General features: G+C 41.4%; 1 protein-coding gene and 1 pseudogene across 1 annotated transcript; one reads left to right on the top strand and one right to left on the bottom strand.

The window, feature by feature from the left end:
• Positions 1-4,454: 4,454 nt before the first annotated feature.
• On the top strand, positions 4,455-12,605 carry LOC124269801 (KICSTOR complex protein SZT2-like). Its single transcript, XM_046704837.1, has 4 exons — positions 4,455-4,579; positions 11,487-11,612; positions 11,728-11,904; positions 12,495-12,605. The coding sequence occupies exons 1-4, from the start codon at positions 4,547-4,549 to the stop codon at positions 12,603-12,605; spliced, it is 447 nt and encodes a 148-aa protein (XP_046560793.1). The 5' UTR covers positions 4,455-4,546.
• A 32,667-nt stretch (positions 12,606-45,272) lies between these two features.
• LOC124269798 lies at positions 45,273-72,079 on the bottom strand (annotated as a pseudogene).
• Between the last annotated feature and the right edge of the window lie 10 nt (positions 72,080-72,089).

Here is a 72,089-nt window from a genome sequence, read left to right as displayed (position 1 = left end):
CTGTCGTTCGAAAAAAAACAACCATGGAGCTCTCAAGGAGAGAGCAGTCGACCACAACCACACAGGAGAAATACCAGCGCACCACAAACATCATCAGACCAGGGACCTGGCGGGTCTCTGGTCAAAACACAAATTTCTCCCTCCGTAAGTTGTGGCCACAGAGGGCTTTTGCTATGTTTTTATTTGAAGAGGCACATCGGAGGATGTCTCTCGCTATTATTTTAATTCCCACAAATAAGCCTCTAAGCCGCATTTGCGGCAGTACCCCCACTGTACTACTACTTCTTGCCATAATACCATTTCAGGAAGACAGATTATCAGACTTGAGATATCGTCAAATTAATGAGCATTGGTTAGTTAGTTTGGAACTGGGAGCTGAGCACTAAGCTCCTAGTTAAACATAGCTCACAATAAAACGTTGTGGACCCGCAGACGGACTTGTGTTGTCACTTTGAGGTATATCCGCCAACACACAACAACCAACACCTACTACAACATAGTAGTAGACAACCTGAAACGTCTACGGACTAGTGTTGCTACGGCAGATATATGACTAAAAGTTGATTCTTCTCAATGTCCAGGCGTTTATAGTGTAACCTAGCAAACGCCTTTCCAGGTTCCGAGGCCACCAACTTGCCAATTAGTGATGCTAGCTGACAAATGGTCACAGTTTTCTTTGTGAGCATTTCTCTACATAGTGTCCTGATTTTACACGTCTTCTCCTCCGTGAGACTGACAGTCATGGACCTAGAATCCAGAACATATCCCAAATATGTAATCACTTGTTTTGGGACTAATTGTGATTTCTCTGGGTGGATGGTAAAGCCAAGGGAATCAAGCAGTTTTGTGGTAGCTTTGACATTAGCTTGACACTGTGATTTCAAGTCTCCTTTGAGTATACTGTCATCTAAACATCCTGATATTGTGGGCCCTTCTTTATGAAGTTCTGACAAGACCACTTTAACTATCTTCGTGAATATATGAGGAGCAGAACTAAGTCCATTTGGCAGGCACGTGAACTGATAAAGGACACCATCCCAAAAGAATTTCACGAATTTCCTGGAACTTTCATGCAACGGTATGGTGAAATAATATAATAACATGGGGCGCGGTGGGCGAGCTGGCTAAGGCGTCAGGCTAGTGATCCAGCGAGGTTGAGATGTCGGGATCGAGCCCACCTGTGACCGGGTGTAGAAACCTTGGAGTCAACTTTGTGTGCAGACTCTTTCAGTGTTGTCACAACCCCTAGTGTACAGTACACAACCCTGTGCACTTAAAAGAACCCACGAATCTGTTGGTATATGACCAGATGGTGGCCACATGAATATGTGCAAACACCTAGTTGCGGGTACAGCAACGTGCAGTAAACTTGGACAAAGTACTGTGACTGTGTCCCAGTCCACCCAGCTGTGAATGGGTACCTCGTTAGGATGAGAAAGCCACAATAACTCAGTGCACCTAGTGGCTGCAAGAGTTGTATACTTCCCAGGGAGTTGAGATTGATAACACGTTGTGCCGTTGAGATTGACATCCAATGATCGAGGGGAAAAGTACCAGCGCCTTGAGCAAGCACTAGTTGCCGGGATATGTGTGCTATAGAAATATTGTATATTATATATTAAATAAGCTTCCTTTGAATCGACACTAGCGAAAAAACATTTGGTTTCATAAAGTTAATGGCTGACTTAATAGTATCCATTTTAAATTTGATCTTGTCCACATGTTTGTTCAGCACAGTGAGATCTAATATAATCCGGATACTGCCATGTCTTTTGTCCCTACAAAAAAAGTTTGACACAAACTGATCAACACAGGACTCAATCGTTTCGATGATACCTCTTCTGAGCATGTCAGTGATTTTATTACTGATATCCAATTGTTCACTTTTGCTACAATTAAGCCCTTTCGGTGGTTGGGATTGGCATGGTTTGTGTTCAAATTCAAGTTTATAACCTTCACTGACAGTGTATAATATGTACTGGTCAGAAGTAATTGCTTTCCATTTGGTTAAACTCAAGCTTGTGCCACCCACCATGCACTTATCAACAGTGTGAATAAAATTGAAATTGTCGTTTCTCAATTCGTCATCCTTGTCCTCAGAGCAGTCTAAAACTTGCTCTGATGATGTTGATAACCTCTCTTTTTCTTGAATGGAGGTCGCTCGCTTTGGGGTAAAAAACGATCCAGTTCAACGTATCGCTGGTGTTACCGTTCCTTGTAGTGAGGTTGTATCCCACTCCGTTGTGGTTTCCATGACGACGAACTTCTTACTCTGCCAGATCCTTGTAGTGAGGTTGTTTCCCACCCCGTTGTGGTTTCCATGACGACGAACTTCGTACTCTGCCAGAGTCTGTGAGTTTCCCAGCTAGTGTTTTTGCTTCCGACAGTTCTTTTATCTGTTTTCCCAGGTCCTCCCCAAACAACAGATCTGTGACTGGGTTTGCGTGGTCACACAAATGTTTGTAAGTCACACTTAAGTCCTGGCAGAATTTGTCCTTTCTATGGTTTGTCAGCCGTACAAAGGCACCAGTCATAAGCTTTAATGAATCTGATGCCTTTTTGTCCAAACTTTTCAGACTGACATTGTTGGTCTTGTCTTTCGAAGCTGCCATAACTTCATTTGTCAGTTCTAACAACGGACAAATTGCCTTTGACAGAAGCCCTTGAAGTTTTTGTAGTTTGACGTCATTGGACCGTGTTTATGGTTTGACTTCACGCCACATTGGCGTATTCACTTTGGGAACTGTCAGACTAGGGCAGTTTTCGGGTTTCCGATACTTGTCTCCCGTGGCTTTCAGGGAGTCTTGATTTTGTTCCGCTCTAAGCCCTTCATTAACTGCTGTAGCCAGGACCCCATTCACTTTGGGTCCCAACTTGTCATCTGATTTGAAAATATCACCCAGTTCTGCAATAACATTTGCAACGGCACCATCACTCTCTTCGTCCTCGTCACTTGTGCCAATTTCCCCCATTATGTCGAGGTAAGGATCTCGATCCGCACAGTCATCTGGCTTGCTGTCTGATTTTACCCTGTTTTCCTCTCGACTCCGCCGTTTACCAAAATCACTGATATCGCTAGCTTTCCGCTTGAGTGAGCTGCTCCTCTGCGGGTCACGACAGGATCCTGCCTCCTGCTCGTCTCGCACTACTTGGCTTGGAGTATAGGCACTTCGGCCCCTGTTCTCTCCATTTTGGTAAGTTTTTCTGCCAAGGATGTAAGTGTTTGTGCCTGTTGCTGCTGCACAGCTAGGACTTTGGCAAGAATGGTATTAGCGTCAGGAGCGGCACTTGTGCCCTGAATCTCCTCGCCTACCTCATGTTCCACAGTGTCCCCTTCTGACGCCATCTTGGCCTGTGGCGCTCGGAGACAGTTCGGTCGAGTGAGACTTCTGATAAAAACAATGGCTATTCGTGGCAGGATCATGAAAAGGAATGGTTAATCCAAACTTGGAATCTTGAAGTAAAACACACTATTACTCCCTCATCCAAGCACTTCCGTATGAAGAATCCAAAGCAAGTAAGAATCACGAGAAAATGAAAAAAACGTCAAGACATAACTAAGAACATATTCGCTACTGACTAGTATGCATGCGCGCCTCTCACGTAACCCCTAAGTCAGGAAGATGGTTCATGGAATTACTATCAAACTTCACCTTACAGGTAAGTCTCGTTTAATTGTGTGATTATAAATCCTACACTGACGTCCTAGTGAACTTTAAGCTCTTCTGAGGAAGTTCTCAAAGATTATCCTTTGCAGTACAAGTGCACATATTAACCCTGTACAAATAAAAGAATGAGGTAGCACAAAGACCATGGAGCCCCCATCATTACTCACAACTATTTTAGATGTTATATCACAAGGGTATGTATATCTTCCAGTAATTACATCTTACAACAAATATGAAACAATGGTGCATGCTTCATCAGAAGTGGTAAGATTTATAGATCATTTAAAAATGCCATACTTTTGAAAAGTATGCTATGTTAGATGTCACAAACACTTCTGAAAGAACTTTAAGGCCTATATATAACCCTACATTAGAAACAAATGAATTTGTACACTGTATGTACATGCAATCTAAACTATTTTTTGTTATCCAAAATTGATTGTTATGTGTTATTTCTAAAGTAAAGACAAAACTTTAATTTACAAAGTGAAAGTGATACATGTATAATCATGTTCCTTGCTCAAACAACTATATATATGTTTGAAAGATTCCGTTTTCTTAATCATTCTTGTTTGATATAATTCCAGTAACCTGTCGCATGTGATACAATGTAAGGATAAACAAAAAAAACCCCAAATATATCATATCGACGTGCATTTGGCCAAAATACAAAATAACGTCTTACCTGTCATTGGAGAGACTGGGAAACTACAGATGGGGAATTCCCCTATCAGGAATACACGAGACGCTGCGTGATCTCAACGAAGGGCAAGGCCGTAGGTGAAATGTATATACGGTGATGTTTGACCTAACAGTAACACTACATCTTCCATTGTTTTGCTGGTTAATCATAATGACATTTTGGTGATACATATATAATGGACCATCAAAGTGAAGGAGATGGAAATACTGTAAGAAAGTTTTCATTTAGTACGTCTGTCTGTCAAGTCTTATTTCTAGAGAGAGTTGTCCAGTATTCGATCACATTGTTTTGTTAACCGTTCCGATTTGTTGTCGCAAATGTGGTTTGATAGAACTGTTTTAAGTGCATGTCATTTACTGTTCAGTAATGTTTTTGTACTCGTGACTGTATATTGCAGTTCATTTCACTGACGTGATATAATATCGATGAACAGTCAGTAGCTACTCAGCCTACTGAAAGTATGTTCAGTACTTTTGTCTCTTGCAAGGTCTAGAGTTCATAATGTGAAAACAATCCAGTAAGATTTCCGCCAGTATCCCCCTTATATTTCATTCTGGTCAAATCATATCACCTGAAATAAATATTCCTCATCTGATAAAAACGGTAAGGTGAAAATAAAAACGTAACCAGTAGAGGAAGTAACGTGTATGCGAGACGGTCCCCCGTTACGCGTACAAGGGACTACCTGAGAGGGGGGTCACTCATTCGCGTGACTGCCTGATCACAGACAGGGAACTTCTGCATGTCACACAAAAACGCGTCTAAAGTGTTAATTATGAAGATAATGAAACAAAATTTGCTACAGACATTGATAGGTGTTAAAGTTATTGATTGACATGAATGAAAACGTAGAAAGAAAACATTAGATAGTCAAATTTTGACAAAAATTTAAGCAAAATTTGATGATATTAAACAGCGAATTTCACCAATGTGCATATTTTTCAGAAACTTACATTTAGTATTTTCTGAAAGCTCTTTCATCGCAGATTCAAAATATATATGCAGCTTTCGAGGCACACCAACGCACACCCGTTTGTTATTGTGTTGAAACATGTTTACTTTCTTAAAAACTGCGCAAACCGTCGCGCGTAGAAGTGACTGGGGAAGCGAGTCATTAAGGGGTAAGGGTAACAATTCAGACAGTAGAGAAAGACTACTGTCAGTATAACCCTTAAATCAAATCATATTACCTGAATACATATCTATACAAAGATATATAAGTAATGAAAAGTACCTTATAAAATAGGCAGGGGAGTACATGAGGAACTCTTTCCCTTCTTATCCCCCCGGCATGTAATGCGGAGGGATATAGTTGTCGCCTCGTCCGTCCGTAATCATTTTGTTTCCCGAGCATAACTCAAAGACCGTTCGATATTTTTCAACAAAAATGGGTAGATATATCAAACAGATGCTAAAGTTGTGCCTTTTGCTATTTGCAGATTTTTGGCATATTTATTTTTCCTGGATTCCATGGAAACGATTCGGATTTAGTCCCAAAAGTGAGGGGTGGGCTTCGTTTCCGGAACATAACTTATAAGAACCGTTCAAATTGCAACTGGTCTTTGTCACCAATGCCAACTGTCTAGATAAAATAAGACGAAACATATTGGGTGTGAAAACGAACGCTGTTCTCGAAAGACTACGCTGCTTCGAAATGTAAACAAAGGCAAAAACCTATTTTACACTATGTAGCATTTTCTGAAATTTTTCAACATTCATCCGTCTATTCATTGCTTGCAATGGCTCAATACCTTTGGAATGTGCATGGAAAGAGTATCGTAGCAAGAAATAGGAAATTATAAATAGATACAATGCAATGATTTGATAATTCATAAGAAATTGTCAAAGTTTCCGTGCAGCGTGATGCCATGACTGATGCAAAATCACGCAGAACGACAACTGTAAGCATCAGCATTTTTGGCTTCTTCTCTTACTTACATTAAAAACGATAAAAACATATAACAATACACAGATAGTCAGAATCATTCTGATTACTTACATCTCATATTTATGTACAAATGATCCCTGAATCAATGGAAGGGTCCTCGAAAAATCCTGTGTATCCTTGTCAGCAAAGCCGCCATTTTGTAAGAAATAGGTCATCGGTAGTGATGTCATACGTCAACATTGTTGTACATATTAGGCAATTTCTTTGAGGTGAAGGTCGGTTGAACAAGAGTTAACACAATCGCCCAATCCTTCCGATTACACTGTCAGTATTATGGTGTATATTTTGCAGATAGTTCAGACACTTTTTCATGAAACTGACTTCAGTATCTACATTTAGCCTTGTTCAATATCATATCATACGTGCATATAGGGTTTACGGTGTTTTATTCTTTGAAAGTTTTTGATTGTTTGAATAATATTTACATAAGAAATTGACACATGTAGTGCAGTACACCATATTCTAAACCTTTACACAAGTGTTAGAAGATCAAACGTAGCCATAACTGCAACTACTTTAGTTCCTATGATGAACAATATTCAATGCATTTGAACTAATATTGCAGTTTCACATGAACAGGTTAATGAACGGCGTTTTAATTCAACCTTATAAGTAAAACTGATAATATTTAATGAACATGATTTATATATGTTATGAAATGTATATGCACACACATTTAAAGGAATTGTCTTGTTCTTTGCACATTTTTGTGTCGTTTTATAGAGAAAACAATGGTGTAAATTTATTGGCCAGGTGCGCGTTTGTCAGAAACGTTTTATGATCCACTATCATTGTTTTCGATAATATAATCAATTCATATTCGATTTAAAAATATTGTGATGACAGGATATCAAACTCTAACTATATTTATACGAAAAAAAATTAAAAATATATAAACCATGTCATGTCTTAATTTGGACAAATCTTACATCCATATTCTAACATATAGTACGTACTTTCTTCGCTAACACTTTCCGAAAAGATGCCAAAATAAGAAAATAATAGCACAGTGCTTTTATTGGTGCGCGATAAAAAGCGGAGAAATTTACTGTTTTTTAACGGATAACAACAATTTGGACAACATTTAGCAAGGTCGAATTTCTCAAACCGCCGATGTAGTTGCACTTATAATTATACCAACGGATTGGAAATTTAATAATCTACATTTCTGTGTAATTTTATAGCCGTACGTAGATCCAGGACCTCGTGAGCGCAATTCTCGCTCAACGTTCACTTTCCAAAAAGTATGAAAATGTTCGCCTGAAAAAAACCTCGGCATTAAGGGGGTTAAGCCCGAGAGCCACCTCACTACTCAACACCTGGAACCCCTCGCTGATTGCCCACTCGCTGTGCCGAGACTAATTAGTGAAAATCACACCTGATTTCCATGGCAGGTTTCAGGGATGCCAGGAAACTGTCTAGTCGTACATAGAAGTCCTGATTGTTTAATTGTGTCGTAAAGATATATGTTGAAAGAGAGCAGGTGTGAATACACATCGTGTAATGCAAAGTTTTATGTAATTTGATTGCAAGTTTCTCTTATAGACCTTTGGCGGCTTGTACATTTATATTTTATCAACATACACATGTATTCTTTGTATGTAAGAGATGAGACACACATAAACAAATTCTCTCTCTCATATCATTGTGTAAGGTTTAATTTTACAAAACATCTATGACAATGACATATTGTAAAGAGGATTTACTTACATACTTTATAATCTTTGACGAAAATAGCGTTTTTGCTGAGTGCATACGAATTATTTTAATGAAAGTACTATTACGCTAGTCTGTGACTAACATAGAGCACATTCATAGCCTGGCACTTTGTTTCATCTAGATTTAATGCAGAAAACATAGGTGACCATACAAACATACATATAAAAGAATGTATAGTACATATTCCTTGCATAGACATAAAACAAAGAGTCACGTGATAGGGCGTCATCAAATTTCCCGAATAGAACGTTCGGTATCTCAACTGTTCAATATAGTGGCTGGTCATATGTTATCTGTGACCACTCGCATCATGAGATACCTGTCACAGAGGAAAAGACAGGTGATGGGGCGTGGGCGAAATTTCTGAAGAGCACGTTTGGTCACTCAACAGCTTGGATAGAGATTGATTATTGGCTATATCGCTGACCAGTCGATATGCTGGGTTTCGGCATTATCAACTCAAGCTATCATGTAACAGTTTGTGTATTGTTAACACACACACTGGTAACGATGTATGAAATATACACATAAGACAAATAGGAGTAGATAGTCACTTTGGCGAGTTTATTTGTCCTCATTTTAGTGTTTTTCTATAAGTAAAAAAAAGCGCGTGAAATCCAACCAGTGAGTAGAGATTGATTTATTTTCATATACACTTTACGCACACAACTAGTACATAAAACATAATGATTTGCTGTACATGTAAATATAATCTTCACCTTGATACGAATGTACAAACTAAAGTACATGTATTACAGAATTCACGAAATGACACTATACTGAATTATTATAGTGTATAAACTTGCAGTTGACAAATCCACCCCACCCCCAACCCCCAATATTTATGAAGGTGCCTATATTTATGCTGAATGCAAACGAGGTTCATAAGATTACAGATGTGCATGCATGCATAAACATTACAGAGAGGGGCGTGACTCCATAAAGCAAGTTGTCCAATGATATAACAGCGCATCTGTTTATTTTACGCTTGTCACGGGACAGACCTTTCAACAAGGATGTAACTATATATGCATTTTACCGGTAGCTGTTGTTTCAAGGCCGTAAGAGGTGTTCAATTATCTCATTACTGTAATCTGATTGAATGATTACACGCATGTGTATCAGTACTGTAACTGATATACTATCCAGCTTTTATTGACGATGGGTCAATAGAGACTGAGTTCATTGATACACGTGATAATTACACTGGATTTGATAATTACAGAGATCAAATACAAATGTTTTACACAATGCTCATGTAAATTGCATAGAAAACTGACAATTCAAATCAACATGAAACTTTCAACAGCTTGAACAAAAATGCTTGAAATACCTTTGTATTGTTTACATGTAATAACTTATAATATTACTTCTGCCCCCTGGTGAGAATGTTTTGAATTACCAACTTACTGTGTTTTATATCAAACGTAGTAAAAGATTTCATTGTAATAACATTGACATGTATATATATTCGATGCAAAGGCGCGACTTATCACTTTATATTCGATTAGGTAACATTGTCAACTTTAGATTATGGAAAATAACTAGTTACAATTCAGTAAGCTTTAAATTAGTAAGTTAAATTATGTCTACTCTATTCGAGCTTGGATGTATAATTATTTGTGTTTATACATTATGTTTCAGTATATGAAACATAACAACGTAATAATACCTAAAAAGTAAATTCAAACTATTCTATTGTGTTTGAATTCTTTGTATGTCCTTGAAATTTCGTATATTGTTTCCTATTACTAGGAAGTTAATATAATCTTCAGTGACCTCTAAACCATTACATCTAATTCAATTAATGTGCATACGGAGTATTTTAGTATCCATTCCCAATAAGGAGTACCAGACACTTAGCTTTATAAAAACATCATAATCCCCTTTCTCGCCGACATGTGTTCATTAGCCAAACGCTGTACAAGCTTATGATAAGGATTAGCAATTGCTATCAAAACAATTTAAATCCTTCTTCTGATTGACACTAAGGTAGCATCTCTCGTAAGAAAAGCTAATATTTGCGCAGTAGTACTAAATTGGTTGAAATAATAGGTACAGTGCGATTTTTAAAAGTACAACACACATGTGCATCTCTCGCTGAATAAGAGGTGCTTTCTGTTGACGTATATATGTGGCTCTCGCTGTGAGAAACTGCCAATTACCTGCCCCATAAACACGTCACTCGCTGTGAGGAGCTGATTAATTTGCCCCATATACGCGGCTCTCGGCCTTAATGAGTTAAAGTCGGGGTGGGCTTCGTTTTCGGAGCATAACTCAAAAACCGTTCAATATTTTTCAACAAAACTTGGTACATATATCAAACAGAACCTTAAGTGGTGCCTTTTGCTATTTGCAGATTTTTGGCATTTCTATTTTTCCCGATTTCCATGGAAACGATTCGGACTTAGTCCCAAAAGTGAGGGGTGGGCTTCGTTTCCGGAGCACAACTCGAAAACTTCTCAAAATCTTTCAGCAAAACTTGGCAGATATGTGAGGCAGATCCCAAAGTGGTGCCTTTTGCTATTTGCAGATTTTTGTGATTTACTATTTTCTTGGTTTCCATGGAAATGATTCAGACTTAGTCTCAAAAGGAAGGGGTGGGTTTTGTTTCCGGAGCACAACGCGAAAGCTGCTTAATATCTTTCAGCAAAACTTGGCAGATATGTGAGGCAGATCCCAAAGTGGTGCCTTTTGCTATTTGCAGATTTTTGTCATTTTTATTTTTCTCGGTTTCTATGGAAACGATTCAGACTTAGTCGCAAAAGGGCAGGGTAGGTTTCGTTACCGGAGCACAACTTTAAAACTTCTTAATATCTGTCAGTAAAATTTGGCAGATATGTGAGGCAGATCTTATTTTTTTCATCAATTCCATGGAAACGACTTTAAGTAACTGTCAGATGATTTGATCTTTCAAAGATGTGGGGGCCGGGGATATGTCATCTTCTGATGACTCTTGTTTCTCATCGTTAGAATTAAGGGGGAGGGGGGGGGGAGTCTTACAGTGCTGACCTGCCGCTAATATGTTGTAAAGTTGTTTTTGATAAATTCAAGTTTCAGTAACCTTACACTTTAGAAGATGCAATTATTTATATAGAATTATTGTTTTCTGTATTTGATTTTGAATACAACTGATACTTTATTGTTGCATTTGTGCCCAGACAAGGCATTTTAAACATTGAAAACAACATTTTATGCTGTGTGATAATAACCATAATATTCTGTTCTGAGCCAACTTTGCTATCAATATCAGACAGAAGTTGAACTTACATGAAAATGAGCTTAACAACTCAATAACTTTATGTCCAGTTTAATACCCATCAATTAAAAAAATGGCATTATCATATTGACAATGGGTTGAATATCAAACCTTCAATTTGCTGGAAGTTCATATTGATAATTACAGCATTTACATTCAAATCCATTGTCATCTTCTTATCAATTCCAGGTTTTGGATGCTCGTGATGTGTATGTGTTAATGAGGCGTGGATGCCGGATTTCCAGAAATATCCGAGCATCATGGTACTTTCAGCATCTCAACTCTGTCATCCCGTTCACACCCCAGGAACATGTGGTGAGTTTAGAATGTTCAAAATCTCAACTCTCTCCTCCTAGTAAGTCATAATTATGATCATTGAAAATATTTTTGTGATGAAAATTACATTAATTCCTTTATTTTGTTGATTCAGGGGGAGTCAGAAGAAGAGTTATCTATCTTGTCAGTGGTGCCACCAGATGGTCAGCCACCACTTCGGCCAGGCCAAACCTGCAGTGTGTGTATCACCCCACAGACCATTGTGACCTTCCTGGCCTCTCGATACCGCCTGGCCTTCACCCTTGACCTTAGCCCTTCAATCATGTCTGTGGTAAGCTGTTAATGTCTGATTCTAATTCTGTTCCTCTGTTTTGTTGTCCTAGTTGCATTTGTTATTATTTATTGAGTGAGTAAGGAAATGTTAAAAACATTTAATATCTACCAGTAATTTTTTTGTCAAAATAACTATATAGCACCCCTTGTTTGTTCTATCTCTGAACAAAGGTGAGTTTCTGTATCTGTGGTAGTCTGTTTTTCTATTGTAATTTAGTTCCTTCAGTTTTGTCCAGTTAGAGACCAACAGTTGGATAATCTGTTGAAGGCTTGTGATTTTTTAAAACAATATTTTATTCCATTAAATACTGAAAAAGTAAGTACACACAAACATATGTTAGCTGGAGATGACATGACAAATATGTGTTGTCAACAAATATGGTTGTTGGGTGCATCCTTTCATTGCGAGGAGATCTCTTGAATCAGTGGCCATAACAATTTTCTGCCTCCAACAACAACCTCAGCACCTACCTCAGAATATTGAATTTTGATAATAACCAACCACTGGGTGTCGGCACATATTGTGTCTCCTTGGATGCTGTTATGTACATCAAATGGAAGTTAATGTAAACTGTGTGTATTTTGTAGAATATCTGCGACGGCTTGGTTGTGAATGATGAGTTAATGCTAACCCTTAGCAATTGTCTACATGGCCTTGTCAAACCGGTAAGTGGTTACATGGAGAAGAAACTTGTATAAGGATATGTAGGAGTTAAATGGGTTTGTACACCACAACAGCGGGTTCTGTGTGTACAGGAGAGAAACTCTATGAATGAATTGTCATCATACCCAATATTGTGGGATGTTACTCACAGTATCAACCGCTGGTTTGTCTGTCTGTGGCTTTCTTACAGTCTGACAAGATATAAGCTGTGTTGAGTTGTATTATCACTCAGATGTATGGGATGTATTGTGAGTGTGTGTTAAATTGATCTCCAATGCACATTTCACAGTTGTGATATTTTGCAATTGAATATTGTATCTTGATATGTTATCAACGCTGTGTGAAGTTGTTGATGAATATCATATACCTGTATATTGATGTATATTATGTAAATGTTGTACCTCTATTGCCACCGCTAACGGCCTGAGTGTGTATAAAGTTTTGTTCAGTTCAGTTAGGGTTATGATGGGATATGCTCCACTATCTTTTACCCTTGTCGCATCCATGTAAAGATGTGTATAATGTATACAATTTTCTATGTCTTATTTGGATCTAAACAACTTGACTGGTGTACATTATGATTTTTACTGTTTTGAGCCCTAGGCATCAGTACGGTGTTAACCTCTAGGGCTTGCACAGTTTCAGATTCCAGGGAGCAGTATAGTGTTAACTACTGAGGTGTTCAGAATCTAGATGATCTTTAACTAACCTCTAGTGCTTGCACAGTTTCAGATTCCAGGGGGCAGTGTTGTGTTAACTACTGAGGTGTTCAGAATCTAGATGATCTTTAACTAACCTCTAGTGCTTGCACAGTTTCAGATTCCAGGGAGCAGTGTTGTGTTAACTACTGAGGTGTTCAGAATCTAGATGATCTTTAACTAACCTCTAGTGCTTGCACAGTTTCAGATTCCAGGGAGCAGTATTGTGTTAACTACTGAGGTGTTCAGAATCTAGATGATCTTTAACTAACCTCTAGTGCTTGCACAGTTTCAGATTCCAGGGAGCAGTATAGTGTTAACTACTGAGGTGTTCAGAATCTAGATGATCTTTAACTAACCTCTAGTGCTTGCACAGTTTCAGATTCCAGGGAGCAGTATTGTGTTAACTACTGAGGTGTTCAGAATCTAGATGATCTTTAACTAACCTCTAGTGCTTGCACAGTTTCAGATTCCAGGGAGCAGTGTTGTGTTAACTACTGAGGTGTTCAGAATCTAGATGATCTTTAACTAACCTCTAGTGCTTGCACAGTTTCAGATTCCAGGGAGCAGTAGGGTTAACTACTGAGGTGTTCAGAATCTAGATGATCTTTAACTAACCTCTAGTGCTTGCACAGTTTCAGATTCCAAGGAGCAGTATTGTGTTAACTACTGAGGTGTTCAGAATCTAGGTGATCTTTAACTAACCTCTAGTAATATCCACACACTGCCCCACCTACCACCCACCACAACTACTTGACTTTCCAACCACCATGACTACCTAGTACAACACCACCAATCCGTCTCCTATCCCTTCCCACACAAACCACAAAGCTCACCCATTAGGTAACATCCCCACACCACACCATCTACCACCCACCACAACAACTTGACTTTCCAACCACCATGACTACCTAGTACAACACCACCAAACCGTCTCCTATCCCATCCCACACAAACCACCAAGCTCACCCATTAGGTAACATCCACACACTGCACCACCTACCACCCACCACAACAACAACTTGACTTCCCAACCACCATGACTACCTAGTACAACACCACCAAACCGTCTCCTATCCCTTCCCACACAAACCACAAAGCTCACCCATTAGGTAACATCCACACACTGCACCACCTACCACCCACCACAACAACAACTTGACTTTCCAACCACCATGACTACCTAGTACAACACCACCAATCCGTCTCCTATCCCTTCCCACACAAACCACAAAGCTCACCCATTAGGTAACATCCCAACACCACACCAACTACCACCCACCACAACAACTTGACTTTCCAACCACAAAAACTATCTACCATAACACCACCAACACGTCTCCTATCCCTTCCCACACAAATCACCAAGCTCACCCATTAGGTAATATCCACACACCACACCACCTACCACCCACCACAACTTGACTTTCCAACCACCATGACTACCTAGTACAACACCACCAATCCGTCTCCTATCCCTTCCCACACAAACCACCAAGCTCACCCATTAGGTAACATCCCAACACCACACCAACTACCACCCACCACAACAACTTGACTTTCCAACCACCATAACTATCTACCATAACACCACCAACACGTTTCCTATCCCTTCCCACACAAACCACCAAGGTCACCCACCTAACATCCCCACACCACACCACCTACCACCCACCACAACAACTTTACTTTCCAACCACCATGACTACCTAGTACAACACCACCAACTATATATACTGGCATAACTATAAGTTACTAATTTTGGGATGTACATGAATGGAATGATTGGATGTTAGTTCTGATGTTAATCACCTTTTCTTCTTTAGGATTGTACTAGTACTAGTATGTATGCACACTGGATAACCTTTGCAACAAGATTTTCTTTTCAAACCTTCAGGTGGAAAAAGTAATTGAGGAAGATGTTCCCCGGTTGTACAATTATCCGACAGAAACAACATCAGAAGTACCGAATGAGTATGAGCGGCATCTGCTCTTCTTGAAGGAAAGAAACTTGAGAAGAGCAGAGCAATGTCCCACCTGAACACCGCTGTAAGTATTACTGTACTGTCACTTCATAACTGTTTGTCAGAAATGCCTATTTGCAGGGTATGAAACTCCCAAACATTACAGCCAGACCACAGGGCTGGTTAGATGTAAAACTTGCCAGCCCTGACCAAAACTTACCTGCCTGCAAATAATTTAGGTTTGACAAGCGACATGGTTTATCATCCAATTAAACCTTCATAATTTATTTTTACGAGTGAATTAAAACTGATATATGATGATTATCTTCATATACATGTCTAAATTTTAACCCGACCATCGGGCAGGTGAATTTGAGAATGTGTCAATCTGTGTTGAAAATAACCCGTCCCGGGCAGTAGGGCAGGCAAGTATTTCGGACGCTGCTATTTGTTGGGCATTGAGTCGAAATAAATGTATCAAACACAGTTGTTACATTGTATGTTTCTACATCTGTTCCAAAGTACAATTTGTCTAAGCTCAGCCCCTAACTAATGCCGATATGTTCATATCGTTCAATATTGCGTGCGTTAATTTGTAATGAGAGTATGTAACATGTGACAATGATAGAATGATTTTAATTTCAGGGGTATGCCATATTTGTGCAGGTGATGGAATCAAAATTACTGATCAGGACAAGAGGTCTAAGGTAATGATAGGATACAGTGAAATTAAGAAGAACCGTGTAGTTCATGATGATGGTTGGTGTCAGTAATTAGAAACAAAGTAATTAATAAGGAATGAGCGTTTTGTACATAATTACCAGGTAGAGTTACAGCATGCACTACCAATAAAATATATACTACTCATGTATAGTCATTCATTAATTTGCGTTTTCAGACTGTATGATATAGCAAAAAGAAATTTGGTACTTGCGAATGCTGTACTACAGAGTGGACGTACAAGGTATGTGAATGAAGGTTGTAAGGTACATGTATATAGTAGTTTATACGTGGCTTTAGCTCTCACAAAAGTGCTGTCATTTTATTCCTGTATGTTTCAGGAATGACTATTTTGTGAAGGTGGTGGAATACAATATTTTCTTTCATGTCAGGAAGCATTTCGGAGCGTATAATTCTTGTCTGGGTGAGTGTGTCACACGTGGGTATGTGTTTGTAAGTAAGAGTGAGTGAGTGAGTTTAGTTTTTACGCTGCAAACAGCTATATGGCAGCGGTGTGTAAATAATCGAGTCTGGATCAGACATTTCAGTGATAAACAGCATGAGCATCAATCAACGCAATTGGGATACAATGACATGTGTAAGTAAGCGAGTCTGACCACCCAATCCAGTTAGTTGCCAAGCATGAGCATCATATTTATGATATGTATCATAATCTTACATTTATGAATGCATAAATGTCTCTTATTGTGATATGAAATAAATGGTTTCGTTTGTTATAATGTATCTCATAGTTGTGTTCTCTGTGTGCACTGCATGCATTTGTATGGTTTTGTACGCTTTAAGCACTTTTGCGGTATCACGGCTGCGGAGCAATACCTGAATGAGCTCCATACGAAATACTGACCCTATGTCAGGAATCGAAGTGAGTGAAGTTAGTTTTACGCCGCTAAAAGCAATATTCCAGCAATTTCACGGTGGCCGAATCTTTCCAAAACAGAGTGATGAAGGCACAGTGACTGACCACACAAACACACCTGAGTGAATAAACTACGAGGTTATTAGACAGTTACGAATGAATATACATAAGTCAATAATAGAAATGTTTACAATTGATTATTAGAGCGTGTTCACAATTAGTTATCACAGTACATATATGCGAAGAATATTAGGTAAACATCACATGGAGATTCGTTACGCACGATGCATACTGCATTAATCATGATACACGTTCCAATGTACACGACGTCATGCAATAGTTCACTTACGATCAAACATACTATAGCACATCATGCACTCTGTATTCTGTAATGTATATAGTACATATAGCAGGTTGCTCTATATTACTACACGATACATAGTTATTGCCGTGACCAGGGTGCATTTGTGAAAAAGGTATAATGGGTCTAATATGTAAGTAAAAAGGAATAAATAACAATGACATTGTTTAATTATTTCGGCAAATGTTCCTGCTTGATTGGAAACCACAGTATGACTGAAGTTGATGTTGGGAGTGTCCCCATGTATAAACAGCACAGAGATTTCCAGGCAATTATGCCTTCGATCCAGTCCTTTCCACTATGCAGCAAGCAACCTTCATTATGGGATGTCCTTGATCAATGTCTGCGATCATGTCAGCATCAGCCACAGAACCTCCAACAGTTGGCACACCCACTGCAGGAAGCAATTTAATACCACTGGACATAAAAAGGCAAAACAGTTGTGAAAATCATCAATAACACCAGATGACTAATGTCACACCCAGTACAACTCATGGCATACAATGGTGGCCTGTAAACAATCCACTGATAACATCCTGATCTTATATTCTTCTTGATATTAATCTTTATCGGGGCGGTGGTTAAGCCGTTCGCTCACCATACCGGGGTTCGCGTCCCAACATGGGTACAATGTGTGAAACCCATTTCTGGTGTCCAGTGATATTGCTGGAATATGGCTAAAAGCAGCCTAAATTTAAACTCACTCACTCACTTAATCTTCATCAGAGTTCTAGTCATTTTATTTTTCACACCAAGTTGGTAGTCTCCTAATGCTCTGTTTCAATTTTTGCCTCCCCGCAAAGACCTACTTTAGAATTGGCCTTCAGTAACCCATGCTTGTCATAAGAGGCGACTAATGGGATCGAGTGGTCAGGCTTGCTGACTTGGTTGATGCATGTCATTGCTCTTGATGTCAGTCACTGGATTGCCTTGTCTAGACTTGATTATTTACAGACCGCTGTCATATTGCTGGAATATTGCTGACTGCGCTAAACACACACAAACAAAATCATTATCTGCTAGCCTTTTATCATATGTCAGTACTTTGATCCCATCACTGCCGCCAATGTAAGGTTATTGAAATCACAACACAAGAGCTAATTCAAATGTGACTGGTTTACTCGATGTTAGATCAAAGACATTTACATTGCACAGATAAAACCTAAATATTAATCACAGGATAACAATAAACCTGCAATGAAGAATTGTTCAACCTACCATGGTAAAAACATTGAATGTAGGGAGATGGCAAATGCCCAAGTCTCCAACAAATTTGATAGAGGTAATAGGTCATATGTCCAACGTCGTCAGAGTGTATGTATCCATCTGTCTGTATACAGGCTATTGAGCTACTGAACAAAGGAATAGGGATAAGGTAATTTGTATTCTTTTTGTATGTCAGGTTTAATTGTGTTAAGATGACCAAGTAGATGTCAGAAATGGTAAATGACTCATGATACAATATGTTACGAAGCTCCTGGAAAAATAAACAGGAAAAATATAAATACTCAAAACCCTAAATATTAAAAGGCACCAGTTGACAACTTGATCAATGTGTGTGCAAAGTTTTATGAATGGTTCGGACAAGGAGACTACTATGAACAGCGTCGAAGACAAATTTGTTGCCATGGTAACGGGAAAAAATAAAAATCTGGACCAGGGTTTTCCTTTGCAGGTTGAGGATGGGAAGAAAAATGGGATGATTTGATAAAGGCCTTCTTCATTCATACTCTCTATGTAAACATTGTGGGTAAGTCATCCACGTAGGCAACACCTGTATTCCTCTTCTTGCCGATCCGTATCTATTTCTGTTGAGCTGAAACAAAACCTCAAATTGCCTAAAATGAGCATCAGTCTACCGGAAAATGAGTTACCCCAATCCATATTGTGCAAAGAAGGACCACTAGACAGTACTATCTGGACAACATACCAAAACCTTCGGTTGTCCCATTTGCAAGGCATACTAGTATGGGTCCACGTTATAGGATGCCAATGTCAATGGTAACTTAGAGCCTGCCATACATGAGCATTAACTTACGACTCTGTGAAAACTATGAACTCTCTGTGGACTTACATCGAGAAGACCTCAGTATCACATCCCCAACCTCCGTATGCCAGAGCAACTCAGTGAAACCCAACCTGAACCCTGACAATCAAAACTCGCCTCCTCCTGATCTGTTCCTGTGACACCGTCTTCTATAATACTGCTCAACACTTCACTCGAGTGCTTGTGCCATTTGGTAAATGTGCTAAATCATTGTCACAACACGAGATGAATAACATAAGGCAAAACTGTAACTTAGGTAATTTATTACAAAATTATGCCAAAAGGAAATAAAATAAGAATCCCCAAATCCCTCTTCCGAATGCTCACCTATGCAACATCGACAATCACACCACAACATAGACACGCCACCAATCTACATTCATGCCCCAAAAAATAAATCCATAACATATATATATGAACACTAGTTTTACATTGTGAATTCTATAACACATACGTTAAGTACACAATCCGCCACCTTGTAACTATCGAAAGTCCTTTAGTGACTGAATTTTACAAGAAACTCTGAAATATCGGACTCCCATCATCAGTTATGATTTTGTAGACCTGTTCACTAACGTACCACGAGATGAAACCTTCCTTGCCTTGCGACTCCACAACCTTGATGAACCCCTAGACACCAACCTCACCATAACCTCCATAATCAGCCTTATCTCTGCCTGCATTGATTCAACCTACTTCACCTGGGTGAAGACATCTTTAAACATACACATGGACTGCCCATGGGTTCGCCACTCTCGCCTGTCCTCAGTGAAATATACCTGACTGACCTTGCACTCCTCTCTTCACCGGTGAAGCCCATGTGTTGGCATCGTAAAGTTGACGACACGTTTGTCATCCTCCACCCAAGCCAAGATCCAGATCATCTACTACAACATCTGAACAACCAATGCCACCGCATCAAATTTACCATGGAACCAAAACCAACAACAAATTGCCCTTCCTAGACGTCCTTGTGTCCCGCACCCCTACAACACACTCCAGACCACAGTTTACCGCAAGCCATGCACACCAACCAATATATTCACTACCAGTCCAACAATCCACCACAGGTGAAGACTGGCCTAATATCTACACTCACCAGGAGAGCAAAGAACATCTGTTCTACTAATCTTCAAGCGGAACTAAATTATCTCAAAGAAGCGTCTGTTGACCTGAATGATTATCCACCACAGTTAGTCCACAAGACAATTGTTTCTACCCTCTCACCATCAACTAAGCTACCTAGGGGTTGGGGGGTTCAGGATCTGGATGACAAACTAAGCCTCGATTGGTGTCAGATATTACTCTAATATATTTCTGCACTCTCTTGGGTTGAAGCTCTGACTTTTCCAGATGAACAGGCAACTCCAAAGTCCAAACGAAAGACAGCAGGTATTGAGAATCTTCTAAACAGAACCCTGAACTGAAAGACTTTTCCATTGACAGCAAAGCGTAGGTATCTCTGAAAGGCTGGATGGATCTGAATGTGTAGTTACACATCTTGCAGGTCTATGGAGATCATAGAGTCCCTCACAGAGATTTTTTTGTCAGAGGTTCCATATGGACTAAGTCCAACAACTGGTTTCTTCAGAATCCTTGGGGACCAGGCATACCAGAAAGAATAACCCTGGACCGGACTCCAAAGGGCCCAACTTGTCCAGCTTTCTTGTCCTAAAGCTTGTCTGTGGCTGTCATCGCCGCACATAGCATCGCCCCCAGAGTTGATACCCATGTCCTACCAAGTGTGTTACCAAGAGGGTCTTCTTGACAAATTGTAGGTGATAAGTTGATAAACTGAGACACTGAGACACCTTCATATGAAATACATCTTATTCACATGATTGCTGTCTATAGCCAAAGTCGAGGTCTGTGTTACTAATGTTTTGGAACTCCAATGTGAGTCAAGATGATTTAGGCCTGGGTTTTCCATCCTTCTTGGCCTGAAACGCCTTCCTATATCCCTTGGAATGAGAATTACGCTTGTTTCTGCTGTATTATCGGAGATCCACTTCTTCAGTGGACTTACTCAGTTGAATTCTGAGTTGCAGCAGGGGAGGTTGATGTTACAGCCCTATGGAACTTCCTGTCTTCCTCTGATTGAAGACCTTTTATATTTAACATTGAAGGGATGTGGATACAGCATGTTCCTCAACTCTGATGAGATGGAGGAACGTAACTGATGCATATAATGGTCCCTCCTTTACAGTGTAAACTAACCCGCAAGATTCACTAGTAGGGACCAAGAATCAAAAACGTCTTTGCCATGCTGTCTAGATAGCCCATGGATAATATGAATACTATCTCCTGCAATCTCCATCTTAGTAGTGGATGGATCATATGTAGTATCAGCTTCATTTGTTGAAATCAGCATCTTCCAAATTCCTGTGACAAACCAACAGTTTAGACCTTGACTATTGTTCATAAGCCAAACTCTTTTGATCAAAATTACTGATTCTCAATTCCTTGATGGATAAATGTTCTGGTATTTTAACTGCATATCCTTGAAATTTTTCCTTTCCCTGAAGAGAAGAACGTCCCAAACGGTCTGAATACTTGAGTGAAGACAACCACTCATGATGTTAGACTGGAAGGATGACAGAGGCAACTTGCATTTAGCTCTGGTGTTGAACATAGGAACATCTGTTCGTTAAATTTCCATTGCAAAGTCCACTTAATAAGGCAGGAATAGGAAACTAGTGCACCCAACTTGTAAGATAATGACGTGTATGTGGCTGAATTGTGGCCTGAGGATTCTGTTCTTAAATCCAAAAATGTACAATCGAAATAATCTGAAGCATCTGTAAAATGCTCTGTATAACTGTGAGAAATGAGTCTATTAGTAGTTGATGTGGGATGTTGGGCTTGCAGCAACTCTGCCCGTACAGCCCACGGAGCTTCTCTCCTGCTCATATATGCTTGACTGCTAATAGCTGTCCCTGTGGCCATCCGGTGTGAGCTGCCATTGTGGTCAATACTAGAATATCTAGCTAGTGTGCGTGCGTGCTTGTTTGTGCATGTGTGTGTGTGTACTGTTAGCTCTGATCCAGTTGTCTCTGCTATGATGTTCTCAAACAGCTGACCTTCTACTGACAGCGACATTTTTTTTTTATAATTGATAATTTTTATTTCCTGCTTCCCCTGTTATAGAAAAGGCCGTAGAGCTAAGGTCTAAGGTCTAAGACTCTAAGGTCCTTTGCAAGAAAAGTTCATTGATAACAGGAAAAACAGGATTTTTTTCTAACAAAGCGCAAAACATCAACACCAGACACCACTGACAGTGACCTCTACTTGTTGAACACTCGCCGAACTATCAATACACACGCGGTCATTCAGATAAAGTTGTGACAAGGCTTCTTCAGTTCCAAAATTGGGTTAAACGGACAGATGATAGACGGATGGTTCGAGCCAGGATCAGAAAAAACATAGTTCCACTGAGCCCGACTGATTGTCTATAATAATCTAACGGGGATGGCCTAAAAGTCCGGCCGTCCGGGCCGGGCCAAGCTGGGCCAAATATATTATTGGTTAATAAATCCATTAACGAACACCCTGCCTACAATTAATTAATGCAACATACACTCATGATACTAATGATCAATCGGAAGCCACAAACGCGAACCATAATAACTTTATTACGAGTAAATCCCTTAAAACTCAGGAATACGAGCAGCCTGTGAACTGGCTGACCAAGGTTACGTCTAAAAGAGGAATCGTTAAAGGAAACAGGATTTAAAACGTATAAATACTTCAGTCAATTCCGATACACATTTCCGTCGGGCCAAAAATGTTTTTACATCTATATCCAATCAAATATCACCCCAAAAGATCACTGTTCATTGTATTTAAAGCATGCCCACATGTAAATGATACGATCTCTTGCCCACACTCTAAACATTACCTCGGCCACAAGTGTACGGTTGTAGCGAGGTCGTAACATACGGTCCGGCTTGGCTCGAGCAGTCAAAAGCAACGTAAACCTCACACGTGTATCTTGAGGGCACTTTTAGAGGACTGAAGCTCAGTTTACTTGTCATCGTTGTTTTCTTGAACTTATTTTACAACCGTAGCATAAAGCTGATAGCGGTTGACAAGCCCCACAACAGGGGACTAAAGTGTAATTGTTTTGTTTAAAACATACTTTATTCATGAGAAAAGTAGTGGGAACAAATGATACAACTGGAACACCCTCTGTAGTATTTACATAAATATCGTTTACATTCTTTATACAAGATGGACAGAAAAGAACAGAAAGATGGGAAACAGTGAAACAATTGCAATAATTAAAGGAATTTTTTGATTGACAAATATATGTTTGAACAATTTTAAATATGCTTTGATTTATGCGAAGAGTCAGATATGCATTGCCATGTAATATACTAGCCACATAAAGAAAATTCATTCAGAATTGGAATACAACACAGCAAAGACGACATGATGTAGAAATTTCATAAGCTGAAGTATCGGACCACAACAAAATGTCAAAAGAACATGAACAATATCCATAACGATGACGTCAGAAGTTCAAAATGGAGTAGGGTCACACGACGAAGTCACAAAGTCAATAACGGGTTTGACCACCGTATGCGTGAAGCACAGCAGTGCATCGACGACGCATAGAGGCTACCAAATGAGCATGGAAGGCCTGGGGAACGTCCTGCCATATGCTCTCCAAATCTCGTGCCAAGTGAGGAACGGTATCTGGAGGATGTGGAAGACGGCGTAGACGGCGCTGCATTTCATCCCACACGTGCTCTATTGGGGAGAGATCCGGTGAATTTGCAGGCTAGGGTGCCATGGCACAAAACAACCTTAGCGCTAAGGTTACCTTAATTCTGTGTTAAGGTATGGGAGTTACGGTCACCTTAGCGCTAAGATTGCTTTGTACAACGGCACTCAGGGCAGTAACATGACATTGTTCTGGTGGAGAAAATCTATTGCAGCCCTATCCGTGTGAGGAAAAGCATTGTCTTGTTGAAATGTCAATCCATGGTCCAGAATCTGATCACTGTAGCCAACACAGGTGAGATTGCCCTGAACAATCACTAGAGGGATTCTGTGGCGTGCTGTTATCCCACCCCAAATCACGACAGAGCCACCTCCAAAACGATTCCTCCCCACGATACAGTTACGTGCATAACGTTGCAAACGTTCCCCTAAACACCTGTCGACACGTTAGCGCCGTTCACTATGGGAAATGTTGAACCTCGATGCATCTGTAAACACAACATTCCTCCACCATATTCGAGGTTGGCAAACATGATTTCGACACCATCTTTGATGGCTGTCTCGATGACGTTGTGTCAGAATGGGTCGTATGGCAAGGCGTCGTGGTCGAATCCCATACTGACGTAAACAATTCCTGACTATGTTGGGATGGATACGGCGCAGTCCTGGAATGGTCAGGGGCGTGGTCATTGCCGTCTGGAACCTGTGTCGGAGATGAATCATCCGAATCCACTGTCCTGTCTTGTTACTCGTGTACCGCCCAGAACGTGGGTGGTCGGCGACGTCATTAGTGTTGTGATAACGCCTGACAACCGCAGAAATCGTGTTACGATGGCTTTGGAAATGTGCTGCTGGGCCACCTGTTGTTTGTTCATTCCTGCTCGAACCATTCCAATGGATTCATGGCGTAAAGCAGATGTTAATCTTGGTATGATGTGCATGTGACTTCTCATGTGAATTTGTGAACGTTTGACTGACCAAAGATCAAGCTTTCGACAGTGACAGCAATTTCTGAGTTGCACACGTTGTGTGCAGCTGCACGGAATGCACGTACAGTAACACATTGTCCATAGGTCACCATCAATGACGTCACGTAGCCTGGCAATACCCAGAGAAGAGCGACTTTGACCTCTCTGCAGCTCACCAGCAGTTGCAGATGAGTTTCATTATCTTTTTAAATGTGAAGCCTTTATTTCCGAAAGATCCATTTTTATCCCAAATCAATTTCTAAAATGGCCGAATCTCTCAAAAATGTCGAACCTTCTCAAATCTAAAAGAACAAACACTTTACGTAACTTAGCAAAATATTTTAGAACTGTTTCCAAAGGCCCAAATAAAATCCAATTTGTAACATTTACACTTTGTTCAGTTAGTTATAATATATCTTTGTATATGTATTATTAACGTCGATGTACATCCCTGCTATCTTGGCATTTATTGTATTTGTTTGCATTTAATTGCCTCATGTACCACCGTTGGTGGGTTTTTGAGAATAAAGATGATGATGATGATGATGATGATGATGATGATGATGATGATGATGATGCATGAGCGTTTAATTGTCTCCAATACTTGCTGAGTTCACACCTGTATTTATGTATAAAGACGTTGTGTGCCTATATATATATTTTCGATGTGCACAGTTTCTTTATGTGGTCAATATATATAGTAACTCATAATTTATGTTCATATTGGTAACACTGTGTAAGTTAGTCATCGTGGCAGTTCTCTGTACAGTATATAATTTACACTCAAATAGGTAATGACAAGAATTTTCAAAAACATTTCCCCAAAGAACCACTTGGATTATCTGTTTTCCAACACGGAATAGATCATAATTCAAATGGCTTCACATGTGATGTAGTTTTGTAAGAATGGCATTAGCGTTTCTTGGTCCATAATTGAAGTCTTGAGGAGCGGTTTTATGTTTTATAACAATATTAGGTTTAAAAGAATTCAATGACACGCTTTTTTTCACTTCAACTGGAACTTCATTCCACATTCAAATTGTGGATTTTAAAATATACTCATAGACTCATACGAAAATTTAATCTTGAGAAATGGAGTGAAACAACATCAAAGTTACGCAGATTATAGTTACTTTTAGATGCTACGATCCCAAGAAGATCATTAATTTAAGATAGGATGGTGCAATATTATTCTGTATTTTGTAAAACAGACAAAGTTAGTGCTCTCTCCTACGTTCAACTAATGTTTCCCAACCAGTTTCATAATACAGAGATGTTCATGATGAGTATGTTTAGGTAAACCTGTTACAATTTTTGATGCTTCTAATTGCCGTTGATCTAATTTATTAGCTTGACACTGAGCACACCCATTCCATACTTCACATGCATAGTGTCAACACATTCCCAGCAATCTACAGAGGAGACCCTGAGGAGACATAGCCTTCATAGTGGTTCAGAATCACATTCTTTATCATCGTATCGCATGGTGACAATCACTGGATTGTCTGGTCCAGATCAAAAGAAAGACAATGCAAAACCATGGACTTATTTTCAAGCTAAACCTGTGGATTCAGATAAAAGTCAATCAAGTGTTGGATAGATATATTTGTAAGAATTTTGAAGTTAATCTCCATCTCTTTTATCAGAGTATACCTAAAATCTTACAATGAAGTCAGCAATTAACAAAGATATCGTCTGAGTATGAAAAGTGTTTTGACATATCTATTTAAACCACTTTATAGAAAGTATGGAACTTCTTTCTACCACAGTGAATTTATTATTGTGAAGATACAAGGCTATTTTACTGTTAAATTTACTTCACATAACATACCATTTACATGTACACAACTTTGTATGATGCACATTTTGTTTCTGCTAGTATAGAACACAAATTAGGACAATATACTGATGATGCACTCATTTCTTACTGGTACAGATATCTATAACAAGTAATCGTAACACTTCACCAAATTTATGTAATGTCATGCTGAACTGCTACATGAAGTGGTATGATGCCAAACAATTCTCTATCACCTTTCCCTGAGATACTGAACAGTTTCTGGTTTGGCAAGTTGAACAGTCTAAGTAAACTTAGGCTCAGTATTATTCGTTACACTGCTACACTGAGCCTAACAAACCCTAGTAGAAGGTCGCGTCAGCTAACCTTTGAGCGACCTATGACCGTCCAATCAAATGCGAGATGACCGAATGGATTTAACCAATCAGACAACAGCTACTGTTTAGGGTTCGGCGGGACTTTCAAAATTCCCCGGTCACTGACACTGATCTCTCAACAAACGAAAATCCGTATAAAACACAGATATTTGACCTGCCCTATATACGCCTAGGGCTTTCTGAAGACATGAATATTGACAAAAATGCTATTTTCAGCGACTGTTTACACACTGTTGTGGCATGCTCCATGTCCACGATCGTACGGAATCATTTTCGAGGTAAAAGTTCAAATGGTATGTGCGAATGTCAACTTTCGGGATTTGGTAAGCTGTGTTCTTACGCGACCTTCTACTAGGGTTTGTTAGACTCAGTATAGCAGTGTAACGAATAATACATAACATTAACACTGGCACCTTTCTCTATGAGATACTGAACAGTTTCATGCTTGGGAAACTGAACTGCTAAATCAAGTGGTGTGACTCCATTCTTATCTTCTGCATTAACACTGGCACCTTTCTTTAAGAGATACTGAACAGTTTCATGTTTGGCATGCTCAGCTGCTACATGAAGTGGTGTGACTCCCTTCTAATCTTCTGCATTAATGTCCACACCTTTCTTTATGAGATACTCAACGGTTCCATGTTTGGCATGCTCAGCTGCTACCTGAAGCAGCGTTTTGATGCCCCATTCTCCTTCATTTACTCTGGCACCTATCCTTATGAGATACTAAACAGTTTCATGTTTGGCATGCTCAGCTTCTACATGAAGCAGCGTTTTGATGCCCCATGTTTCTTCATTTACTCTGGCACCTTTCCTTATGAGATACTCAACAGTTTCATGTTTGGCATGCTGAACTGCTACATGAAGTGGTGTGACTCCTTTCTTATCTTCTGCATTAATGTCCACACCTTTCTCTATGAGATACTGAACAGTTTCATGTTTGGCATGCTCAGCTGCTACATAAAGTCGTCTGACTTCATCCTAATCTATTGCATTAACACTGGCACCTTTCCTTATGAGATACTCAACAGTTTCATGTTTGGCATGCTGAACTGCTACATGAAGAGGAGTGACTCCATTCGTATCATCTGCAATTAACATATGCACCTTTCTCTATGAGTTACTGAAGAGTTTCATGCTTGGCATGCTGAACTGCTACATGAAGTGGTGTGAGTAGTAGATATACTGGGGGTACGAGATCACTTTCAAGAAAGGTCGCTGTAAAGCTTTATTTCATCCATAAAGCTTTTGTCAGGCCCTTAGATCTCGCCCCCATTGTATATACTACTTTTGAATCCCCAGTTAACTTCCCGGTCACTATGACTGTGAAGAAGCACTTTACCTGATCACGTGATAGCTCTATCTCGTGTTGACAGAATACCATTAAGATTACCCGGCAAGGTAAGTGTTAAATATTTTGCTTGGGGGGTAACATTGTGTCATACGGTATGACTAATAATTCCTCTCTAACGAAACCTCTCCCTGGCCCATCTCTCAAGTAGTACAAGTTCGGCTCGTCGGCTTTGATGTCCACTTTATCTATGTTGTAAGTTTTGACTGACCATATCAGATCGGTGGCTCGTTTCCGAGTGTCCCCTTCATGTTCCCCCGGCTGGTAGAGGTACCTCACGATGGCCCTATCGGGTATCTGTTTCTCCTTCCCACGCGATGGTGCATCCGACTCAGCCACCACTGATTTCAGTTTGATAGCGTCGGCTGGTTTCTTGCCGGTGAGCCGAGTGGTTTCGTGGTTCCTTTCCAGTACCCATGCGGGCTGTAGTAAATAGCCTCAAACTTTCTTTGGTTCCGTGAAATCGTTCTTGGTTCAATTTTCTCATGCCCGTACGCGTACATGTTTATCCCGTCGATGGCTTTCTTGAATCTGGCGTGTTTGATGTGTTGTTTAACAATGTACTTCTTAACACCCTTCGCCTTTCGGATCTGGCTATTGTCGTCCTTCAGGATGGAGTACATCTTGGGTCTCAAGCCTATGTACTCGGCTATGGGCGTGCCGGCACACTCGTCTTTCATCTTTCCAAGCACTTTTTTATTTACTGTGCTGTGTATGGCATGGTCCTTGGGGTAGTCGCTGGTATCGTACAAATCGAGGCATTTCTTCATGTCCTCGTACACGTCCTCGGTTCGAATCTCCATCAGCAGGGAATCAGTGTCCGTGTACAGCACTTCACACCTGGCGCCGTACTGTTTCTTGAGCTCGTTGTAGTAAAAGTCGTACATCAGGTGTTTGGATAAATCGAGGATTCTCATCCCCACGTAAACAGGCCGATTGAATTTGATGTGGCTTTTCTTCATGTGCAGGGCCACTAGGTCGTCGGTGAATATCTTGCTCCGGTTGAATGCCGGGCTGGCTATCAGTTTCCTTAGCTTGTCTTCCTCTTTCGACCCAACCAGCTTCACGGTCACGCGTTTCCTCAGGTTCTCCATCGTCTTACCGAACACTGAGTTGTTCATGAGCTTGTAGAGGTTTTTCTCAAAGTCACTGGTGGCCAGCTTTCGCAGGTCTGTGTTCATTCTGATGTAGGGCTCCATCCAGGGGCTCTGGTTGAACACAAGCACCCTGTGTATTTTGGTCAGCCTCATACCCAACGACAGGTACAGCTGTAGGTTGCGATAGTGAACGATGTACTTGGTCTTATTCATTAAGTTGGGCATGAGTTTTTCAACGTCTGCCACCCGTCCACCCAGCAAGTTATGTTGGTACTCGGACATCCAGTCTGGGTTAACCCTCAAACGTTCGGGGGCCAGGGGGTAGCTGATGTGTGATGTGTGCAATGCCTTGGGGTATTCCAAGTCCACTTCGAGGATCTAGCCTTTGTTCGAATCCGGCGCGATGCTCATAACATCGATCTCGGGTGATGCCCATTCGAATCCCCCTGCGGGTAGATACTGGCTCATGGCCCAACCGTACAGGTTTTTGGCATTGAGGTAGAGGATGTGAGTGGTTGGCTTGCTCGAGTCGTAGCCCTTCACGTATTGATTATTTGCTTTCGCTTAGCGTTTAGAGGCCATGGAAATCCCACCTCGCAAGCCTTTCTCAATGATCAGGTGCATGTCGTAATCATAGAGCAATTCCAGCTTAACTCCGTTTTTCTTCAGCAAGGCATCCCAAGATAGACCTGGGCTGGTGTAGTACCATGCAGGGTCGAGATGATACTGCTTAAAACACGTCCTCCTAAACGTCTCGACGCTAGCAGGAGTACATCTGTTCTCAAGTACAGGTCGTGGTAGTCACCCAGATTCTTACAGCCCAGTTTATTCCATACGTTAATCGCGTGAGAGTAATCGTCTTGGGTGATTGTCGAGTCGGTCATGTTGCTGTAAAATCGGCTGATAGGAGGCAGTCGGGTCTCGGCGAAATTGGCCCAGCCATCCATGTACTCGTAGGGGTACACGCCCTTCCTCATCAGCAGGGGTCGAGTCTCAGCGTCGGTGTATCGATCGGTGATGGGGAAGGTATCGTTGGCCTTGACCAGACTGTCGAGTGACGACAGGAGGAACTGAACCGAGTCGATGAACCTCAGGCCTCAAGCTGAAGGAGATGTATCTCTCCATGTTGTTGGGGATGCACGTCAGGCTGCCGTCGACCCTCGCGATGGCCTGCATGATCAAGTGAGAGTCGTACCCTCTCAAGTTGTGGAAGACCACGGGGATGTTTATTGTCTTGGGGTTGATTCTGAGCTTGAGGTTGCACGCGTTGTGAGCAGCGCCTCTATACTTACCGGTGACATGGCAGTGATCTCTCAGCGGTTTATCACACACATGACAGTGAGTGCTGCAGCCGTGAGCTAGCCGGTCGGCTTGAGCCATACGCATGGGAGCGACTGTGTACAGTGCATTCCTGATAATTTTCTCTTCCCCCTGCAAACACTTTAGAAACTTTTCAGCCGCGTCAGGACCCCTGTACACTACGGAAGCTTTCGTTTCCCCATCACATCGGACGACCATGTATCCAAACCCACAGGCCTCGTGCTCCTGTGTTTTCTGTGTGTTGGGGGTCAGCCCGATGTCAACGTTTTTAATCAAGGCTTCGAAGTCAGCGTAGATGACATAAGGCACAGACATCAGGTTCTTGTGGTTGCCGAATTTTAGGATATTGTCGCCTTCCTTGGGCATGTCGATTCGTATGGCCATCTGCCCCACACCTTGGCAATCCTCCCGGTGGGATTCCAGCAGGTCGGGTCGGGTGAAACTGTGCAGGCACCGTTCACAGGAGTGACTCTTTTCTCGGTGTGCCGATTGGTCGTACAACAGCCTGCTGAAGTGTTTTATCTAAGCGTAGTGGTACTTATCACCTTGCTGGATCATGAATATATTGATCACGCGGCGACCCTCCTGTGGGCTAATCCTGTGCACGATCGTTTTGTTACCTTCGTGCCCGAATACGTTTATGGCTATGTCATCGTTCTGTTTTTCAACTCGGGAGATCTGGGAGATGGGGGTTGGTTCGTCTATACCATCCCAGTTGAGCCCATCGTCTTGGGGATAGCTAGAAGGCCTGTTCGAATTAACGTTAACCGGGAACTTAGCCGCTCTGATTGCTTATCTCAGTTGTTGCCTTCGTTTTTGATGTTGACCATGGCTTGTTTTGCCTTGTAGTAGCGGGGCAAGTCTAGGTACGACCCGCCTCTGAACGGTATGTAGTTAGCTATGTCTAGATAGACCTAATCGATTTTATCCACGACCCACCCGGAACCCATGTGCGTGTAGCGTTCTAGGTATTCTCGTATCTGCTGAAAACTGATATCGATTGACTCGTCTATAGTCTCGGTATGAGTCACGACTTCTTGTTTACCTCGGAAGTAAGGATGAACGTAGTCAATCCCTCCATCCATTCTGCTGTTTATCGAGTGACATTTTCACTGTGATTTGAAACTGTATACTTCCCAAATCGTTTAGTTCCTCATTAACTTTGTCAGCGATGGGTCCTCACAGTGTGGGGACGAATGGGGTCGTTCAGCCGTTCAATTAGGTCGGCTTTCCTCATATGAGAATAACCCGTCAGCCCCAGCTCTTTCATTGTTATACCAAGGTGTATACAATCTCCAATTGGGTGTTCGGTGCCGAGTAAAAATGAAAATATTTAGAATAACCGTATCGATTTCAGGATAGCCTTCTCGTTTTATTATTTCCAGAACGTCGGGTATACACGTATATATATTAGCTGATTCAGTCAATACTTGTTCTCTGAAGACATCCAGCTTTGTAGTAACAATCATTTGGAAGTTGATGTGCCCCAATTCGTTTATTTCCTCTTCAAGTTTGCTAATGACCAGAGATCTGATGTCATCAATACTACATTTACCCAGAAACATTCGTTTATGTAGTCCTTTTTCTTCTCGTAGATAAGATGGTGCCTGACTACGTTTGCCCCATGGGCTTTACATAAACAGTAGTTACATTTCACTCCAATACCACACACGGAACACGTGTAGTTTATGAAACACCTCCTATGAAAACAGCAGTACCCCTCCATCCTACATTTCCTACCGCAGGTCTCAGTCTTCCCCCTAAGTATGTACTGGCATCGGTACGGGGCAGGTCTCATCTTTGGTATACTCATATGGGGACTTAGTCTAATTGCTTTACAACCAACGCAGTTGCTGCTAGACCCAGCGCGATGAAGGCCAGTTCTCGGTGCTTTTGCCCCGGGGATAGTGTGTAGTACTGAGTGAGTGTGGGCTTATGGAGTGGTTCTAGCTGTTTACAGGTTAGCAGGTATAATTCTCTCGCTGCGTCTTCAACGTTCTCGAATGTTTTAACGGCATGGTTCTCACGCTGGAGTTGTTCGTTAATGTAATCGATCCTCTGTATACGTTTCTTCGCGTACTCGGCTTTCGCGGCTTGCAGTTTCTCTACGGCTATGTGAAGTTTCTGTTCCGCTTCTATCTCGGCCACGTTCGACTCCCGTAGTTTCGAGAAGAGGAAATTACTCCCGGAAAATGCCAGGGCGTTTACTAACGCCCCGCCGACCATCATGGTGATTGTAGCCATCCTATATATAGTTACATTTACTTCAAAATATTTTCCGGTGTGATCCCTTGTTTTACGAGGATGTCCTTGGTGGCCATCGCCATACCCAGGTTCATTATGAGCATTCCCATATCTTGCAGGTTGAAATCTAGCTTGATAGTCGGTTGTTTAAGCACCATTTTGGTCAACCGAGCGTACCCTACAGCTAGACTGGCGACCACGGTGGCGTGGTATGCATCGTTGACGAACGTTTTACCCTCAGACATTATGTATATGATTTAAAAATATATATATATATATCATGATATGTGGGTTGACCTCTAATTGTGGGGGAAGGAAACCCTCCCGGGGTGGTTGTTTATTATATAACAATAATGAGAGAGCCGCGGCAGCAGTTGCGCCTGCAATCCACAGAGTGTAGTTACTCTTGTGCTTGGTTAAACCGATTTTTCTACCAGCGGCGAATCTCTTAGGGTTCTTCTTCCTGGTGACTGTAGGATGGGGAGGATTCTCCTCCTGGGGAGGGAAACCCTCCCGGTTGGATTCTCCTCCTGTGGGGGGGTCTCCCCCATTGGGCTCATTTCTTGGGCAGCATCCATCTTGTATACTATAATTAATATTTTTTCCCTCCTTAAAGTGGCAATGCTTCGCCGTGATAATCGCCGCCGTCACCGGGCCTAAAAACATACCGTATTTGTGGTAAGCACGCAGCTGACAGAGCTCAAGGCGTGTTCAATAAACGGGTCTTTCTCGAGGGCATCCCACAGGTAAAGTCGAAGTTCCTGGGGAATGGGAAGGAAGTACGACGCTATACCAGTGTAGATCTGGGTCATAGCTGATTCCTATAGTCTTTGTCATCTCGGCCCCGAGTCTAGCCTCATATCTTGCGTACAGCTTAGCGATTTCTTCGGCTGACATTTTGTGAATTTGTGTAGTCCCCAAAGTATTGTTTGGCTTTACCCCTGACTGCCAGCGCTACCAGTCTCTCTCGCTTGTTGTCACTCTGATCCTGCGGCACCAAACAGTTGTTCGAGCAGTTCATCACACTCCATCTTATAATGTAATAAGCAAGTTTTAGTTTTAATAATATAATACCCGATGTAGGTGAAACATAGCGATATGAAGGTTGCGTTGCACACGATTAGCACTTCAAAAAAAGTCATAACTGCTAAGTGCTATGAGCTAAGCATTTGCTAAGCTTTGCTAAGTATTGCTAAGCATTTGCTAAGCATTGCTAAGCTAAAACACCCTATAGGCCACGGGTTGGTCGGTCTTAAGCATGAGCTTAGCATGCTTAGGTTCAGCGAGCTGTTTCTTCACCCGTTCTCGTTCAAGTTTGCTCATCACATCCTTCTCTCTCAAACACTCCTCGAACGAATCCCTGTCCTTGCAGTGGAATAAGGCCACCCATCGCGTCTGCTCCCTGAGGTCTTTTAACACCGAGTTGAACTTCTGCGTTAGCATCCAGACGCTGTGCTTTGCGTGCCAGCCGGAGAAGGCCAGGTACGATAACATGTCTCTCTTTTTTGTTATCTCTCGATTAGCACTGCAGTCGTCCAGGATAAACAGCGTCGGCTCCCCTTTAAATTTTCCGTGATAAGCCTTCAACCAGTCCTGCAAACATGTTCCCGGGTCGACTTTGTGTACGTCCGGGTCCGTCATTACCCAAGGTCTTTCCGTGTACGTTCTATGTGCAAAGTAGGGCACATGATAATGATGTTATCAAACACATCCCGGTAGTACCCCTCCAGCATATCCAGCACGAAAACGGTCTTCCCACAGCCCGTCTGCCCGCACACTATAGCGCAGTGCGTGTCGCAGGGTAGATCAATAGATGGCTCGCACGAATCTCCCATTCTCTATATTAAGTTGCGCATCCATAATCATGTACAGATATAATTTCAACTTGCCCGCGGGTTGAGCCTTCTTGGTAATCTGGATGGTTATCCCCTCGCTGCCGTTGTGGATGCAGCAACCGTTGCCGTGCAATTGATCATCGTCGGTGGATCGCATGTCCAACCATAGCGCGTACTTGGTGGTCAGGTATTCACCGATCTGCATGTAGGATAGGTCCAGGTCCTTGATGACGTGTTGGTGCCGGGTCGGTAGTTTCGTTATCTCGTCCAACTGCTGGTGTGCCCTCATACTGGCGCTGAACAGCTGGTTGTGCACGCCCTCGATGGTCACTTCCACCTTTTCAATTGCGGGGTTGAAAAACTTCTCGCTGTCCCTTCGGAATGGCTCGCAATCCTCCACGGGGACGATCAGGATACCTTTCATCGATCGCACCGGCACGTTTAGGTTGATGTTCCACAACGTGTCGCTCTTATCCCGCACGATCACTCTATGCCTCAGTATGCGGTCGTACAGGATGGCCACCTTCCCCGAGTAATGGTTTCGAACCTGCCTGGCCAGCTCTGGGCTAGTGACCATGTCAAACTCCAGAGAGATATTGTCGATGGCGTAACTGGCCTCATCACTGATCGGCGTACGCACTACTTTGCTGTAGTCGTTAAACGTGAGCTCGTATTCAAGCCTATCCCCCAATGCAGCCTGGTAAAACAGCGCATGTCCCGTGAGCAACTCGAAGTCGAGTGGCACGCAGAACCTGTTCCCGTATGCTTGGGCGATGGCCTTTTCACCCTCTGAGATCTTGTCTAGCTGGTCTGCCGTCAAGCCGTACCCCACTCGCAACCGAGTCGATTTGCTGATACCTTGGTACACGTCATTGACGCATTCTCCCTCGCTTTTCCCGAGTCCCCGTAGCAATAAAATACGTTGCTGTCGTCGATGCTCAGCACCTCGTTGCCGCTGATCTTGATGGTGGTTTTCTTGATGATGGCCCGACCTACGCTCCTCACTAGCTCGCGTTTGTCGTTGTCGGAGGTCAACGTGAGGTTGAACGTCAGTCGAACCGTGCCTGGTACGATGAGGTCATTCTCACCCAGTTTGGGGAATCTAACCAGCAGCATTTTTTTCTGGTCTATCTTGCTGGGATTGTTGGTGATGGTCACCGACTGGCGCACGGTTCTGACGCCTAGAGGCTCTCTTGATCTTCGGAAAGGATCTAGTTTCCTACCATACATAGTTATATAGATAAAATATAAAAGTTTAATATAAATAATGGCTTAAGGCGGTCATGAGGACATCCCGATGGAAGATATGTGGGATGATAGTGCCCAGACGTTCGGGGAGGAGGAAACCTCATTCACGAACAACCCCTTAAGTGCTGAACTTGTACAGCCGGCTGTCGACGATTATAACGACGCAGTTGAAAAGAAAGACAACATCAAGCCGTGGGAACGAGACTTTACCAAGTTTACCATAGATAAGAAGTGCACGCTGCGATTGAGGGCTCACCCGGGGTCGATATCATATAAAAAGACGCGAAAGGACCGTAGGCTTTGTCAACACTCACCAGTCGCCCTGGTGGGAGTCAACTGATCCGTGATGAACTAGGCTTCACAGATTACAGTGGCGCACGGCCTAAGCTTCCCCCAAAGGTCGTCCAAGATCTGCAAGCAGCCAGGGTTGAACTCAGCGGTGAAGGTGATATGCCCCAACGTGCCAAGGGAAACATCAGACAGTCTCGAAAAAATATTGGCCACGTACTGGAACAAGCCTTTCCCGGGTCTCGAATTTCCCCTGAGGGAACTGTACGGCCTAGACGAAGCCTTGAAACGTGTACGCGGAGAACTCGTGAACAACATGGGGAAACTGAACGAAATCGACGAGCACATCACTCATGAGAAAATAAAACTCACCAAAACGGAAGACGAGTCTCTGAAAACCATCATCGAAAAACGATTGCGCAACTTGCAAGATGAGAGACGGACTCGGTTGGAATCAGCTTCGATCCCAGATCAGCCGCGTGCGGGAAACCATCGATCGAGTCCTAAATGAAGACGTTGGCCAGCAGGATCCGAATCCTCTTCCGAGAGCAAGGGATTACTATCGCCAGCATTCTTACTGCATTTGGCTTCATCATATCAACACTGGTCAATAAGCTGACGCCTGCCGGCAGCCTCGGGGGTGGTAAACTCGCTGGTAAGGCAGCCGAAGCCCTGCCCGGCATCCTGGGTAGCATCGTCTTGTGGCTGCTTAGCACGCTGGCTAAAACTGTCACATGGCTCGGTCAAAACCTGTGGGCAGCCGTCGTCGCCGTGGTGGGTCTGGTGTACGTAGCGGCTAAGGAATTTTTACCCAAATGAGACCCAAACCGACCGCGATCCACCCGACCACCAGCGCTGTTTTACGGTCGATGTGCTGCTGATTGGGGTTGTGGGGGTGTGGGTTGAACCCTGGGCTCCGGGGGTGGTACGACTATACCCGTTTTCATCGGTCGTGGGAGGTGGTACGTGGGGGACGTTGACATCGGGGTTGATACCAGGCTTCTGGTCGGCTGTGGTTACTATGATTTTGTTGTTGTATCCCACCACTTTGTTGATTCTCAGTCGCATGTCGCTCGGAGCCATGTACAGTCCCACGTCGAACACGTAGTCGACTTTCGACCGGTCATATTCCAACACGTCTTGGTATCGTCGGATGGCACACGGTATATCGACCAGGGCGGAGATGGCATCCTCGACGTTGGACAGGAACTGTTTCTGCACGCGCCTAAAGCAGTACCCGCACCCGATCATACCGAACGCTTTTGATTCTGAGCCCAGCCCGCCCACACGCATCGCTCAATCGAAGTCGTTCAAGCGTTCGATGCCGGCATGAGTAAACCCTCTCGACGTGTCCAGCATGAACTTTTTGCCAGTCATCCGCGGGCCCCTGCTCGAACCTCCAGACTCGGTAATCCTTGCTGTTGTCGAAAGCCATGTAACGGTCATCCCACTTGTTTGTTGTGATATGATCCGACTTGTACCCCCATTCTTTCATCTTTTCGCTGGCTTCCACGAGGGGCATGTTGTGAACGATGGGGATACCCAACCCGTGGTTCGGCCCCGGCAAACGCCAATCCGTCTTCGGGTCTAGTTCGAATTCGTTGCAAACGCGTTCGTAGGCCCGTCTATCGTACGGGTTGTTTACTGCGTCCCATGCTTTGTCCTGTGGGAGCAGAGCGCTGATCTCTTTGAGGATACGCCTAACCTGGTAGTACATGTGAAACGTGAACACAGACTGACTCAGCGGGCCCCGCCTAGTGTCGGTCAATGTCAAGCCACACCCAGTCGTCGCACACCAGACGGCGAAGTTGAGTTGATTCTGCCAGAACTGCATAGGGGTGTTGAACCAGGCGTGGACTACCTTAGCGTTCGTCACAGGAAAACCTATACCTGTCAAATACATCTATAAACTGAGCGCCGAAATACAGCCCAGCAGCGACAACGATCTTCATGTGCGGGAAATCTATGTCCAGTTTAGGGTAAAACACTCCCGGTTTATACATTTTTAAAGTATTATATAATGAGTATATATACTCTAATATGTACGTAACACTTCCAGGAATAACGAGCGGTGAGTCCGTTCAGCTGATGCACGCGATCGATAACACGTCGGGCCAACTCGAAGTCGCACTCTGTGATATCACCTACCTACCGTGATGGACTAACATCAACGACTACAACAAGAAGCTGTTCGTCAGTGGCGCCCGCAACCAGATAACTGACGGCTACTACAGGGTGTGCTCGCTAAGCGACGAGGTCTTCAAACCCTTGGGAGCCGAACTCAAGATGAACGACTCAAACGGCACAGTGGTGTTAACCAACAACGGAATAAACCCCTTGAGGCTCAGCCGACCATTGGCGAGGACACTCGGATGTCGCCGGACGAAATAAAACCCACAACTACCGTCACAGGCACGAAGTTACCCGACCTAGTACCGTACGGAGAGCTGTGCATTCATCTCAGTCAGTTGAGCACAGCGGACAACATTCAAGGTGGGCACCCTTCCATGATACTGAGAGCCGTACCAGTGAAAACGGAGAAATACAACGACGGTAGAACCGAGTCGTTTTCACCGCGTCAGTATAAAAGGTTAACTCTGGGCAAAATCCCTGAGTTGATAATATCAGTGTTAGATATAAAGCATAATCCTGTGAATATAGGATACCTCAGCATAACGCTGCACATAAAATGACTAGCGCACAAGGCCCCGGAATGAAGTTGAAAAAATGTGTCAATGTGGGGATCTCTGACCTCGGGGACACACGCGGATTTGACGACCCCGGAGTAGATGGTAAATTGTAAGCCTTGCAACTGAAAAACAACATTCGCGTTGAAGTCCCCTCCATCGGTAGAACCCTAGGTGACATAGTAGATACCTCAGGAGCGGCCCTCAACACTCGGTTGGACATAGTCCGCTTCGTTAATGATAGATGGGCGGTATCCCAATCGTTCGTAGGCAAACTGTTCGATGTTGAGAGCACGACCGTCACCCGAAACAAGCAGTATACCCTTGTCTTCACCGACGACGACAAGTGGGTGTTGTTACCCTCTCGAGTAGATTGGTTTCTCAACATTAGGCTCACCTCCCCCTACGTGTTCACGGAAAACAAAGACAACTACCTAAACAAAGTCGTGAACAACGGAAACCCTGCTCGTGGTTTACGTCCCGACGCAGAGACGTAGCGTAGTCATCAGCCCAGTCTCGAAAAGCAGCCCACATGCTGTCGAAAGCAAGCCCGGATGCAAAACGTGGCATTGCAGGTGGTGTCTGAATCGGCGCGTGGTCAACATCCTGGAGAGTCTACCGGCGAACTCCATGCTGGTTATCCAAGTCTACCTAGGGGAACCATCGCAGGATGAAGTCGAAATAGTGAAGGGGATCAAACTCCGGTGGGTGAAACGGCACCAGTATCAGGTTTGCATTGTTTACGTGCTGGTGGGTGTCGACTCCACACCAATCTGTAGGTCACCGTGGACGATGGAAGACATGATATCACTCACCAAGATCTTCCTACCCGACAACATACACTTCATGGGGTGAAGTGCACCCTGAGAAATTATCAGAAAACAATTTGAAACTATCTCGTAATAGTATTATAGCAATGCCCAATCGTCATCAGCCCAACGCGACACTTAACTATCTAGGAGACACGGAGGGATTCGATCTGCCCGGCGAGGAAGACACCTTGTACGTCCTACGCTTAAAAAACAACATGTATAGGCCGGCGGCAATGGCCGATCATCTACCCAACATCACACTCGGGGGTCTAGGAGGCACAATGGGGTTCGATCTGCCTGGCGTGGACGGCACCTCGTACGTCCTGTCCTTAAGAAAAGGCGTGTACGTGCGGCAACGTCTGCCAGACGACTTTATAGAGCCCAAATGGTTGATCAACATGACCCTCATCTCGTTAAAAAAAGATAGGGAGGTCTCCAAAATTAGGAACAACGGTATCTTGGTTGGGGTTTTCGCTCCGAAGTATAGGATAAGTACTCAGCTACCATGGGATCACATGAGTAACATGTTAGTTGTTTCAGGTCGGGAGGATGAGTTAAGGTTTGACGTCCCCGATTCCCAATTGGATGTTATGACTGTGAAACCAGGCTCCACACTCACCATAGAAGTCTACCTCGGATCTGTTCTTGATAATACAGAACGTCAAATTTTACTCGGGGTGACAATACGCTGGGGCGTCACAAGCAGGCTCCAACGTTGCTGTATCATCATACGACCGGACCTCTTAATGGGTTCTATAGTCCCCTCAGTAAGCACCTTCAGAGGCTCCTCCGATGATGTTCATGTGGACGCAGAGTTACCTATTAGCCTCTCGCCTATTTCCCTGTACGATGATCTAAACCTTATAAGCCTCAAATACACTGAGCAAAAATTAAATGTTGTACGATTTAAAGATCTTTTTTAGAATATATTATATGCACACAGGATGGGCCTGTACCCAGTCGTAGAGGAAGTCGCGAAGACCCTGGAAACCGTAGACGGGTTCCGCTTGAGACAGTTATGTGAAGTAAAACGCCAACTAGAACAAGACCGCGACACGCGGAAAGCACTATGCAAGAAGTACCATAGAGCTTTCAATATCGTGGATGGGGCTGATACTGTCCTTACAGCAACCAGCATGGGACTAGGGGCGGCAGGTGTTGGGTTGTTAGCCACCATCGTGGCCGCACCTATAGTGCTAGTCATTGAAATAACAGCTGGGGTGGTAGGGGTGGCAGGGTTGGTGTTTAAGTTTGCATTCCGCAGATTGCATTGTAAAGGGTTGAAACACGACGAGATCAGGGTTCTGGCCGAAGCAAAGCTGAACATGGTAAGCGAGCGTATTTCCACGGCACTCACTAACAGTAAGATCTCAGAGGAGGAATTTCGTTCAATTCTTACTGAACTCGACAAGTACCGTATGATGAAACAAGAAATCCGGTCCAAGTTTCGAAAGTCTGCTATCAGCGAAGACGAGAAAAAAAAGTACATAGAACAGGGGGTACGAAAAGCCCAGCAAGCCTTCATTACGAACACCAAAGCGATCATAAGCGATTCACATTAAACTGTTTCATTGAGGTCAACACGACATAGAGCTCTAACGTGATCAGGAAAGTGCTAGTTCGCGGTCATAGTGACCGGGAAGTTAACTGGGGATTCAAAAGTAGTATATACAATGGGGGTGAGATCTAAGGGCCTGACAAAAGCTTTATGGATGAAATAAAGCTTTACAGCGACCTTTCTTGAAAGTGATCTCGTACCCCCAGTATATCTACTACTGGTGTGACTCCATAGAAGTCTTCTGCATTAACACTGACGCCATTTTCTGTGAGATACTGAACAGTTTCATGCTTAGCATGCTCAACTGCTACATGAAGTGGTGTGACTCCATTTTTATCTTCTGCATTAACACGGGCACCTTTCTCTATGAGATTCTGAACAGTTTCATGCTTGGCATGCTGAACTGCTACATGAAGTGGAGTGACTCCATAGAAGTCTTCTGCATTAACACGGGCACCTTTCTCCATGAGATACTGAACAGTTTCATGCTTGGCATGCTCAAATGCTGCACGAGATGGTCTGACTCCATTTTTATCTTCTCTCCATTAACACTGGCACCTTTCTCTATGAGATTCTGAACAGTTTCATGTTTGGCATGCTGAACTGCTGCACGAAGTGGTGTGACTCTATAGAAGTCTTCTGCATTAACACTGGCACCTTTCTCTATGAGATACTGAACAGTTTCATGTTTGGCATGCTGAACAGCTACATGAAGTGATGTGACTCCATAGAAGTCTTCTGCATTAACGCTGGCACCTTTCTCTATGAAATACTGAACAGTTTCATGTTTGGCTTGCTAAACTGTTACATGAAGTAGTGGGACTCCATTCTTAACTTCTGCATTAACCAGGGCACCTTTCTTTATGAGATACTGAACAGTTTGATGCTTGGCATGCTCAACTGCTACATGAAGTGTAGTGACTCCATAGACGTCTTGCATTAACTATTATGATAAGGGTCTTGGGTCCAAGTGATGGTTCCGGTGAAACACCTTATCTAACTGGCGTGCTGGTCTGCTTGGGGGAGTTAACTCAGCAAAAGAGTCCGAAGTCACAAGAAGCTAATCACAATTTTATTTACAAGAACAGAGTAACATGGGGTGGCCACACAGAGTCGGTACAACCCTCTGGGTTGAGCTAGAGCTGACCTGTGTTGGGAGTCTAAACCCTACTGATGGACAAATGAAGTTAGAGACTTTTTATCTACAATTAAAACAATAAAGAGATTATGATTGGTTGACTGATACAAAAATGGGTGTAACCTACATTAGCCTATCAAATACAGAATGTACAAAATTGGGTGTGTCCTTCAATGACCAGACAGGGCAATTACTCTTAATCCTGTTAATCCTATTTTAACTGGCACTTATCTTGTTGGCACTTTTACTGGATCCTTGGATGCTTACCCTGGGCTAGATCTTAACGAGCCTAATCTGATGTGTCAATTACAGGTGCTTGGATTACAATAGATGCATTTAATTGTCTGGCCATAACTCTGAATTACTGAAAGGGTTGCTAACAGCTTGAGTCCTCAATACCTTAGGCTAGGATTTTATCTTGAATATCTGTGAAATTGTGTAGCCGTAATTTATACCTTTTTAAATAATATGTCTGTGAGATGAGTTTTACAACTTTTGACTGGAGTCTTTCTCTAAGCTATTACTAATATTCTATATTTATATTTTCCTAATATCTGAATCCTAATATATTGCTTGTAGTGGTAATAATGAATAATGAATTTTGTATGAATTATTATTCCATGTATCTTCCCCGCTGTCTGAAAAAGTTTGGTCCCCAAACTTGGACCAACAAAAATTGTTAGATGGCCAATGGTATAATATTTAAATGGTAATTAGATTGTCTCTTTGGTATTGGGGCACAAGTTCCTTCTGCTGTCATCTGGTCGTCTGGATGTGGAATCGGGCTTGTCATGGCTCTGTGTACTGGTTCTTTATGTTTCCAGGAGGCCTTGTGCTGGTTCCATATCCCGATTTTGGGGTTGACTTCTCCATTATCACATGCAGACAGATGATTTACATGAAAAATTCAAAAAAAAAGAGAGCTTGCTGCCAATAATATACACGTGACTTATTTTGGTTTGTGCGTAATACGTACATAAAGATACTTTTCCCTGCAAATAAATTGTCTATTAGTGCATTGTAAGAGGTGACTTTTATGTATTGAAGTCATGACCTGGAATAATGCATGGGCAGTTAATAATACGTCGTTCATTGGGTAATAAACACATAAATGTCATGTATGAGCAAATATATACACATGTGCTTGTGCTTTTAACAAGTGCATTAGTTCATTGAATCCACACATATACATACTGTGTTAAGAACCATTTGTTAGGTACCTTGTTAGTCTTTTAAACATCTTAATTTGTTTAGGGATTTTTATTTTGTTTTATTTTATTTTATTTTAGCTTAGGTTTACCTTGATTTATTAGTCTGAGTTTACTTCACTCAGTTTTGGTTCATTTTAATTCAGCTCAGCCTGTACGTTTGGCTGAGGTTCGGTTTAATTTCGCTTCCGTTTTGCGTTGGTTTGTTCGTTCCGCCTTCGGTACGATTTATTTCGCTTTCGTTGCTTCGGTACGATTTATTTCGCTTTTGCTTCGCGTTGGTTAAGTTTGTTCCGTACGGTGTATTTCGTTTTCGGTTCGCGTTGGGTATGTCCACTTTGTTTTTAAGATTGGTTGATCAGATCAATGCACAAAAGTTGTTGTGATGCAAATAACTCAGATGATCAGGCTGATGCCATTTGTTCACAACTAGTGTTATCAGGTAACACAAAGTGAAATGACAGGACAAATATACGTTCCCCAGAGCTAACAGATCCATTTATTAACGAGGTGCTGTACCTTTTTGCAGGAATATGACTATCTGGCGACCACAGGTATATATCGGGCGACAATATTGGTATGGTATGGTGGGTCTGTAACCCTTGTGCACTGCACGATATTTAAAGGAGCCAACAGTTCCGATGCCTTCTTTGTGTACAGGAGAGCGTTTGGATTTATAGATGGGTAATACACCAGGAGAATCATAATCCTCTGGGGTGTCAGTATCAAACCATTCATAGAGATCCAACCAGCTCTCATTGAGGTAATCCTGTATGAGGTGGAGAGGAACAGCTTCAAAATACGCTGTATGATATCTATGATCACTTTTGTCATAGTTATATGAGACTTTGACATAGCAGTCTCCTTGAACTATTCCAATGCCCACAACTCTCTTTATATCTGGAATGATTTCTCGTAGGTGTATAGGTTCCATTGGGTATGATTCAACGTCCAATAGTGGGTCTGTAATGATTGGTTGCTGTCTCAAACTTTTTGACAGTACATTGACTGATTTATCGTTTTGTGTTGATTCTCTTTGGTTGAAAAAATTGTGATTCTTCAGTGGCCGTTTTCGTCGTTTTCCTGACATATTTCTCTTGACGTGAAATTCTCTCCGAATTGAGTCTGGAATGCTGCTGCCATATTCCCATGTGTTTCCTCTTTCTGGATCTGTCCATTTCACTCTGTAGTAGATTTTGTTGTTTGCTCTCTTGGAAGCAAGAATTGAGTGAATGTCATCAGGATTGAAAACCTCGGCGTCATTGCTTGACGCTGGTTGTTGAACGTGACTTGATTCTGATTGTGGCCTTGATTTTGGCTGATGATGTTTGCTGTTTACCCTCTTTTCCCTTGTTTGTATTTCCTTTCTTCTTGGTGGGGGTTACTTGGACCTACTGGGGTGCTCTGTTTCTGGTTTGTAATTGTTGTACTGGGTCCCGCTGAGCTTTCCTGAACGCCTTTCTTCTTCTGAGTTGGATTCATGATTTCCCGCCTTAGTTCTTGAATTGACTTCCTTACCTCTAGGTGATTGATCCTGGGTTGAACTTGTTGACTCTGCATTGTTGCTGTCAAGTTGTGGATCGCCCATTGGTTCCTCATTGTCATCTATGACGTCTGAATCCATATTGTTGCTGTTGTTGAGGTATGGTTCTGTGGATACTGTGACGATCAGCTGGATCGAAATATGGCTTCAGACGGTTGGCATGGACCAATGGTTTGTGCATTTTGTCGTCAGAACTTCGGCGTAGTTTGTAGGTGAAATTGGACCTAAATGAACAATGTAATAACTGCCATACCACTTTTGGTTAACTTGTTGAAGAGGCCTTTTCTACTTTTTGACAATATAGCCTAAACTCTTTGACCTGGGGAGAAATTTCGCTCTTTAGCCTTACGATTGTATTGTCTCAGTATACCTCCTTTGCTCGAGCAGTGTTTTCAGCTGCAATAGTCCTTGTAATTTCTAGCTCCTCAAGCAAATTTGAAAGATAACTTTTGTTGTTGTGGCCTAAATTTTCCTTTGGAATTAATGAAACATCTTGTGGAGCTCTCATTTCGGCCGAAAAGCATAACGAACGGGACTTTGAGTTGATGAATTTGGAGCCATCCGATAGGCTATCATGATGCCTGGAAGAAACCGGGCCAATCATTTTGAATTTTGTTACAATAGGCTCTTAGTGATTGATTGATGTAGGAATTGTCTTTCTACACAGCTGTTTGTTTGGGATGGTATGGGCTAGTATGAGGAATTTGATAGCCAAAAGTTCACAAATAGCTTTGATTAATTTGGACATGAAGTTCTGACCTCTGTCTGAAATTAAGGTCCTTGGAGCCGCCTCTACCGACAAACTATTTCTCTCACGAGAACATCTGCTACCTCTGTGGCTTCTTGAGTTCTTAGGGGAAAGGCTTCACACCATCTAGATGCTGCATCGGTGATGACCAAAATGTGCTTGTACTTGTCTGGTGTTGTTGGCAAGGGACCAAGGATGTCAACATGCCACCTGGTGAAGACCTCTTCCACAGGTAGTGGACGTAGGGGTGCCTTCTTGCTGTGGTAATGGCTCTTCGTCTGTTGACATACTTCACATGTCTGGACATACGTTGCAATTTCGGTGTACATCTTTGGCCAGTAGTATTTTGGTCTCATGGTGTTGTGCATCCTTTCCTTTCCATGGTGACAACCGCCAAACTCGGAATCGTGGTAGGATCTCAGGACCTGGTTCCTGAGAGTTCTTGGAACTGCAAGCTGTTTAATGAATTTGTCTGCATGACCCTTCTGTCTCTGTGGAACAAATCTGTATAGGATTCCTTCATCTATTTCAAAGTTGCCTGCTTCAATAAGGATCTTTTGGCGGTCCTTTTCATTTTCTGGAAGGACATCATCTTCTTTGTAGTCAAATATTTTGGTAAAATCTGGACAAATTCTTTGTAGATGACGTAAGTTGGGATGTGCATTAATATTTACCTCAACCATTGTGGCCTGTGTGACATCATCACTTGTAGCGTGTAATGCTGCAACAACGTTTGCTGGTACTGTTTGGTAGTCCTCTTCATATTCAAAGGTGACAGACAAATGAGTTGTCTGTGATTCACTATCGAAGTGATTAATACTTGGTATGCAATCATCCTCAGTCTGAGTTCATTGGGTGACCTGTGAGGATAATTGTGGGCTTGCTGAAATGTTGGTATGGCTTCTTTGCCCAAGTGAAGTTACTGTAAAGACGGTTTTCTCAGCTTCTTCTTCTGTTTGACTCTGACAGTTAATATTTTTCTCATATTCCCTGCGTGAGAGCGCATCAGCATTCCCATTGGCTTTGCCGCTTCGATGAACAATATCAAAAGTATAGGTAGACAGTTCTAAAGACCATCAGCCTAACCTACCTGTGGCTTCCTTGATGGATTTGAGCCATTTTAAGGCGATGTGGTCTGTGTAGACAGTGAATTTGGAATTTGCAAGGTATGGACGAAATGATCTAATGGCTTCAACTAAAGCTAAACCTTCTTTTTCTGTAATGCTCCAATTCTTCTCGCTGCCGTGAAGAGCTTTGCCTCCAAAAGCTATAGGATGTTCATTATCCTTCTTATCTTTTTTGACTCAAGACAAACCCTATGCTCATATCGCTGGCATCAGTTGCAAGAAAAAAATCTTTGTCAAAGTCTGGATAAGCCAGAACAGGTGTGTTACACATAGCATCTTTGAGTGTGTTGAAAGCCTGACCACACTCAAGTGACCACTGGAACTTTGGTTTCTTACCAGTTTCTGCCTCTGAATGCTTTTTTAACAATGCATTCAATGGCAGTGCTATTTTCGCATAATCTTTCACATACTTTCTGTAAAAGTTTGTGAGGCCTACAAATGAGCGAACCTGTTTTTGTGATTTAGGTATTGGGAAGGTTTTAATTGCTTCGACCTTTTTGTCATCAACTTGAACACCTCCACATGATAAAACATGACCCAGAAATGAAACTTTGTCTGTTGCAAAATTGCATTTTGATGGCTTTAGTGTTAATTTTGCCTGTTTGAGATAGTAGAAGACTTGCTCCAAATGTTGGAGATGCTCTTCAAAGTTTTTGCTGTAGATTATCAAATCATCAATGTAAATCAACGCAACTTTGAAAAGCAATTTTCTTAGCACTTTGCTCATGAGTTGCGGAAAACAAAGTGGAGAATACGCAAACCCTGGGGCAAACGTTTGAATTGGTAAAGGCCTTGATGGGTGACAAAAGCAGTTTTATGCTTTGAGTCTTCGTGTAATGGCACTTGGAAGAAGCCATTGGCAAGATCTAACGTGGAAAAAATTGTAGCTTGGCTATTGCCGATGTGATCAACAATATCGTCAAAAACAGGGAGTGGCCATGACATGGGTAATGTGACAGAATTTAATTTTCTGTAGTCACAAACAAATCTATATGAGCCGTCACGTTTTTTAACTAAGATGATGGGGGCTGAATACATTGAAGTGGACTCCTCTATTAAATCATATTTGATAAAATCTTCAACAAGTTCTTCAGTGACTTTTTGGAGATGAGGAGACTGACGATAAGGCCTACACTTAACAGGGGGATGGTTGCCCGTGTCAATGACATGCCTATGCATGTCAGTTTTTCCTAAATCTGCAAGGTTTGTGGAAAACATGTCTCTGTTTTGTCCTAAAAACCTGAGTAGTCTTTGTTGTTGGTCTGGCGTCAGTTGTGTCTTGGTCAAGTCAAATCCTAACTCTTGAGCAATTTTGACGTAATCCCTAGTGTCATTGTCTGTTGTCTTAATGTCAGTGTTAACTGAATTTATTAAAGGTTGGTCACAGTCAATTTCAAAGATAGAGTGGCTGTCAATGCAACTAAATTTTCCCACAACTGTACCTTTGTCTAATACTTTTTCTTCTTGGGAAGGATTCATAAGCCTAAATGTAGCAGTTTTCTTATGCGCTTTCGAGAGGGTCCTACCACCTGCTACTTCAGAATGAGCAGTGAGGGAGGCAATTGGTTCAATGAGGATGAGGGAATCATTGTTTGCCTCAGGCAGTCTTACCTTGAAATGAATTTCACTCTGAGGGGGAATATATATCTGATCTATTGTTTTTGCTAATCCACAAATTTCTTGATCTGGATTGGCAATGAAATTGATATATTGCCTATCTGAGGTGCTGTTGCCTATTATGAGGGAATGGCAGCTATAATCTATGACTGTATCGTTGTCATTGAGGAAGTTCTCACCTAGTAGGACTGACTTAGGTAATGAGGGCAGGACATAGAATTTTTTGTGAAAATTCTTGATCTTCAATAACAAAATCTAACACAACTGAACCCAACACCTTGTGCAATTCGCCGCCAACACCTTGAATTTGTGGAAAGGGTGAGTTTCCAAGTACAGGGTTGTTGAAAGCTTTGTTTAGAAAAGCAGACGAAATGCAGCAAATGGATGCCCCTGTATCTATTAAACAAGTTGTTGTTTCAGTGCCAAATGTTACCTGAATTACACTTTTGGCAAGGGGGGTAACTGAGGACACAGTTGGAATTTCACTTCCACAGTTACTTTCGATACCAGACTCCATATTGGCCATGACACCTTATAGTATGTACCGTACTATAATTAAGAAAAGACAAGAAATCAACAATGTAAAGTAGTACTTACAGTTTTTAAAGACTTTTTTTTCCTTGGTTGGTGTCTTTACAGGAGTTGGTGGTCCTTAATCCAGTGTTGAGATCAGACGTGGATGCAGTCGCTTGTTATTCCATGTGTTCTTGTAGCTGGTTGTAGTTAGTTCCTGGGCTCCGAGGTTCCGAAAATCGTTGATTCTCCGCCAACTATGATGATATGGGTCTTGGGTCCAAGTGATGGTTCCGGTGAAACACCTTATCTAACTGGCGTGCTGGTCTGCTTGGGGGAGTTAACTCAGCAAAAGAGTCCAAAGTCACAAGAAGCTAATCACAATTTTATTTACAAGAACAGAGTAACATGGGGTGGCCACACAGAGTCGGTACAACCCTCTGGGCTGAGGGCTAGAGCTGACCTGTGTTGGGAGTCTAAACCCTACTGATGGACAAATGAAGTTAGAGACTTTTTATCTACAATTAAAACAATAAAGAGATTATGATTGGTTCACTGATACAAAAATGGGTGTAACCTACATTAGCCTATCAAATACAGAATGTACAAAATTGGGTGTGTCCTTCAATGACCAGACAGGGCAATTACTCTTAATCCTGTTAATCCTATTTTAACTGGCACTTATCTTGTTGGCACTTTTACTGGATCCTTGGATGCTTACCCTGGGCTAGATCTTAACGAGCCTAATCTGATGTGTCAATTACAGGTGCTTGATTACAACAGCATGCATTTAATTGTCTGGTCATAACTCTGAATTACTGAAAGGGTTGCTAACAGCTTGAGTCCTCAATACCTTAGGCTAGGATTTTATCTTGAATATCTGTGAAATTGTGTAGCCGTAATTTATACCTTTTTAAATAATATGTCTGTGAGATGAGTTTTACAACTTTTGACTGGAGTCTTTCTCTAAGCTATTACTAATATTCTATATTTATATTTTCCTAATATCTGAATCCCAATATATTGCTTGTAGCGGTAATAATGAATAATGAATTTTGTATGAATTATTATTCCATGATAACATTAACACTGGCACCTTTTTCTGTGAGATACCCAAACAAAAATTTCATGTTTGGCATGCTCAACTGCTACATAAAGTGGTGTGACTCCATTCTAATCTATGGCATTAACGTCCACACCTTTCTTTATGAGACAATCAACAGTTTCATCCTTGACATGCTCAGCTGCTACATGAAGCAGCGTTTTGAAGCCCTATTTTGCTTATTTTGCTCTGGCGCCTTTCTCTATCAGATACTAAACAGTTTCATGTTTGGCATCCTGAACTCCTACATGAAGTGGTGTGACTCCATTCTTATCTTCTGCATTAACATTTGCACCTTTCTCTATGAGATACTGAAGAGTTTCATATTTGACATGCTGAACTGCTACATGAAGTGGTGTGACTCCATTCTTATCTTGTGCATTAACACTGGCACCTTTCTCTATGAGATACTGAACAGTTTCATGTTTGGCATGCTGAACTGCTACATCAAGTGGTGTGACTCCTTTCTTATCTTCTGCATTAATGTCCACATCTTTCTCCATGAGATACTGAACAGTTTCATGTTTGGCATGCTGAACGGCTGCACGAAGTGATGTGACTCCATTCTTATCTTGTGCATTAACACGCGAACCTTTCTCTATGAGATTCTGAACAGTTTCATGTTTGACATGCTGAACTGCTACATGAAGTGGTGTGACTCCATTCTTATCTTGTGCATTAACACTGGCCCCTTTCTCTATGAGATACTGAACAGTTTCATGTTTGGCATGCTGAACTGCTACATCAAGTGGTGTGACTCCTTTCTTATCTTCTGCATTAATGTCCACACCTTTCTCTATGAGATACTCAACAGTTTCATGTTTGGCATGCTCAGCTGCTACATAAAGTGGTGTGACTCCATACTAATCTATTGCATTAACACTGGCACCTTTTTCTTATGAGATACTCAACAGTTTCATGTTTGGCATGATGAAATGCTACATGAAAAGGTGTGACTCCATTCGTATCTTCTGCAACTACAATTAGCACCTTTCTCTATGAGTAACTGAAGAGTTTCATATTTGACATGCTGAACTGCTACATGAAGTGGTGTGACTCCATTCTTATCTTGTGCATTAACACTGGCACCTTTCTCTATGAGATACTGAACAGTTTCATGCTTAGCATGCTGAACTGCTACATGAAGTGGTGTGACTCCTTTCATATCTTTTGCATTAACATTGACACCTTTCTCCATGAGATACTGAACAGTTCCATGTTTGGCATGCTGAACTGCTACATCAAGTGGTGTGACTCAATTCTAATCCATTGCATTAACGTCCACACCTTTCTTTATGAGACAATAAACAGTTTCATGCTTGGCATGCTCAGCTGCTACATGAAGCAGCGTTTTGAAGCCCCATTCTGCTTATTTTGCTCTGGCACCTTTCTCCATGAGATACCGAACAGTTTCATGTTTGGCATGCTCAACTGCTACATCAAGTGGTGTGACTCCATTCCTAACTTCTGCATTAAAACTGGCACCTTTCCCTATGAGATACTGAACAGTTTCTTGCTTGGCATGCTCAGCTGCTGCATTTAGCAGCGTTTTGATGCCCCATTCTCCCTATTTTGCTCTGGCACCTTTCTCCATGAGATACCGAACAGTTTCATGTTTGGCATGCTGAACTGCTACATCAAGTGGTGTGACTCCTTTCTTATCTTCTGCATTAATGTCCACACCTTTCTCTATAGGATACTGAACAGTTTCTTGCTTGGCATGCCGAACTGGTACATGAAGTGGTGTGACTCCATTCTCATCTTTTGCATTAACACAGGCACCTTTCTCTATGAGATACTGAACACTTTCATGCTTAGCATGCTGAACTGCTACATGAAGTGGTGTGACTCCATTTTTATCTTCTGCATTAACACTGGCACCTTTCTCTATGAGATACTGGAGAGTTTAATGTTTGGCATGCTGAACTGCTGCACGAAGTGGTGTGACTCCATTCTTATCTTTAGCATTAACACGGGCACCTTTCTCTATGAGATACTGAACAGTTTCATGCTTAGCATGCTGAACTGCTACATGAAGTGGTGTGACACCATTTTTATCTTCTGCATTAACACTGGCACCTTTCTCTGTGAGATACTGAACGGTTTCATGTTTGGCATGCTGAACTGCTACATGAAGTGGTGTGACTCCATTCTCATCTTTTGCATTAACACAGGCACCTTTCTCTATGAGATACTGAACACTTTCATGCTTAGCATGCTGAACTGCTGCACGAAGTGGTGTGACTCCATTCTTATCTTTTGCATTAACACTGGCACCTTTCTCTATGAGATACTGAACAGTCTCATGCTTAGCATGCTCAACTGCTACATTAAGTGGTGTGACTCCATTCGTATATTCTGCAATTAACATTTGCACCTTTATCTATGAGATACTGAAGAGTTTCATATTTGCCATGCTGAACTGCTACATGAAGTGTCATGAGTCCTTTCATATCTTTTGCATTAACATTGACACCTTTCTCCATGAGATACTGAACAGTTTCATGCTTAGCATGCTGAACTGCTACATGAAGCAGCGATTTGATGCCCCATTCTCCTTCAGTTACTCTGTCACCTTTCTCCATGAGATACCAAACAGTTTCATGTTTGACATGCTGAACTGCTACATCAAGTAGTGTGACTCCTTTCTTATCTTCTGCATTAATGTCCACACCTTTCTCCATGAGATACTGAACAGTTTCATGTTTGGCATGCTCAGCTACTACATAAAGTCGTGTGACTCCATTCTAATTGATTGCATTAAAACTGGCACCTTTCCTTATGTCATACTGAACAGTTTCATGTTTGGCATGCTGAACTTTTACATGAAGTAGTGGGACTCCATTCTTAACTTCTGCATTAACACTGGCACCTTTTTCTGTGAGATACTGAACAGTTTCATGCTTAGCATGCTGAACTGCTACATGAAGTGGTGTGACTCCATTCGTATATTCTGCAATTAACATTTGCACCTTTCTCTATGAGATACTGAAGAGTTTAATGTTTGGCATGCTGAACTGCTGCACGAAGTGGTGTGACTCCATTCTTATCTTTTGCATTAACACTGGCACCTTTTTCTGTGAGATACTGAACAGTTTCATGCTTAGCATGCTGAACTGCTACATGAAGTGGTGTGACTCCTTTTTTATCTTGTGCATTAACACTGGCACCTTTCTCTGTGAGCTTCTGAACAGTTTCATGCTTGGCATGCTCACCTGCTACATAAAGTGGTGTGACTCCATAGAAGTCTTCTGCATTAACACTGGCACCTTTTTCTGTGAGATACTGAACAGTTTCATGTTTGGCATGCTGAACTGCTACATGAAGTGGTGTGACTCCATAGAAGTCTTCTGCATTAACACTGGCACCTTCACAGCAAAAATAACTTGGTTTCCGGACACCGGAAACCTGACGGAAACAAAATGGAAACTTAAGTTTCCATTAGGTTTCCGGACTTTTTCTCTACATTTCCTTCAAGTTTCCGGAATAGGGAAACTTACAAATTACCCACTTTCCAGTATGGCTCCAGTGCGTTTCCTTTACCCAGTATGGCTCCAGTGCGTTTCCGTTACCCAGTTTCCAGTATGGCTCCAGTGCGTTTCCGTTACCCAGTTTCCTGTAGGGCTCCAGTGTGTTTCCGTTACCCAGATTCATGTATGGTTCCAGTGCGTTTCCGTTACCCAGATTCCTGTGTGGCTCCAGTGAGTTTCCGTTACGCAGATTCCTATGAGGTTCCATTGGGTTTCCCTTATCCTCTACTTTCAGATGGTTTCATTTATTTACTTAGTTCAATTATGATTCCCTGTGATTTTCGTTTTTATTAATCACATTAACCATGTTCCATAAGTTTCAGTAAATCAGAATCTTTATGGCTCCATTTGGTTTCAATTATTAGTATTCAGAGATTACCATATGTCAGATATTAAATTATGATTATTCAACTATATTAACTGTAGTTGAAATGAGTGTATTACATATTTGAATGTATTATGTCATATATTGTATTCATAATACATTCAAATATAAAAGAAACTCATTTCAACTACAGTTACCTCAACACCACATGGACATAGAAATAAATAAATACAAAATCAGTCAGTCAGTCGATTTCTCTTTATTCATCATAAACATATCATGTCTATGTTTCAATGTTACAATTAAACATTGTCACAAATCACACAGAGAGAGAGAATGGTGTCATCACAGGCCCTATGGATTTGAAATTTTGTCTGAGTAGTAGTTTGTTCAAATAAATATTATGAAGGGGTTGGCATTTTTTAATATGAGGGACATTAATTTCTTTTTAATCTTAGTCTCAGAAACAACAAATTTAGATGTTTTTTCCTAAACAGGATGACTACAGGCGATAATTGAATGTACATTTAGACATTCCATCCTATCCCTAAGACCTTTAAGTGGTTGGAAAGCATCTTGTTGGATGGTGTCGAAAGTCCTTCATTTTTGCCTCTGGAGCGTCAGACACCACTGGCGAGTCAATTCTGGGGTTAGGACTGCAGCCACCTTCTGTGTTCTTTTCTCTGTCCAGCTAGATTCTTCAGGCGCTGTTGGAGTTTCTGGGGGAAAAAATGAAATTCTTGCACAGCGAAACTTATGTCCAACATTTATTCTTGAGAGCGGCACTTGTTCTAATTCTTTAATGGCACATTACGGTGATGGGTAATGACATGTGATAAGGAAAGTTATTCTATTACAGGTATATAGCGATAATATGAAGCACATCATGTCAGTTAAGTGACTCAGGGTGTTTTAAACTGGTGTCAGGAAGTGTATAAACCTGTACAAATGATATTATATAATCCAATTTCAGGAACTTACAGATCAGATTCTTTTGTTTCTTTTAGCATCTTTCCCGTGTTTTCCTTCCTTTCCTGTAATCTGCCGACGTCAATCGTCCATCTTGCTCCTCCAGATTATCCAAAAGGTTTCTATCAAGAAAAGCAAATGAGTTAATTTTCATTCGTCCAATAATAGATTATTACAATCCGACAAACATTCATTAGTTTGATTATTATCATATTCACCATGTATCAAACCAAGTAATAAGTAATTGTGGTATATCAACTACATGTATATGCATTACTGCGAGGGTGTGAGAAGTTTTCTATTAACATGATCGACATGATTATGCAGCAATTAAGCACTACATAATGGTATGCTATGTCAATTCTACTACTAGTACTAGATAACTGACAATGAAATAATTAGATGCTAGATTTACCCAATTGTGAACAAGAAACGAGTTGATGGCAGTTTTAATTTTAGTTTGCATTAATGACGTCTCTAATCTTATAAAACCTAACATATATATTGATTATGATGTCGAGCAATAATAAAACTTGGGGTAAGTTATTTTACCTTAAATAAGTAACTTTTAATGGATTTTCAAGGGACTCGACGAACTTTTCCATGATTCTTCTCACAATAGCCTAAAACAAAAAGAGACACACATTTGGATCATGAACATATGTCGATTGGTAATATTTTCCACCGAAATATCATGAACTACTTGTTTCATCTATATTTGTTGCCTTGCTGGATATAACCATTTCTTAAAATATATGTTTATTCCGTCAATAACCTGGAAAGGCGAACAAGCCAAGTGGCTTATATAAACGCCGCTCCAGTACACGGTTCCAATATAGCTGGATACATAATTGAAATAGTCCGCCAAGAAAAGAATAATACTGAGACAAAATTACACTCAGAAAAATGACTGAACAATAAATATTTGGTTATGGTGTTGGTTGTGCCCAGCAACAAAATGAGCTGCCGCAGAAAATCAAGTTATATAAATATCAGACTCAACGTACAGGAACACAAAGGTATACTTGTCTTATGGTTATATTTTAACGGAATGTTCAGCTGGTATCAACAATAATGTTGTTTTTTTAACAGATTTCACACCAAAATGCAATGTCCACATTAATAACCGTGGGAGAAATCGAAATGTGAGCGCACCGCTACTGTAAGATAAAGGTTCCTACCGAAAACATTTAATTCGATGCAAACTGACTGCTATGATAAGAAGAAAATAATGAATTTGATTTAAACATATTTTTATTCATGAAGATGAATTGGGATTGGTGAACAAGCATTACTGCTTATATTAACACCGCTCCCATGCAACATATAATACAACATGAAAATGGAGGATTTGATGTCATCGATACTGGCCATTGCATAAAGATAATATTTTTAAAATGTATAAATATATACAGATTACATGAAATACAACTATTCTCTAAGTAGTCATAAGTTAGAGAGTTACAGTTGTGTGTGTCTCACAAGCCATTGTAGAAATATAAATCAATCATGAGAAGGTTGTTGAGTAAATTTAATTATTTTCCTGAGAAAATTTAAAGCGTTGTGTCTTGGTTATACAATCGTGGACGGATTCAACTATTTTCTGGTTTACACAGGGAGTAAGTTTTTTGTTTCCCTTAAGAAAAAATCCTTATATCCAGGTTATAACCGGTAGTGTAAAAATACATATTAAGTCTTATCCGAGTATAGTTAGGGCAAGTGAGGAAATAGTGTATGGCGTTTTCACTCTGATGTCCACAAGAACAACAAGGGCTGTCCATTAAATGTCTGTTATACTTATCGGCGTTTAGGTCGCTACATCCGAGCCTGAGGCGGCAGTGAACGATTTGGCAAAAACGAGTGCCATAATTAAGGTCAAAGTAAATCTTATTTTCAGTTTTTGTAATTAGGTTTTTAAATTCTGTGAGATTACATGACGCTTTGGAATTTGGTAGGGCATTCCATAAATTTAATGTGGCAGGTAAAAAGGATTTAGCATAAGAGGCAGTGCGACTGTAAATTCCTTGTATTTCAGAGTTATTCCTCAAGCTGTAGTTTGTAGTTCCGGAGACGGAGTTTGGGATCAGGTCACAAAGATATTTTGGCAATTGGTTGTTGTACATCTTATAGAAAAAAGTTAACTTCTGGCAATTCCTTCTATCTTGCATGGACTGAGATTTGGTTTCATTATAAAGTTTGTTATGACTTGTGCCACGAACGGCACCACATATAGTTCTCAGAGCATCAAGATGTAAATTTTCTGATGTACGTGATTGCTCAGAAGTACAGTTATCCCAAATATGCGAACAATAGTCAAATATTGGCAAGATATAGGATTTATACATAATATCCAACGTTTTACGTGATAATAGGTATTTAAAACTCCTCAGACAACTGATCATAGGGCGACCTTTACGTACAATATCATTAGTGTGATCATTCCACGTACAATCGCTTTGGAGTGTTAATCCTAAATGTTTATGACTTTTGACTTCTTTATGATTGTTCCGTCCATGAATAGGTTCGGTTTTAGAGAGACGGTTTCGTTTTACGTGAGAACTGAGTAGTTTCGGTTTTATTTGGATGAAATGTAACCTGCCACTTACGGGCCCATTGTGAAATTCTATCTAGATCTTTGTTAAGACAGGTAGCAGCAACTGATGGATCGTCTATGATAACATATAATGAGGTGTCATCCGCAAAGAGACGAATGTTACTGTCAACATCACATACAATATCATTGATGTATATCAGAAAAAGAAGTGGTCCAAGGACAGAACCCTGAGGTACTCCAGCTAGTACAGTTTTCTTGTCAGATTTATAGCCGTTAATTGCGACCCGTTGTACTCTATTTTCTAAATAACTTTCAAACCATTGTAATAGTTCGCCTTGGATACCATAGGTTTTCAGTTTATAAATAATCCCTCTATGCCAGACCTTATCAAAGGCTTTACTGATGTCGCAGAAGACTGCTCTAACCTCTTTTCCTTCGTCAAGAGCTTTGGCTATAAAGTTGTACAAAAAGGTTAATTGATTTGTTGTGGAGTCTCCTGACATGAATCCTGATTGTAAGTCGTTATCTCTTAGGAAATTGAATGCATATTTAAATACACATTTCTCAAAGACTTTGGATAAACAAGATGTGAGTGCGACAGGGCGGTAGTTAGAACAGTCATGTACGCTATCTTTCTTGTGAATAGGTATTACCGATGCTTCTTTCCATGGACTGGGAAAAATTGACAGGCTAAGGGACAAATTGAATAATTTCGTAAGTATGGATGTTAGACTATTTGCGGTATATCTAAGTACTTTATTTCCTATCCCATCCGGACCGGTCGCTTTTGATGTGTCCAGTGACATTAAAATATCTCTGACGTCATCGCGGGTTAGAGTGATATTAGTTAATAATGAATTTCATCTGAAACCTACCTGACAAGGACGGGGTACTGCCAATTTCTCTGTCCTGGGTTTCCGTTGAGATCGCTCAAGTTCCCGGATCCTTGTTTCCAAAGCTTCGATTGACAAGTATGTTGCCATGTGTCAAGAAAACTATAGCAAGTATACAGACTGCCATTTCTACTACCTTACTCTCATACACTTACTTCAAAACAACAACGAAGTTTTTTCCAATCTCGCGCGTGTACGTTTGAACAAAGATGGCGGCATTTCAAACAAAGACTTATGGGTACTCAATTAGTGTTGTTTTTTTTCATTTCTATTGTAAACATGCCAATAGTCTGCTTACCCTTCACAAGTTTAGAAAAACACTGAGTAATCAAACGCGCATATTCATAATAAGAACAGACTGGACTCACGAAAGCTTTTCGGCGCTCTCTTCATAATGTTTTACATTGTTACATATATATTCTTCCACAACTGCGACAGTAAGGTCTATGACAGTACATATTTAGATATCAAACTGGCTGCATCGTTTGCTCTCCATCAGCTTCGATGACAGCACGTGGAGCCGTACAACCTATGTAAACAAAGGATCGCTACGCAAATCGAAATAGTGTTACATGTTTTTTGATATTTTCTCAGTGAAACTAAACCATTCTATTAAAGATGTTTAGTTAGATGTGTAGACTCGTCAAAAATAAGAGAGTAAAAGAAATGTGTACATTATATTGAATGGACATTGTAAGATGTGACGAATCGTCACATTTTTCTGGCCTGTGGCAGAGGTACTATGCTGGCTTGCAGCATGGAACTCTGGGTAGGAGAGTGGGTTTCGGGACAACAATTTTAGTACGTGGTCTGACTGCCAGGTGGGCAGCACCTGCTACCTCGACCGTGACGGACCCAGGGACTGGGCAGCTGTCCACCTTGCCAGAATTTCCTCAACCTAAACAATGAAACAATAAGAACGGTGGATGTATTTCCCGTAATAAAGTACTCCAGCAGTGTAAGCTTTTTCAGATTTTCCGATGCGTTGATCGCATATGACCGATCCACATTGATCCTATTTCTGTGTTATTTTCCTCGATATTTAATCATATCAAGAACAATGTGATGTTTGATGACCTATTATTTTAAAACCACACAGCGTAGTTCCCTAAGATTTTGTAGGCAATTAATATTGCATGCAATACAACGATTACTACTCCCTTGCTGTAACCGTGTTTGGTGATATAAACCTACACCCGTTTATTTGTCATCATGCACTTGATGGTCATTTAGTGAACTTATAACAGGTATAATTAGTGGTAACATCACTCAGATTACCCAACAAAGATTCCCATTTAGCATTTCTCACGTCTACACTAAATATTCAACATTATAAATTAAGGTCTTATTTACTACATGTTTTGTAATCTATGCATGGAGGTGCAGCAAAAGGAATTATCAGCTGAGTTAAAAAATCAAACACAGATGAAAGGATTGGTGTCGTCTCGGGACGCCGACCTTTCGATTTTCCACTAGTCTCAGGACGCCGACCTGCGGTTTCCTTTCAAGGTTAGGTTCTGATTAGGCGTAATTAGGGTTGCGGATAATCTACTCTAGATGTTTTAATAAGGTGAACTCGTCGCACTAGGTGAACATATCGCAGTGGAACCACCACAACTCAGATGGGTCAAGAACCAACAACAAGAAGCTGGTCCAGTACGCTGCTGGCCAGAAGCATCCGTCCAAGAAGAAGAAATACAGGGACTTGGAGCCACGACTGGATGACATCCGTCACCAGCTCAGACAAGGGACACTGTCCGTGAGACAGTTTGCTGATTCAGCATTCCACCTGTTGCATTTGGGTTAAAATCTGTGGCTCAATGTCTGAACAAAATGTGAACTATATGTATCATGAATACGCATCGGATATGCGATGTATTTGTTAAAAATTGCACGTATTTACTTGTGTGAATCATTGTAAAAAAAAACCCGTTAAAATCTGTCAAGTGAGTTTGTTGAGTGCTTCAAGTTTGGAAATAAACTGATAAAGATATAAACTGTTGTCGTCTTCCCATCAGGTGTGCTCTCATCCGCATTATCCGGATTATCCTCTTCTAACAACTCCTTGATCCTTCATTGACCTCGTAATCCTTTATTAATTGGCAAAATGAAACTAGTCTCAGGACGCCGATACTTTGTTTCCACTCAACCATGCAGTTTGGTCGAAAGGTCGGCGTTATGAGCCTGAACCAAAGGATTAACCGATAACACGCTAATTGATTTATTACTTTTATCTTGCACGACGTCTTTGTCAAAAGGGGCCGTCAAAAGATAGTGTTTATGTTTGTAGAGTTACTAACGTATACTGAAGAGGTTAGTACCGTGAAGTAGACATTTGTTATGTTTGTAACAACAATAAGGGCGGCACACAGGGATTTTCAGGTTGACCGCACTTGGAGAACAATGGACATAATCTGTGATGATAGACATGCAGGTAACACTAAATTCCCAAGTTGAAAACACAATAAATTGTACAACGAAGTGATATCCGTAGAAAATACAAGAGAATAAAATTCATGAAAATGACATCTTAGCACAAATTATTATAATCATCATAATGATACAACAATTTCATAATACATGTACATAGTACACATCCAGTCTACACTACAGTTTCATTAAGTATGAGTGTTTCATTAAGTATGAGTTTCATTAAGTATGAAACTGCGTCTGCGAACGCAAGTACACTTATTCTGCCTGCAGGCAAATCATCAGTGGTATTGTAAAGTATATTTATGTTATATGTTGTATTTATTGTCACAGCGGATATTTATAAATTATACCTTTATATCATTGTTGACACGTTCGTGGTTACGTATGTCAGGATGTTTGGTGACTATATCATCGACAGTGGAGACAGCTGATACTTCTACAACATACCCAGGACATCCAAGATGTAGCATTTCTCTAAAGCGTACCATCCATACATAGATATCTTCCGCCTCGTGAAGTCGGAATGAACTTTTACTGTACACATGTAAATGCTGTTTTGCCATAAAAGTGATGAATTTGAAAGTAAGGCCAGCATATTATGTACCCCAATTGATGAGTTGGTGCTTACTCATATCAATTAATGACAATCAATGATTGTCAAAACAAGCTAAGTGAGTTCACTGACTTTCATTATGTAAGTGAACAAGGGGTGAGTTCGTGTCACCTATTTCGCTAGGTAGTTCAGAAAGCTAATCCCTTAAAACAACATGCACCGTTTTTAAAGAATTGTGGACATTATGTAAAAACTTGTCAGGTGTATTATCTTTGGAGTCCAATGAAACCCGGTCACGTGACATGGAACAGTTTTTTTGGGGCAGCTGCAGATGAATGGCATATCGTTCCATTATGTGGATACTGATGGATACTTTTCTCGAACAAGGTAATAGCCCATTAGATTTGTTATAACGTTAGTTGGTTTTAAGTTTGATATCTGTATATTGTTTTTATTTTTCTTGTAGCATTCAACAAAATCATTCCACAAACAACATGTACTAATGAGTTACAAGCCCCCCACCTCTCCTCTTCTGGCAATCCAGGGGCGTACCCAACAAGATCTTTTAGTTTTTTCAGGTTGTAAACCGATTCCCTTATATCTTAAGTACTCTATGACATATCTAGAAAGCCATTTCTATATAAATTTATGAGGTTCCAAAGTGCTTATAAATATGATAATGGATCAATAATGATAATGCTATAATTAAAAGGCAAAACGTTCATTGACTTCATTTTCTTTCAATCCTAACATTTTTCACCACTGGCAGATGAAGTTAAAACTTAAAAAGTTATAAGTCTACTGTGTAATTTGTTGTAGCCTGTATTATGTTCTTTATTGAACATTTACGAAACTATTGTCCTTTTTAGTACAGTTTTGTGTAATGTGCATAACCACTCCCAGTTAGTTGTATTAGCATGTATCACTTTGAGAAAAATTACAAATGGAAAGCCAATGGGTAACTGAAACCTAATGGAGCCTTACCGGCTCTTCAGTAATTTATAAGTTTATGGCATCTGTGAGTGTACCTAACAAAACGTAAAGGAGACAAAGTAGAATCTTAAGTTTCCGTAATATGGTTTAACTTTTCCTGAAATTATTCTTGTTTCATGTGACAGTATCTTTTATTTGAATTCTGGTGTACAAAACACTGAGAACACTAAACTGAAACTCATATACATGGAATACATAGACAATTTAGCGTAGGTTTCTAGATATATGCTGTATATACTGGTATATATGGAGTAATTTCCTCTACGTTCGTTCATTCACGTTCCCATCAATGATGGTTTCCAGCTGCTTTATGCAATGGAAACTACCAATGATACTTTACTGTAAATTTCCATTTCTGGAAACTAACTTTGTTGGTTTCGTGTAGTTTCCAGTCGCTGAAACTAACCTCGTAAATTTAAATTTGTAAATGTGTGCATTATATAAAAAACAAACTTATATACTTACCTGTCTGCGAAGGAGAGTAAAATAACTAGTCTATCACAAATGTACACTAAAAACTAGCATATAACCATATACACTTTAACAGTACAGTATAAAAATGGGCTATTGCTTTTGCTCCCTGCATGGTTAGCTGGATTCTGTATATAGAAATTATTTTGCAAGTGTAACAGTAAATAAATATAGTCCCCCAATGGAACAGCACAAAGCTAAGTTTGCCATTTCATCTAAGCTGAAACCAACAGACTTGTCAGTTTCCGGGTACAGAAACCTAGCTGAAACCTACATTACCCAGTATCCAATAGGTTTCCGCAACAACGGAAACTAAGTCATTTTGCTATGAATGTTTCAGCGACCTGAAACTAACTTGAAACTCATAAAGACAATTTCAGTTGTAGAAACCTGACGGAAACCTAGATTTGTTAGTTTCAGTTTTGTAAACTATGCGGAAACTCGCATTGTCTGTTTCCGGATACTGAAACCTCGCGGAAACCTACATTACCCAGTATCCATTAGGTTTCCGCAAGAATGGAAACCAAGTTCTTTTTGCTGTGCTTTCTCTATGAGACACTGAACAATTTCATGTTTGGCATGCTGAACTGTTAAATGAAGTAGTGGGACTCCATTCTTAACTTCTGCATTAACATTGACACCTTTCTCCATGAGATACTGAACAGTTTCATGTTTGGCATGCTGAAATGCTACAAAAAGTGGTGAGACTCCATTCTAATCCATTGCATTAACGTCCACACCTTTCTTTATGAGACAATCAACAGTTTCATGCTTGACATGCTCAGATGCTACATGAAGCAGCGTTTTGAAGCCCCATTCTCCTTATTTTGCTCTGGCACCTTTCTCTATCAGATACTGAACAGTTTCATGTTTGGCATGCTTAACTGCTACATGAAGTGGTGTGACTCCTTTCTTATCTTCTGCATTAACACTGGCACCTTTCTCTATGAGATTCTGAACAGTTTCATGCTTGGCATGCCGAACTGCTGCACGAAGTGGTGTGACTCCTTTCTTATCTTTTGCATTAACATGGGCACCTTTCTCTATGAGATATTGAACAGTTTCTTGCTTGGCATGCTCAACTGCTAGATGAAGTGGTGTGACTCCATATTTATCTTCTGCATTAACACTGGCACCTTTTCTCTATGAGATACTGCACAGTTTCATGTTTGGCATGCAGAACTGCTGCACGAAGTGGTGTGACTGTATAGAAGTCTTCTGCATTAACACTGGCACCTTTCTATGAGATACTGAACTGTTTCATGCTTGGCATGCTGAACTGCTGCACAAAGTGGTGTGACTCCTTTCTTATCTTTTGCATTAACACAGGCACCTTTCTCCATGAGATACTGAACAGTTTCATGCTTAGCATGCTCAACTGCTACATAAAGTGGTGTGACTCCATATTTATCTTCTGCATTAACACTGGCACCTTTCTCTATGAGATTCTGAACAGTTTCATGCTTGGTATGCCGAACTGCTGCACGAAGTGGTGTGACTCCATTCTTATCTTTTGCATTAACATGGGCACCTTTCTCTATGAGATTCTGAACAGTTTCTTGCTTGGCATGCTCAACTGCTAGATGAAGTGGTGTGACTCCATATTTATCTTCTGCATTAACACTGGCACCTTTTCTCTATGAGATACTGGACAGTTTCATGTTTGGCATGCAGAACTGCTGCACGAAGTGGTGTGACTGTATAGAAGTCTTCTGCATTAACACTGGCACCTTTCTCTATGAGATACTGAACTGTTTCATGCTTGGCATGCTGAACTGCTGCACAAAGTGGTGTGACTCCTTTCTTATCTTTGCATTAACACAGGCACCTTTCTCCATGAGATACTGAACAGTTTCATGCTTAGCATGCTCAACTGCTACATAAAGTGGTGTGACTCCATATTTATCTTCTGCATTAACACTGGCACCTTTCTCTATGAGATTCTGAACAGTTTCATGCTTGGTATGCCGAACTGCTGCACGAAGTGGTGTGACTCCATTCTTATCTTTGCATTAACATGGGCACCTTTCTCTATGAGATTCTGAACAGTTTCTTGCTTGGCATGCTCAACTGCTAGATGAAGTGGTGTGACTCCATATTTATCTTCTGCATTAACACTGGCACCTTTCTCTATGAGATACTGGACAGTTTCATGTTTGGCATGCAGAACTGCTGCACGAAGTGGTGTGACTGTATAGAAGTCTTCTGCATTAACACTGGCACCTTTCTCTATGAGATACTGAACTGTTTCATGCTTGGCATGCTGAACTGCTGCACAAAGTGGTGTGACTCCTTTCTTATCTTTTGCATTAACACAGGCACCTTTCTCCATGAGATACTGAACAGTTTCATGCTTAGCATGCTCAACTGCTACATAAAGTGGTGTGACTCCATATTTATCTTCTGCATTAACACTGGCACCTTTCTCTATGAGATTCTGAACAGTTTCATGCTTGACATGCCGAAATCCTGCACGAAATTGTGTGACTCCATTCTTATCTTTTGCATTAACATGGGCACCTTTCTCTATGAGATTCTGAACAGTTTCTTGCTTGGCATGCTCAACTGCTAGATGAAGTGGTGTGACTCCATATTTATCTTCTGCATTAACACTGGCACCTTTCTCTATGAGATTCTGAACAGTTTCATGCTTGGTATGCCGAACTGCTGCACGAAGTGGTGTGACTCCATTCTTATCTTTTGCATTAACATGGGCACCTTTCTCTATGAGATTCTGAACAGTTTCATGCTTGGCATGCTCAACTGCTACATAAAGTGGTGAGACTCCATTCTAATCCATTGCATTAACGTCCACACCTTTCTTTATGAGACAATCAACAGTTTCATGCTTGACATGCTCAGATGCTACATGAAGCAGCGTTTTGAAGCCCCATTCTCCTTATTTTGCTCTGGCACCTTTCTCTATCAGATACTGAACAGTTTCATGCTTGGCATGCTGAACTGCTGCACAAAGTGGTGTGACTCCTTTCTTATCTTTTGCATTAACACAGGCACCTTTCTCCATGAGATACTGAACAGTTTCATGCTTAGCATGCTCAACTGCTACATAAAGTGGTGTGACTCCATATTTATCTTCTGCATTAACACTGGCACCTTTCTCTATGAGATTCTGAACAGTTTCATGCTTGGTATGCCGAACTGCTGCACGAAGTGGTGTGACTCCATTCTTATCTTTTGCATTAACATGGGCACCTTTCTCTATGAGATTCTGAACAGTTTCTTGCTTGGCATGCTCAACTGCTAGATGAAGTGGTGTGACTCCATATTTATCTTCTGCATTAACACTGGCACCTTTCTCTATGAGATACTGGACAGTTTCATGTTTGGCATGCAGAACTGCTGCACGAAGTGGTGTGACTGTATAGAAGTCTTCTGCATTAACACTGGCACCTTTCTCTATGAGATACTGAACTGTTTCATGCTTGGCATGCTGAACTGCTGCACAAAGTGGTGTGACTCCTTTCTTATCTTTTGCATTAACACAGGCACCTTTCTCCATGAGATACTGAACAGTTTCATGCTTAGCATGCTCAACTGCTACATAAAGTGGTGTGACTCCATATTTATCTTCTGCATTAACACTGGCACCTTTCTCTATGAGATTCTGAACAGTTTCATGCTTGACATGCCGAAATCCTGCACGAAATTGTGTGACTCCATTCTTATCTTTTGCATTAACATGGGCACCTTTCTCTATGAGATTCTGAACAGTTTCTTGCTTGGCATGCTCAACTGCTAGATGAAGTGGTGTGACTCCATATTTATCTTCTGCATTAACACTGGCACCTTTCTCTATGAGATTCTGAACAGTTTCATGCTTGGTATGCCGAACTGCTGCACGAAGTGGTGTGACTCCATTCTTATCTTTGCATTAACATGGGCACCTTTCTCTATGACATTCTGAACAGTTTCATGCTTGGCATGCTCAACTGCTACATAAAGTGGTGAGACTCCATTCTAATCCATTGCATTAACGTCCACACCTTTCTTTATGAGACAATCAACAGTTTCATGCTTGACATGCTCAGATGCTACATGAAGCAGCGTTTTGAAGCCCCATTCTCCTTATTTCTGCATTCTGGCACCTTTCTCTATCAGATACTGAACAGTTTCATGTTTGGCATGCTTAACTGCTACATGAAGTGGTGTGACTCCTTTCTTATCGTTTGCATTAATGTCCACACCTTTCTCTATGAGATTCGGAACAGTTTCTTGCTTGGCATGCTCAACTGCTAGATGAAGTGGTGTGACTCCATATTTATCTTCTGCATTAACACTGGCACCTTTCTCCATGAGATACTGGACAGTTTCATGTTTTGGCATGCAGAACTGCTGCACGAAGTGGTGTGACTGTATAGAAGTCTTCTGCATTAACACTGGCACCTTTCTCTATGAGATACTGAACTGTTTCATGCTTGGCATGCTGAACTGCTGCACAAAGTGGTGTGACTCCTTTCTTATCTTTTGCATTAACACAGGCACCTTTCTCCATGAGATACTGAACAGTTTCATGCTTAGCATGCTCAACTGCTACATAAAGTGGTGTGACTCCATATTTATCTTCTGCATTAACACTGGCACCTTTCTCTATGAGATTCTGAACAGTTTCATGCTTGGTATGCCGAACTGCTGCACGAAGTGGTGTGACTCCATTCTTATCTTTTGCATTAACATGGGCACCTTTCTCTATGAGATTCTGAACAGTTTCTTGCTTGGCATGCTCAACTGCTAGATGACTGACTGACTGACTGAGTTTGGTTTTACGCCGCTTTTAGCAACATTCCAGCAACATCACGGCGGGGGACACCAGAAATGGGCTTCACACATTGTACCCATGTGGGGATTCGAACCCGGGTCTTCGGCCTGACGAGCCAACGCTTTAACCACTAGGCTACCCCACCGCCCCTACTGCTAGATGAAGTGGTGTGACTCCATATTTATCTTCTGCATTAACACTGGCACCTTTCTCTATGAGATTCTGAACAGTTTCATGCTTGGTATGCCGAACTGCTGCACGAAGTGGTGTGACTCCTTTCTTATCTTTTGCATTAACACAGGCACCTTTCTCCATGAGATACTGAACAGTTTCATGCTTAGCATGCTGAACTGCTACATAAAGTGGTGTGACTCCATATTTATCTTCTGCATTAACACTGGCACCTTTCTCTATGAGATTCTGAACAGTTTCATGCTTGGTATGCCGAACTGCTGCACGAAGTGGTGTGACTCCATTCTTATCTTTTGCATTAACATGGGCACCTTTCTCTATGAGATTCTGAACAGTTTCTTGCTTGGCATGCTCAACTGCTAGATGAAGTGGTGTGACTCCATATTTATCTTCTGCATTAACACTGGCACCTTTCTCTATGAGATACTGGACAGTTTCATGTTTGGCATGCAGAACTGCTGCACGAAGTGGTGTGACTGTATAGAAGTCTTCTGCATTAACACTGGCACCTTTCTCTATGAGATACTGAACTGTTTCATGCTTGGCATGCTGAACTGCTGCACAAAGTGGTGTGACTCCTTTCTTATCTTTTGCATTAACACAGGCACCTTTCTCCATGAGATACTGAACAGTTTCATGCTTAGCATGCTCAACTGCTACATAAAGTGGTGTGACTCCATATTTATCTTCTGCATTAACACTGGCACCTTTCTCTATGAGATTCTGAACAGTTTCATGCTTGACATGCCGAAATCCTGCACGAAATTGTGTGACTCCATTCTTATCTTTTGCATTAACATGGGCACCTTTCTCTATGAGATTCTGAACAGTTTCTTGCTTGGCATGCTCAACTGCTAGATGAAGTGGTGTGACTCCATATTTATCTTCTGCATTAACACTGGCACCTTTCTCTATGAGATTCTGAACAGTTTCATGCTTGGTATGCCGAACTGCTGCACGAAGTGGTGTGACTCCATTCTTATCTTTTGCATTAACATGGGCACCTTTCTCTATGAGATTCTGAACAGTTTCATGCTTGGCATGCTCAACTGCTACATAAAGTGGGTGAGACTCCATTCTAATCCATTGCATCAACGTCCACACCTTTTTTTTATGAGACAATCAACAGTTTCATGCTTGACATGCTCAGATGCTACATGAAGCAGCGTTTTGAAGCCCCATTCTCCTTATTTTGCTCTGGCACCTTTCTCTATCAGATACTGAACAGTTTCATGTTTGGCATGCTTAACTGCTACATGAAGTGGTGTGACTCCTTTCTTATCGTTTGCATTAATGTCCACACCTTTCTATGAGATTCGGAACAGTTTCTTGCTTGGCATGCTCAACTGCTAGATGAAGTGGTGTGACTCCATATTTATCTTCTGCATTAACACTGGCACCTTTCTCTATGAGATACTGGACAGTTTCATGTTTGGCATGCAGAACTGCTGCACGAAGTGGTGTGACTGTATAGAAGTCTTCTGCATTAACACTGGCACCTTTCTCTATGAGATACTGAACTGTTTCATGCTTGGCATGCTGAACTGCTGCACAAAGTGGTGTGACTCCTTTCTTATCTTTTGCATTAACACAGGCACCTTTCTCCATGAGATACTGAACAGTTTCATGCTTAGCATGCTCAACTGCTACATAAAGTGGTGTGACTCCATATTTATCTTCTGCATTAACACTGGCACCTTTCTCTATGAGATTCTGAACAGTTTCATGCTTGGTATGCCGAACTGCTGCACGAAGTGGTGTGACTCCATTCTTATCTTTTGCATTAACATGGGCACCTTTCTCTATGAGATTCTGAACAGTTTCTTGCTTGGCATGCTCAACTGCTAGATGACTGACTGACTGACTGAGTTTGGTTTTACGCCGCTTTTAGCAATATTCCAGCAACATCACGGCGGGGGACACCAGAAATGGGCTTCACACATTGTACCCATGTGGGGATTCGAACCCGGGTCTTCGGCCTGACGAGCCAACGCTTTAACCACTAGGCTACCCCACCGCCCCTACTGCTAGATGAAGTGGTGTGACTCCATATTTATCTTCTGCATTAACACTGGCACCTTTCTCTATGAGATTCTGAACAGTTTCATGCTTGGTATGCCGAACTGCTGCACGAAGTGGTGTGACTCCTTTCTTATCTTTTGCATTAACACAGGCACCTTTCTCCATGAGATACTGAACAGTTTCATGCTTAGCATGCTGAACTGCTACATAAAGTGGTGTGACTCCATATTTATCTTCTGCATTAACACTGGCACCTTTCTCTATGAGATTCTGAACAGTTTCATGCTTGGTATGCCGAACTGCTGCACGAAGTGGTGTGACTCCATTCTTATCTTTTGCATTAACATGGGCACCTTTCTCTATGAGATTCTGAACAGTTTCTTGCTTGGCATGCTCAACTGCTAGATGAAGTGGTGTGACTCCATATTTATCTTCTGCATTAACACTGGCACCTTTCTCTATGAGATACTGGACAGTTTCATGTTTGGCATGCAGAACTGCTGCACGAAGTGGTGTGACTGTATAGAAGTCTTCTGCATTAACACTGGCACCTTTCTCGAGATACTGAACAGTTTCATGTTTGGCATGCTGAACTGCTGCACGAAATGGTGTGACTCCATTCTTATCTTTGCATTAACACGGGCACCTTTCTCCATGAGATACTGAACAGTTTCATGCTTAGCATGCTCAACTGCTACATAAAGTGGTGTGACTCCATATTTATCTTCTGCATTAACACTGGCACCTTTCTCTATGAGATTCTGAACAGTTTCATGCTTGGTATGCCGAACTGCTGCACGAAGTGGTGTGACTCCATTCTTATCTTTTGCATTAACATGGGCACCTTTCTCTATGAGATTCTGAACAGTTTCTTGCTTGGCATGCTCAACTGCTAGATGAAGTGGTGTGACTCCATATTTATCTTCTGCATTAACACTGGCACCTTTCTCTATGAGATACTGGACAGTTTCATGTTTGGCATGCAGAACTGCTGCACGAAGTGGTGTGACTGTATAGAAGTCTTCTGCATTAACACTGGCACCTTTCTCTATGAGATACTGAACTGTTTCATGCTTGGCATGCTGAACTGCTGCACAAAGTGGTGTGACTCCTTTCTTATCTTTTGCATTAACACAGGCACCTTTCTCCATGAGATACTGAACAGTTTCATGCTTAGCATGCTCAACTGCTACATAAAGTGGTGTGACTCCATATTTATCTTCTGCATTAACACTGGCACCTTTCTCTATGAGATTCTGAACAGTTTCATGCTTGGTATGCCGAACTGCTGCACGAAGTGGTGTGACTCCATTCTTATCTTTTGCATTAACATGGGCACCTTTCTCTATGAGATTCTGAACAGTTTCTTGCTTGGCATGCTCAACTGCTAGATGAAGTGGTGTGACTCCATATTTATCTTCTGCATTAACACTGGCACCTTTCTCTATGAGATACTGGACAGTTTCATGTTTGGCATGCAGAACTGCTGCACGAAGTGGTGTGACTGTATAGAAGTCTTCTGCATTAACACTGGCACCTTTCTCTATGAGATACTGAACTGTTTCATGCTTGGCATGCTGAACTGCTGCACAAAGTGGTGTGACTCCATTCTTATCTTTTGCATTAACACAGGCACCTTTCTCCATGAGATACTGAACAGTTTCATGCTTAGCATGCTCAACTGCTACATAAAGTGGTGTGACTCCATATTTATCTTCTGCATTAACACTGGCACCTTTCTCTATGAGATTCTGGAACAGTTTCATGCTTGGTATGCCGAACTGCTGCACGAAGTGGTGTGACTCCATTCTTATCTTTTGCATTAACATGGGCACC

Source organism: Haliotis rubra, unplaced genomic scaffold (assembly GCF_003918875.1).
Source record: "Haliotis rubra isolate DU_JTF1 unplaced genomic scaffold, ASM391887v1 Scf1476, whole genome shotgun sequence".
Lineage (NCBI taxonomy): Eukaryota > Metazoa > Mollusca > Gastropoda > Lepetellida > Haliotidae > Haliotis > Haliotis rubra.
This window is presented reverse-complemented; position numbering and strand designations above follow the sequence as displayed.

What these genes read in the sequence shown, in the direction of transcription:
- LOC124269801 (XM_046704837.1), top strand. Translation starts at nt 4,547, where the DNA reads ATGGACCATCAAAGTGAAGGAGATGGAAATACT. An exon ending in GTGAAGGAGATGGAAATACT is followed by an intron (nt 4,580 to 11,486) that starts GTAAGAAAGTTT and finishes TATCAATTCCAG; the next exon opens with GTTTTGGATGCTCGTGATGT. An exon ending in GCCCTTCAATCATGTCTGTG is followed by an intron (nt 11,905 to 12,494) that starts GTAAGCTGTTAA and finishes TGTATTTTGTAG; the next exon opens with AATATCTGCGACGGCTTGGT.